The 72,089-nt window shown below is 40.1% G+C and overlaps 4 protein-coding genes across 4 annotated transcripts; 2 read left to right on the plus strand and 2 right to left on the minus strand.

Annotated features, from left to right (window-relative positions):
* Positions 1-29,218: 29,218 nt before the first annotated feature.
* On the plus strand, positions 29,219-29,590 carry LOC125473981 (cinnamoyl-CoA reductase 1-like). Its single transcript, XM_048577415.1, has one exon. The coding sequence runs from the start codon at positions 29,219-29,221 to the stop codon at positions 29,588-29,590; it is 372 nt and encodes a 123-aa protein (XP_048433372.1).
* Positions 29,591-36,443: 6,853 nt separating this feature from the next.
* On the plus strand, positions 36,444-37,118 carry LOC125473982 (protein NODULATION SIGNALING PATHWAY 2-like). The gene has a single exon (XM_048577416.1). The coding sequence runs from the start codon at positions 36,444-36,446 to the stop codon at positions 37,116-37,118; it is 675 nt and encodes a 224-aa protein (XP_048433373.1).
* An 823-nt stretch (positions 37,119-37,941) lies between these two features.
* LOC125473977 (chromatin assembly factor 1 subunit FAS2-like) lies at positions 37,942-46,238 on the minus strand. The gene is made up of 12 exons (XM_048577409.1): positions 45,854-46,238; positions 45,558-45,669; positions 43,162-43,188; positions 42,958-43,030; positions 41,386-41,489; positions 41,082-41,296; positions 40,891-40,987; positions 39,346-39,418; positions 39,053-39,141; positions 38,821-38,959; positions 38,632-38,732; positions 37,942-38,528 (listed from the first exon to the last, which is right to left on the minus strand). Exons 1-12 carry the CDS (start codon positions 45,965-45,967, stop codon positions 38,170-38,172), a joined length of 1,503 nt encoding a protein of 500 aa, XP_048433366.1. The 5' UTR covers positions 45,968-46,238; the 3' UTR covers positions 37,942-38,169.
* Positions 46,239-51,482: 5,244 nt separating this feature from the next.
* LOC125473971 (transcription factor HEC3-like) lies at positions 51,483-52,995 on the minus strand. The gene has a single exon (XM_048577397.1). The coding sequence runs from the start codon at positions 52,726-52,728 to the stop codon at positions 51,808-51,810; it is 921 nt and encodes a 306-aa protein (XP_048433354.1). The 5' UTR covers positions 52,729-52,995; the 3' UTR covers positions 51,483-51,807.
* Positions 52,996-72,089: the final 19,094 nt, after the last annotated feature.

A 72,089-nucleotide genomic window follows, 5' to 3' on the forward strand; every position in this document is an offset into this window, starting at 1 on the left:
TAATGATGTGGTGAAGTCAAACTATACCACCGTCACTTCTGGCTCTTTCGATTCAAAATCTTCACCTCAATCGCTGGGGGCATGCTCCAAAACCATGTCAGTCAAGTCAAGTGAAGTTGAAGGATGGACTTATGTCACTCCAAAGAAAATGCACAAAAAGCATACGTCTCCTCCACAAGTTCACCAATCGAAAAGAAGGCAAAGCAGCTATCGTAAACTTTTAAAGCTACATGAAAGTGTTGAGGATGATGAAATTATGACACGAAGATCGTCTGTTGCCATCACAATGCGCGATTTATTCCCCAAAGACTTCTTCAATCACTTGGTCAAGACTCCTTGTTATGAAGATTGCAAGGAATGCCTCTCCAAGATCGTTTAACAAATTCATAACGCTCCTCGTTCGCATGAGCCTAAAAGGCGACAACCAAACGCTCCTTGCCTGCACGAGTTGAAACTGCAAACGGCACCAAGACGCGTCTTGCCTGCATGAGCTGAAACTGCAAACGACACTAAATCAACACCAAAAGCTCCTTGTCTGCACGAGCGTAAAAGGCGACAACCAAACGCTCCTAACCCGCAAGAGCATAAACTGTGTACTGCAAAATCTTCATCATAATCATCATCAAAATCAATCATCAAAACCATCACTTATTTGACCTACGTCATGACTTGATCCTTCCTCAACCAAGGGTATGTAGGCAACTTGAAACTTCAAAACTTCAAGTATAGTCACATCACCAACAAACACACAAACACTTTGAAGCATAAAAAGCAAATTCAAAATATGAATACTTTATTTCTTTAAAGGAATGATTTGGTTACAAAGCCATGTTACAAGGGTGAGCATCACACCAACGTCACCACCGAGGAAAGTTGTGACCAAAAGACACTACACAACATAAACTCGTTGCGGTCGTTCGCACAAACCCACATGGTAAAGGTGACACACTGGAACAAGCTCCAAGCAGTAGCGGCAAAGAGCCCACGACAAGTAGTAAGGTCAGTGTGCATGGCAATGTCACCACCGAGGAAAGTTGTGACCAAAAGGCATTACACAGCATAAACTCGCTACAATCTTTTGCACAACCCCACAAGATAAAAGTGACGCACTGCAACAAGCACCAGGCAAAGAGCACAGTTGCACCCACATCTTGCTCACTCCGTTACCAATTGCAAATTCACAAGAAGTTGCCACTAATTGTGAACATGGGTAATCCATCAAAACAACGAAGAAATCCATGAATGCAGTGAGCACTTGTAGAAAAAAAAAATTGCAATTTTCTTTGTATAAAAAAAAAAAGTAAATTATAGTTTCTTCCCAATTACATAAAAAAAATTAAAAAAAAAATGGCACAATACGCTGAATGAAATAAAGCACAATACGCTGAATGAAATAAAACATGTCTATTTAATATCTCCGAGAAATTACAAACGCGTACAAAAAAAAAAAAAAAAAAAAAAAGAAAGAAAGAAAGAAAGAAAGAAAGAAAGAAAGAAAGAAAGAAAAAGTGGGAGCCCTCACAAAGGTTGCTCACGCGCCGCCACAGTACTTGGCGGAACTCTAGGGAAAAAAGGCACCAGAGGTTGATTATTCAGAGTCTCAATACTTGGTTGAGCTCTAGATGATGAAGGCAAAAAGTGCCTTTGGAATACAGCAACAAACCTCTGATGGTCACTTTGAATCCGACCTTCGGAGTCCTACAGCTGGTCAAGCTTTCTCTTCATGCTCGTCGAATAATTATTTGCAAGTAGGTGCCAGTCTCTATTTTCTTGCTTGAGCTATTTGATCTCTTATTTAAGATTAGCCACCTCGGCCGTCAACAATTCAACTTGGTGAGTTAGAGCAAGTAGACGTTGGCCCATATTAGACACGGAGCCCGCGAACTAAACACTGAATGCCAGGGAGTCTTGGACAGCCAACTCATCGGTCCGTCTTGAAAGTAACCTATTATCTCTAGGAGTAAGAAGGTTCCTAGCCACTACCTGAGCTGCTGTTGCATCCTTCATCACGGAGTCTTCAACTGTAAGAGGGCCATTCGAAGATAAGAAGGTTAGACGCCATATATTTCCCTGACACGGCACGCTCCTATCACTCCCGAGACTCAAATCTAAGCAGATGTTAGACGGGTAGGCCATTTTCAAAAAAAAAAAAATGGTAAAAGAAAAGGTTTAGATGGAGTTAAATCTCAGAAACACACCAGGGACAAGTTTCACGAGCAGGCAATCTTCAAAGTGTGCATGTTGGATGTGATCGATACCTCTATAAAAAGAGAGGCAATGCAACCACCAATCCAAAAAAAAATCGAAGAGACACCATTCTCCGAACTTCAAAAGCCAGATTTTCTTGCGTAAAATCCGTCGACACTTTTTAGACACAACCTTAGCTTGTCAGATAACATGTGCAACTTTGTCAAAGATCTCTGACAAAGTTGATAACACGTGGAGTCCACTATACCAACTACCACACTTTTACCGACAAGCGTGGGTGACAAAGCCGCACCCGCACCATTACCTGCTATTAAAATCCCTATATATGTCAACATTCATCCTCTATGGCAAGGCACACTTCCAAAACGCCTGGCTCTTCTTCCTTGCCAAGAATGCAGCTGCAACCAAACCTCTCAATATACTCAGTTTTCTTTTTCCCTGAAAACACCTCTTCAACCAAGTCTTCAAAAGCAAAAGTATCTCATATCATTAGGGTCGAAAGCAAGAGTATCTCATAGCATGCCTTTTCCACGTCCTTTCCTTTGTTCTTGTTTTTCCCTGTAAGACAAGGAGAAAGAGAGCGATCAGTCGGCACTTGGAATCAAGTTTCCCGTCTGGAACCGACTGCTTGGAACCCCTTCCCTGATTGCTTACCCATCACTACTCTCAAGTACTCATCTTCAACTGTTGATGTACCTCCAAAGAAGATACCAGATGCCTGGAGAACGGATGAAGCAAGAGGAAACGATAAATCGAAGCATGTGGAGACAAGCGTAACAAATATATGTGCTGATTCATCCGCTACTTCTTCGAAAGCAAAAGTATCTCCTATCATTAGGGGCGAAAGCAAAGGTATCTCATATCATGCTTTTTCCCTGTCTTTTCCTTTGCCCTTGCTCTTGCCTACAAGACAAGGAGAAAGAAAGCAATCAGTTGGAACCCAAAATCAAACTTCTGATCTGAAATTGATTGCCCAGAACCTTTGCCTGGTTGCTTACCTAGTATTGCTCTCGAGGGCTCGTCTTCAACTGTTGGTGGGTCTCGAATTTCCTCAACAAATATTCCAGGACAGTTGATATGATGTTGGCTCTTTACACTGAAGCTGTGAAGCATAGGCGAGTCGCTGAGAAGTGATGCTCTGAAGGACCATTTAAATTCAAAAGGTTGCGCACCACTTCGGCTATGCAAAAGAAACAAGCAGAGAAGAATGCAGCACAATAAGCTGGAATAAATCAATGTAGCATGACACCCTCCCCTGTAGAACCACATAATCTAGATGGAGGAGTTTAAGTCAAATCCAAGCTCAAAATCGTTGTTCTAATCAAAGAGCTCGAGAAGCCTTAACAACCTTCTGCTGGCACCATTGCCAAAGAGTAAAGCCTCGCTGCGCAACACCATCAAATTGCCAGTACTTCTTCAAAAGCAAAGGTATCTTATATCATCAAGGTTAAAAGCAAGAGTATCTCATATCATGTTTTCTCCATGTCATTTCCATTGTCCTTATTCTTACCTGCAGGGAAAGGAGAAAGAGAGTTATCAGCCAGCACTTGGAATCAGCATTCCGATCTGGAACCGACTGCCTGGAACCTATTCCCTGATTGCTTACCTAGAGTTGCTCTTGAGTAGTCGTCTTTAACGGTTAATACACTTCCAGAGAAGATACCACATCTGCTTGGAGAATAGATAAGACGAGTGACAATGAAACATCAATCTTATGGATCGTCAACAAACGCAACAACTGCACGTGCTGATTCATCCCCAACCCTCTTCAATATGAATTGGAAAGATTGAACAAAGAAACAGGCCATCACCTCGACCTCGTGCTTGCCTGCCATGTGTCCGAATCCTGAAACCGTTCGTGGTCCTATTTTCATTCAAGATCAAGCCTCGATGGCCCTTGAAGAAATCACAAGTCCGATTCAAAATCAAGTGTTCACTACTCTTGAATCAAATTCAGCTCTAGATAAAAAGAGTAAGTTCAGACCTTTGGAGGAGACTAAAAAACCCTCCAACCTAGTTCAAGATTAAGCCTGTGGAAAATCAACGATTGGAGGAAACCAGAAAATCTTCCAATCGAATTCAAGATCAAGCTCCAACAGCCTTTGAAGAAATTTCCAGCCCAATTCAAGATCAAGCCTCGACAGCCCTTAAATCGACATCTATATTAAGGGACTTCAAAACGCATCTTCTACACATGACAAGCACATCTATACGACGCGCCTTGAAATGGGGGCATTTGTAGACATCGAAATTTCAGTGAAATAAATGTTGGCCAATGCATTAAAATTACAACCTTTATTCATTTCACCTACATCACACACTCATTTCACTTATAAACTCCATTCATTTCACCTACATCACACACTGACTTCACCTACCAACTCCACTCATTTCACCTACAACATCCACTCACTTCACCAAAAAAAATGAATGGTGGTGATTCACTTTCAAAGCTTATAAATAGGCTCTTCCATCAAGTAGGAAAGGGGGAGAAGAGACGAATTGATATCGCACCAAAACATTGAAGCTTTGGAACTCTAAAGCTTTAAGCAAATCCTGAAGGATCAAGAAAGCTCTCTTCATTCTTTGTCAAATCCTCCTTCAAGATCAAGCCCCGACGGCCCTTGAAGAACTTCCACCAACTCAAGATCAAGCCCCGACGACCCTTGAAGAAAGTGTTCATCGTTCATCATCCGTTCATCCTAAGATCAAGCCCCAATGGCCCTTTGGATCAACAACCTCAACAAATCCACACATCCAACCGTTCTTCAAGATTAAGCCCAAAAGCCCTTGAAGATTCGCTCATCCATCAACCTTCAAGATCAAGCCCAAAAGCCCTTGAAGAAATCCGCACAACCATTATTCAAGATCAAGCCCAAAAGCCCCTTGAAGACCTGTTCATCAACCTTCAAAGATCAAGCCCTGAAGGCCCTTGAAGAAACTTCCCTCAACCTTCAAGATCAAGCCCCAACGGCCCTTGAAGAAACTTCAAACCGTTCATCCAAGATCAAGCCTCGACGGCCCTTGGATTAATCACACATCCACAAATCAACACCTTACGGAGATCGAATCAGAGGATCAAATTACAAAGAGATTGTAACCCCAAAATCATTAATACAAAATATATTTTGTACACGTATTCTTGTTTCAAAAATTTCCGTGTTTACAAAGACGGAGGATCTTATGAGAGATATGTATCCATGGTTGTTTTATGATTATTAGAGGTTTGTAATTATTATGTAAATTTCGGGGACAAAATTTTCTTAAGGGGGTAGGTTGTGACAGGCTGTCTCGAATGTGTATATTATTTTATCCTCGAGAGTATGTAAATTTCTAATTTACCCTTGGACATTGGATGGTGTTGTGTGACATGCATTTTGGTTGTGGTCCAATTCATGTTTTCCTTAGTTTTGGAACCAATTAGAACTTAGGTTTTATTTTTCTTTTGTTTTGATTGGTGACCCATCTGGACCATACACACACACCACTCCTGTTGACTCTCTCTCTTCCCTCTTGGTTTTTCTTCATTTTCTGTACAATTGCACGGTCAACAGGTGAACCAACCATTTCGTGCATGGATCGAGGCTATGAAGGTGATATTCATGTTCTTTACAAGCCCAAGAACTCATTTATACCTTTGGTTGGACGTGAAGACTTCGAAAGCTTGGGAACCAGGAAACCCCGATTTGGTGCATAGTGACTCCGTCGTGATCGCGGAGGTTTCGTTGAATTTTAAAGTTCTAGTGAGCCTTAGGACTGCTTCTTGAAGCTCAAGAAGGAATTTTTAAAGGTTTTGGACGTCGGGAAGCTCAGTTTTGGCGAGTTGCAAAGGTGGCCAGATTATCAGGATTTTTCCAGCGAGATTCTGTCAGTTTTAGGGCATAAAAGTGGTAAGGATGTGTTCCTTTCATCCTAAGCTTTATTTTGGTTTAAATTTCATGGATTTTGGTGCTAAAATAAGTGGGATGTGACGATTAAAAGTTTTTCCAAAAACCAGCAGTCGCAGAGGTCACCGGTGCCGGACTCTGGCGAACCAAGGAAGGAGAAGGGGAATATTCCGTCAACTTTGACGGAATATTACTAACGATGTCAGATATATTTAACGGTATATTTCATTATTTAATGGAATATTCCCTAACGTCGTTAGGGTTTCCGTCCAGCGTGCCAGGCACGTGCCTGCGCGTGGCTGCAAGTGTGGCTGTGCCTTAGCCAGGACGTGCAGGAGCGTGGGACGTCGGAAAATTTTTCTAAAATTATGGAGTTGTTCGTGGGGTTGTGTAGGCCACGATGGTATATTCAAATACCTAACTTGAGCAACGTATGAGAAGTTATTACCTAGTTTCGTATATGTGCTTAAAAATAATGTTTAAGTAGTTGTTTCACATATAGGTGTGACTTTTCCAAAGGACGAGCGCAATCAAGCGAGACTCGAGGGCTACGACCCTTCCACATATCAGTGAGTGGGCTTTTGGTTTTCAGTATATATATGCTTGGTATTTTTTCCCAGAAAATGTGTTTAAATGGACTTGTGTTTTAAAATGCTATGCCAAATGTTTTATAGAATATGCATTTAGTAGTTTCACATAATTATGTTTGACGATGTGGATGCTCAGGTAAGTTCCAGATGAGTTTATAGATTGTGGATGTGAGTTGCATGATTATGCTGAGATGTATTTATAGCTCATAACCTGCACCCCGGTGTTAGTGCTCCCACTTGTGATCAGGGCAAAGTCCTTCACATGATGTTCACCTCTCGCACCATACGCTCATCTTCGATCCAAGTTAGGTGCACGGTCCTGTCGTACAGACCACTATAGGTGGTTCTGACTCGTAGGTGACCGACGATCATTCGCACAGTCTTCACATGATCGTAGCACTTGAGCATATTTATTTACACCTAGTCTTGTTGTACAGACCACTTTAGGTGGTTCCGACTCGTGTTGGTTGAGCTATACAGGTCATATTAAGTGACTTCGGCTAGATGGATGAGCTGTAGATTCAACCATACAGGTCATATTAAGTGACTTCGGCTGACACATCATTTACATTGATTTATATCACCTGACTTACATATTTTTATGCTAAGATATTTGACATGGTATATATGTGAATTTTGGTATTCTGAGCAGGGTTGTGATATAGATATGTATTTTAATTTCTGGGAAATTATACAGGTTTTACGGCAAGGGGTTACTACCTTTGATAATTGAAATGGTTTTGAAAAGCTTTGTTTTTACTCACTCACACTTTCTGTTTTGCGCCCCTCCAGGTTTTAGGAAGGAGTGCTTATTGGTGGCTTACGAGGAATAGCGGCGGTTCTGACAGATTATCACTAATGTAAGACCACCTCTGGTATTGTATAATTAGTATTTGTCCTGTTGGACTGCACTTAGGCTGCGTATGCTCTGATTATGGTGTATCACACTTAAATATCGGGATTTGCACTTATATTTGCTTAGTGTAAATTAGCTAGCTTGATTCTTTGTTATTCACATTTCTTCATATCATTATCATTTCCGCACTGCGCACATGGCTACGTCACCCTCATGTGACGGCCAGCACGCCTTGATTTCTGTCAGGGTGTGTCATAAATTATTAAGAATTTTCAATGAGATAATATACATAAATCGTTTCTAACTTGGTACAATCTTTACTACTGTAAGGGCTATTATTCTTTCTCAATCTCTATTTTCTTCGTTAGAATTCAACTATGATTTAGGTGAAATTAATGTACCATCTTTCTTAACAAAAACATTAAAATGTACCAACACAACCTTTTTTTAAATTAAAACGTACCTATGCCGAATTGAAAGTCTTCATAGTACATTAAAATGTACCATTACTAAATTAAAATGTAACCATGCTGAATTAAAATGTACCTATGTTAAATCGAAAAGTATCGATGGATTTTAGGTACATTCTTATTTTAAATGTACCAATATGTATGTTTTAGTAACTTTCTATTTTATTGTTTGTATCTACATTTTATATGTGTGTATTATGTATTTGCCAATTATTTAAAGAAAAGACTTGTGCAAGTTGTCTTTTAGGTACGTTTTATGAGTCAAGATAAAACACCAGTGTTGTATGAGTATTGGAAGATTTTAGATTTTCATAATTTTATGAACTAATGACAATTTTTAAAATTGTAAATGCACGAATAATGAAAAGAAAACAAGATAGTTTGCCAAAAGGAAATAATATAAAATGAAATTAATGATTCCCAAATTTATCAAACAATTTTTAATCAAAATTTTAAAAGAAACAAATGTTTAGTCTAAGTAATTAAAAAACAAGGCACCTATATCTTATGACTACGATTGACAAACGATAGGACGTCTGTAGACATCAAAATTTCGGTGAAATGAATGTTGACCAATAATTAAAATTTCAACTCTCACGTGTCACATAAATTTTACATGTAGCGTGTGACTCAACGAAAAATCGAAATAAATTGGAAAAGTCATCAAATAGGACACGTGTCAATACCTGGCAGAAATGATTTATTTCATCTGATTATTTAAATCCAAAAATCAAGTTTTGGAATTCTATAAATAGGAAGCTAAGTGTTGGAAGTATGCCCACAAAGCCACTCATTTGATGTAATAGCTTTTTGGAATACTTAATGTATTAAACTTTTATATGTTTAATGGAGGGCAAAGCTTATTGTTAATCACTATTTATTGTATCTTGTGTTTGAGTAATAAGGGAATCCAAGGAATGTATTTGATCTAAGAGATAAGTGATCTAAGTAAGTTAGATTTTCGAGACCTTTCTCTTATGTTCATTCCTAAAACGTTCCTAGCCATAGGGTTGCCAATTGGGCATTGACAATCCGCTAAGGTTAGTATGTGTTATGTCGACTCAAGTATGGATATGACAAGTCTCAAGTCATTTAGTGTTGGACACTAAGACAAACACATAGGTGCTCGAAAGAGTAATCGAGTACACTGAACTATGATCAAAAGAGAGTTCAAACATACATGTCATGTGAGAACTCGATGGTTACAATATGCAAAGTAGTCCTTTGACCTGAGGCATCATAGATGTCTAATGGTTAGGTCCTTGATCTTTGATCGTGTCAAATGGCATTCCTATGGAGTGTCCACGGCATGGTTGGGGTCAAGCTATCTAGTCATGTAGGCATATGAATGCACAACAAGGGATCTCTAACCTTCCATGGTGGAAGGAGAATACTCTAAGATATGATTCGAGAGTCTTTGGCCAAAGCATATGAATATGACTTAGGAAGTTTGTTCCAAATCTTATTCAAGCGAATCATATAGGGAAGTATCACATTGGATAGTAGACATGAAACAAACTATCACTTCAACAATGTGATTAAGAGTATTGTATTAGAGAAGGACCGTATTGCATTGTAGTTGTAATTGGATAGGTTCTCCAACCACTTCTACTTAGCTTGGGTAACCATGACATGCTGCTAGGTGTCACTCATGGTTTGTGGAAGCCCTAAAGATTAGCAAACACTCATCTTAAGGGAGAATTGAAATATGGTTTAAATTCACAATCGATAGTTAAGAGTAACATCGCCCACTGCCTCGCTAATTGGAACCTAATGGATCGTACACCGAGTAAGGATGAAAGTGAGGTAATTAAATGAAATGGATAAGCAATTAAATGGTTAATTGAAGTATGGTCAAAGTTAATTAATTAGTTAATTAATTATACGAAACGTTCGTATTGGACTTCTAAGTTGGTTTTGGGTTTAGGGGCCCAAAAGTGTTTTGGTCCACAAGGCCCATTATGTTTAAGTTGTATGACAACTAAAACAAAATGGGCAATTAGCCCAAACACTTAAGAGAGGCTGGCCATGGATAGTGAGGGATACCAAACTTGTGTTAATTACAAGTTTGCCACTCACAAGAAATGAAGTATAAATTCAAAATTATAACTTTATTTTGGAAAGGGTTTTTCTTGATGAAATTATTCTCTCTATTTCAACAAGGGAGGCCGGCCACTTAGGGAGGGAGATCTAGCAATTTCCTCTCCCCTAAGTCATCCACTTTTATCTTCACAATTAATCTTTGGTGTAGAGACTTGGAGACATCAAGCTTTTGGTGTTTTGGAGAACATATCCTCAAATCCTCAAGGAAGCAAAGGAGGTGACTTGAAGGCCCTCCACTTGGGTGAATCCCTTGTGTAATCAAGGATGAGCTACAAGGGTAATGATTCTCTAAATCCTTTCTTCTCTTTAATGTTGTTAAAGAGTTATGGTTCACCATATACTAGGCTTTGAAAGTCATGGGTTTTATGAATTGTTTTTGGATGCATGCCTACTTTAATTTGTTAATAGTTTGCCTATGTATTCAAATGTTCTTTACATGTTCTTAGTAAGGACATAAATTTTCCTTCACCAAGGCATTCATTTTGAGGAAGAAAGGAAGAGAAATTTACTTTACACCAAAACCTTGAAGCCTTGAAACTCTAAAGCTCTCAAGCAAATCCCGAAGGATCAAGAAAGCACTTTTCGTTCTTCGTCAAATCCTCCTTCAAGATCAAGCCCCAACGGCCCTTGAAGAACTCCCACCAACTCAAGATCAAGCCCCGACGGCCCCTTGAAGAAAGTGTTCATCATTCATCATCCGTTCTTCCTAAGATCAAGCCCCAACGGCCCTTTGGATCAACAACCTCAACAAACTCATGCACCCATTCTTCAAGATCAAGCCCAACGCCCCTTGAAGATCCATTCATCAACTGTTCATCCTTAGATCAAGCCCCGACGGCCCTTTGGATCAACAACCTCAACAAACTCATACACCCATTCTTCAAGATCAAGCCCAACGCCCCCTTGAAGATCCATTCATCAATTGTTCATCCTTAGATCAAGCCCCGATGGCCCTTTGGATCAACAACTCATCCACAAACCTACACCCTACGAAGATAGAATCAGAGGATCAAATTACAAAGAGATTGTAACCCCAAAATCATTAATACAAAAATATATTTTGTACACGTATTCTTGTTTCTTGTTTCAGAAATTTTTCGTGTTTACAAATTTGGCACGCCCGGTGGGATTATCTCTACCTCTCATCTCTATCCTCAAATCATCGAAAAACGCAAATGGCATCAAGAAAGGATCAAGCTGTTCCTGCAATCAAAGCAAAGAACAAGAACATCATCGCCGTAAGTGGTGATATTTCGGGCATCATAACCCGAAGTAAGGCAAGAGATCTTTTTGCCGTGGCTTCCACCCTTGCATTAACTCTGTCAAAGGAACAAGAGCACCTGAGGCACGAGCCTGTGATCACCCTAGCCTCGCTAAGGGCATCAAAAGGGGAGAGCCCGAGGAAATACTCAGAGTCCTTACTCTCCGACGCTGATTCGAGCGGCAGTACAACCATGCAAGTCATGACCACTGGAGCAACTTCAATCGAGGAGCAGCTAGCTCAGATGAATGAAGCAATTGCAAAGCTCACACGGACAGTGGAAGAGAAGGACTTGCAGATTGCCGCACTCGTCAACCAACTAGATGCGCGGCCCGACATGAAAGTTGACCCAAATGTTGGCCTAGTAAAGAAAGAAGTCAATGAAGAAGAGGAGCCTCCAGCAGAGAAAGTCGAAGAGAAGCTGAAGCTAGACCAAGCAACGGCGTTCATGGGATCTCTCTCTATCCAGCAACTACAGGAGATGATTGCAAGCACTATCAAGACACAGTACGAAGGAAGCTCGCATGACTCCGTACTGTACTCAAAGCCTTACTCCAAGAAGATCGATGCTTTGAAGATGCCAAGGGGTATCAGCCCCCAAAATTCATGCATTTCAATGGAAAAGGCAACCCGAAGCAACATGTCGCCCATTTCATTGAAACTTGCAACAATGCTAGGATAGAGGGAGACTACCTCGTCAAACAGTTCGTGCGTTCGCTGAAAAGTAACGCTTTTGACTGTTACACTGACCTCGAACCTGAGTCTATCAACAGTTGGGACCAGCTAGAAAGGGAATTCCTCAACCATTTCTACAGCACTCGTCGTACTGTAAGCATGCTAGAGCTGACCAGTACGAAACAGTGGAGAGATGAACCTGTCGTCGACTACATAAATAGATGGCGCTCCTTAAGTCTGGATTGCAAAGATCGGCTTTCTGAAACCTCTGTCATTGAGATGTGCGTTCAAGGCATGCGCTGGGGGTTACATTACATCCTCCAAGGCATAAGACCAAGAACATTCGAAGAACTAGCAACTCGTTCCCACGACATGGAGCTGAGTATCGCTAATCACGGGAAAAAGAAGCCGATTACTAACTTCAATAAGGATAAAGTATTCGCCCCAAATGTAGACAAGACTGGGAAGAAGCCCGCTAAGGAAGCTTTCACCGTCAACACTACCCCCATCAAGACCTCCTCAGCGCCCATCAAGACCTCCTCAGCGCTGATAGGAGCATATTCATGCGACTTAAATGGCTTGTTCTCGTGCATTTACGTTATGTTTCTTTAGTTATTTTAGTACTTTAAGCTATTTTCATGTGTTTGTAGGTCCAAAGGGCTAAAGGAGCAAAAAGATGCATTTTGGAGACTTTTGGAGCACTTTTGGGCTAAGGATGGATAGCTTATGCTTGGAGCCAAAGTGTTGGACGAAATTATTGAAGACCAAAGTGTTGGAACCTTGTTCCCTTTAGTTTTAGGACATTTAAACCTTTCCTATATCCTTAGCCGTGCATAACATTCCAACATTCCACTCCTTCATTTCAGCCACACTCCCACATATCATTACTTATCATCACCACTTATCACTTAACAAACCATTCACTTATCACTTATCAAACCATTCACTTATCACTTATCATAACCATTCACTTATCACTTATCATAACCATAACCATGCATTTCCAACCTAATCACTCACCCACACAATCTGCCATCATTCACACAAACATCATCATTGCACATCAACACATTCCAACACTCCCACATGCATTCATCATCATTCACCCTAGCTTTAATTCACATGCTTTCCCAATAAATAAAACAGCCATTCCACATGCATTTCCAACCCACATGCACCCTTTAATCATTTAACCTAGCTGTCATTGCACATGCATTCATCATCATAAACAATCAGCCATTCCACATGCATTTCCACCCACATGCTTCATAATCATTCAACCAACTTTGCACATGCATTCATCATCACAACCTAGCTGTCATATTCCCTCTTTTCTTCCTTCATTCACCTATAAATAAGCATCCATTGCATTCATTAACATTCATTCTTCCATTTTCAGAAAATCATCCACAAACACCAACCATTTCTCTTTGCCGTGAGTTATTCTCCCTTAGAATCCAAACACCACTCCTCATCCATTTCCATAATTCCCCAAACCATTCACTCCATCAAACTATCCTTAGACCTTGTGCTACAACGAAGAGGAAGATAAGAGGGCCTAAACGTTCATACAATTCAAGTTTGAGTTGTTGGAATGTTTAGGTGTTTCTTTGATTTCAATGTTTAATTTCAATACTCTTTGTTTTGTACGAATGAGGAATGGAAGAGAAGAGGGCCTAAACGTTCATACAATTCAAGTTTGAGTTGTTGGAATGTTTAGGTGTTTCTTTGATTCTCTTTGTTTTGTATCATGAGGAACTAAACCCCCCCTTGGCTAGGAGGGGATTCGAAATATATGTTTATGCTTGCGTTTTGATTTGATTACTTCTAATTGCATTTCATAAGTCGTGGATTCAATTTGTTTAACTGTTTGATTGATAACTTATTTATGTATGTTTATTGAGAGTGCACGCTTAATTTTCATGCATGAATATGACGCTAGAATATAAGTGAGTTTCACCTAATAGTTACGAACTTATATTCACAAGTAGTTGAGGTTGCTTATAAACAATCGCGTTAAACGAATTCTTGGCATAAGTTTCATGCAATCATAGTAACGAATGCCTCGTCAACACTTATAATTTTCATAGAGCGTAATGATTCTTGCTTGTATCTCTATTATGCAATCATGTAGGGGACTTGTGGGAAATGTTTTGGGTTGTCGTATGCAATCATCCAATTCAATAACGTTAGGAAGATTTGAAGGTTAATTTAAGCGGACCTAATTAACCCGGGGTGATGAGTTTCATAATTTATTGAAATGCAATTGGAAATCTTTTTATTATGCAAGTGTAACATGTGTGGAGATGAACCCCTTGGCTAGCATCCATTCATTCCATTTCATCAATTTCATATTTACATTCTGTCTAGTTTATTAACTTGTTTCGTTATTTCAATTTTCCTCCAAAACAAATCCCCCTTTAATTTGAAGTCTTAGATTAGTTAGAAAGTGTTTTGATTTGTGTTTCTAAGTATTTTGATTCAAGTTTCCATCCAATTTCGTCCAAATTAGTGTAGGTGCTCAAAACTGCCCAGAAAGTGGTTTTTAGGCAGTTTTGAGTTCTCTAGTTGCTGCTTTGGGTTTTAGGTTTGTTTAAGTGTTTTAACTTTTAGTTTTGCATTCTTTGAGTCTAGTTTAGTGTTAAAGTGTCTTAATTTGTGTTTTAAAGTGTTTTGAATCAACCTTTAATCTTAAATTCGTCCAAATTTGTGTTTAAGGTCAGAAACTGCCTAGTTAGTGTTTTTAGGCAGTTTTGAGTCTTTTGAACCTGTTTTGAGTCCTTTGAGTCTTTGTGAACGTTTTTAACTTTGTTTTTATGTTCTTGAGTCAATTTAGAGGTTTTAGCAAGCCCTCCTAATCCCCGGTCTAGAACGATCCCTACTTGCATCCTTACTACAATTTGACAACAAGAGGGTTTAATTTGTGTGCGTATAATTCACGCATCAAATTTTGGCGCCGTTGCCGGGGATTAGCAACTTTGCTAATCCCTTGGATTGTTTTATTTTCGTTTGTTTTTATTTTTCCAGATTCTTAATTTTGTTTTGTTTCTTGTTTTAGGTACTAGTTCATGACTCGGAGTTCTCATCCGATTCGTGAACATATCCTGGAGTGATTGGGTTCTTCGTCCGGCTGCAAGACGTAAAAGAAAGCGCTACTTGGGAGGCAACCCAATGCACTGAATAAAACAAAGCATGTTCATAAAAAAAAAATAAAAAAATAAAAAAAAAAAATACTAAACATGGAGAAAGATGGAGCCTTCACAAAGGATGTTTACGTGAAGCCCCACTACGAGGCGTCGGAGCAGAAGGCATCGGAGCGGAAGGCATCGGAGTAGGAGGCATCGGAGCTAGAGCATTCCAGGCCTCAATACTGGGTGGAACGCTAGATGACCCAGGAAAAAAGTGCCTCTGGAAGAAAGACGCAAGCCTTTGACGGTCACTTTGAACGCGACCTTGAGATTCTTGCAGCTCATGAAGCTTCCTCTTCATGCCCGACGAATAGTTATTTGCAAGCACATGCAAACTTCTATTCTCGTACTTAAGCTGTTTGATCTCCTGCTTAAGATTTTCCACCTCTGCCATCAATGATTCCACTTGACGGGACCGAGCAAGCAGGCGTTGGCCCATGTTGGACACAGAGCTCGCACACTGAACACTAAGTGCGAGGGATTCTTGAACGGCCAACTCATCGGACCGTCCTGAAAGCAGCTGACTATCTTTGGGAGTGAGGAGGTTCCTAGCTACTATTGTAGCTGTTGTGGCATCCTGCATCATGGAGTCTTCACCTGTAAGAGGACCGTTAGAAGATAAGAAAGAAGGGCGCCATACGTTACCTTGACGCGGCGCGCCCGTATCACTGCTGAGACTCAATTCTAAGCTAAGGTTCGATGGGTTTGCCATTTTTCAAAGGTGTTCAAGAGAAGGGGTGGATGGAGTTAAATTTCAAAGGGCCGGAGACAATTTTCAAAAATGGGCAGTCTTCAGAGTGTGTATGTTTGAGGTGATCGGTAGCTCTATAAAAAGCCAAGGCGACGCGTCCACCAATTCAAAAAGCTGGAATTTCCTGCGCAAAGTTCGGCGACGATCTCTCGGCTTTTCAGAAAACGCGTTCACTTTGTCAAAAGATCTCTGACAAAGTGAAAACACGTGGAGGCCATCATCGCAACTACACATCTTTAGTCGACAAACGCAAATTTCGACGACGCTTTCTCTACTTTTCAGAAAACGCATGCAGCTTTGTCAAAAGAGCCGCATCCACACTACTACGTGTCGTTCAGAAAGCGAAGGGGCGTCGCTCAGAAATCGAAGGGGCGCCTGCTCAGAAATCGAAGAGGCGCCGTTCAGAAATCGAAGAGGCGTCGTTCAGAAATCGAAGAGGCGTCACTATTTCAAAAAGCCGGATTTGCGGGATCAAAACGTTTGTCGACAAGGGTAAAAGAACAACACCACCACTTGCTATTGGGAAATCCCTATATATGTCGACCTTCATCTTTTATGGCAAGGCAAACCTGAAGAAAATGCCCAACTCTTCCTCACTTTTGAGGGCGCACTCCCAGCAAAGCCTTTCGAAATACTCAATTCTTTCTTCTTCCCCAAAGATGATACCAGATGCCTGGAGTACAGATGACCCAGGAGGAAACAGCACAACAAATACATGTGCTGATTCATTCACCGCTTCTTCAAAAGCAAAGGTATCTCATATCATCAAGGTCAAAAGCAAAAGTATCTCATATCATGCTCTTTCCCTGTCTTTTCCTTTGTCTTTGTTATTACTCGCATAGCAAAGTAAAAGAAGCAATCAGCCAGCACTTGGAGTCAGTCTTCCGACGGCCAGGAATCCCTTTCCTGATTGCTTACCTAGCGTTGCTCTCGAGTAGTCATCTTCAACGGTTGATACACTTCCAGAGAAGGGACCACTTCTGCAAAAAGGAGCAAGTAAGGCAAGTGAAAATGACACATTGAAGCATGTGGAGACAAGCAACAACTGCATATGCTGAGCTATCCTCTAACCCTCTTCAATACGAATTGGAGAGATTGAACAAAGAAACAGATAAAAGGAGGAAGCTCAGACCTTCGGGGGAGACCAAAGGAAGCCTGCTGCCCAGTTCAAGAGTAGCACAAAGGAAAATCAACGATGGGAGCAGCGCAGTTCAAGAGTAAGCCTGTGGAATCACAAAGATCCAAGCCTCAATGCAATTACCAAGGAGAAGATGGAATTTACACTCTATAACCAGATTTGCGTCTCTAAACTCTTCTCTTTGTTAAGCACATTCTGCCATGTTTAGTATGTTTAGTTGCTTTTTGTGTGTTTACTTATGTTTTGTGTGAATCTATGCTTAAAACATTGAGGACAATGTTTGATTTAAGTGTGGGGGGGGGTAACTAAGTATATTTGATGCAAATTCGTAGGATTTTATCACCCATAACTTCAAATGTTGTTCCTTGCTGTTTTAAGGTGTTTTAAAGATGTTTTAGAGTGTTTTAATATGTTTTGTTTTTATAACTCCGAAAATCACATAAAAATTTGAAAAACATGTTTTGAAAAGCCTAAAAAGAGTGTTTTGAGTCGTTTTTGTGTGTTTGTGTCTTAGGGTACCTTCCAACACAATGATAAGGATTTGGTTTGTAATTGCATGACTGTTAAAAAGAGTTATGAACATAGAGAAAAGTTGATTTACTCTTGGTATATGCTTGGTTATGGTTATAATGTATGACTTCACATGCAATCATAAAAGAAAAAAATTGTTTTTGTAACATGCTTGAAGGAAGGAACTCAAACAAACGCTACAACCTTGTGAGACTTGAGCCTAAATGTTCTTTGGAGAGTTATTTTCTGTGATTCTTTGTTTTCTAAAGTTGTTGCATGATCTCATTATTCCTTGCTTGGTTGCTACTTAGAATGCAATTGTATCATGATAGAACTAAATGCTAGAACTTATATCCGTTTCATTCAAAGCATGACATTGAATTGCATAACATATATCAAGATGAAGTTGTGTAGTTGCCACCATAGCCAAATAGCCTCACTTCCCATATTTCGTATATGTTGTAAGTTTTACCCCCGTTGAGCTTTGTTTAGCCTTTATTCTTTGTTAACCCACATCACCCCTTACCTAGCCTAGAGTAGGACTTTCCTATACCCTTGTTCTTAAAGTATAGTGAGCATGACTTAAATGAATTCCTTTTGAGTTACATTATGCAAGAAAATGAGTGTGGGGGAGTAAAAGTTTGTTCTTACGTTTATATGTATGTTTTGAGATTCAAAAGAAAAAGAAGAAGAAGAAAAAAAAAAAAAAAAGGAGTGAAAATAAGTAAGAATGAACTCACGAGCGTTGGTCCAAAAAGTTGAATATGGCCCTAAGTTTTGTGTGACTTGCCCTTGGGTGTTCAAAGTTGACTTCTGCGTTCTTAAGGGAATTCTAAGTGCCTAATTCGATACTTTGCTCACTATTGCTTTAAGAATGTTTGTTTATCCTTCACCTTTCATTGTTAGCCAATACCCTAGCCCCGTTACAACCCTTTGACTTCTATCTTGAGTGTTATGTGTTTCAAAATGTGGAGTTTGGAATTGATATGAGCTTATGGAATCACTGGTTCTCATTCTAAGTAGTAGCATTCCATTCATGAGATCATATTCATGTCATTATCGTAAATCCAGAAAATGCTTTCTTTGTTATAACATATGTGAGATACTAGTCTTTCATGTTTACATCAATCTCTCACATATAACTAGTGTAGGGTGTGTAGTCAGAAAATCTGTGTGAAAATAGAGTGCATTCTAGTAAGGAATTGAGGAAATTCTCTAAGGCATGTTACTACATTCAAATCATGGTTTTAAATGCTTAATTGTGAACTAGTATGTGGTGACTATGATTAAGAATGTACTTAAGTGTAAAGATGGCTAAAATCTGTGGGAATAATGATTTTTAACTTGTCATGTGCATGGGAAATCCCTGAGACGATTGTTGGAAGGTTTAGGTTGTGTTTTTCTTGTTCAGTGTCGTTTTCTTTTTGGTTTTTTTTGTTTTGTTTTGCTCGAGGACTAGCAAAAGCTAAGTGTGGGGGTATTTGATAGGAGCATATTCATGCGACTTAAATGGCTTGTTCTCGTGCATTTACGTTATGTTTCTTTAGTTATTTTAGTACTTTAAGCTATTTTCGTGTGTTTGTAGGTCCAAAGGGCTAAAGGAGCAAAAAGATGCATTTTGGAGACTTTTGGAGCACTTTTGGGCTAAGGATGGATAGCTTATGCTTGGAGCCAAAGTGTTGGACGAAATTATTGAAGACCAAAGTGTTGGAACCTTGTTCCCTTTAGTTTTAGGACATTTAAACCTTTCCTATATCCTTAGCCGTGCATAACATTCCAACATTCCACTCCTTCATTTCAGCCACACTCCCACATATCATTACTTATCATCACCACTTATCACTTAACAAACCATTCACTTATCACTTATCAAACCATTCACTTATCACTTATCATAACCATTCACTTATCACTTATCATAACCATAACCATGCATTTCCAACCTAATCACTCACCCACACAATCTGCCATCATTCACACAAACATCATCATTGCACATCAACACATTCCAACACTCCCACATGCATTCATCATCATTCACCCTAGCTTTAATTCACATGCTTTCCCAATAAATAAAACAGCCATTCCACATGCATTTCCAACCCACATGCACCCTTTAATCATTTAACCTAGCTGTCATTGCACATGCATTCATCATCATAAACAATCAGCCATTCCACATGCATTTCCACCCACATGCTTCATAATCATTCAACCAACTTTGCACATGCATTCATCATCACAACCTAGCTGTCATATTCCCTCTTTTCTTCCTTCATTCACCTATAAATAAGCATCCATTGCATTCATTAACATTCATTCTTCCATTTTCAGAAAATCATCCACAAACACCAACCATTTCTCTTTGCCGTGAGTTATTCTCCCTTAGAATCCAAACACCACTCCTCATCCATTTCCATAATTCCCCAAACCATTCACTCCATCAAACTATCCTTAGACCTTGTGCTACAACGAAGAGGAAGATAAGAGGGCCTAAACGTTCATACAATTCAAGTTTGAGTTGTTGGAATGTTTAGGTGTTTCTTTGATTTCAATGTTTAATTTCAATACTCTTTGTTTTGTACGAATGAGGAATGGAAGAGAAGAGGGCCTAAACGTTCATACAATTCAAGTTTGAGTTGTTGGAATGTTTAGGTGTTTCTTTGATTCTCTTTGTTTTGTATCATGAGGAACTAAACCCCCCCTTGGCTAGGGGGGGATTCGAAATATATGTTTATGCTTGCGTTTTGATTTGATTACTTCTAATTGCATTTCATAAGTCGTGGATTCAATTTGTTTAACTGTTTGATTGATAACTTATTTATGTATGTTTATTGAGAGTGCACGCTTAATTTTCATGCATGAATATGACGCTAGAATATAAGTGGGTTTCACCTAATAGTTACGAACTTATATTCACAAGTAGTGGAGGTTGCTTATAAACAATCGCGTTAAACGAATTCTTGCCATAAGTTTCATGCAATCATAGTAACGAATGCCTCGTCAACACTTATAATTTTCATAGAGAGTAATGATTCTTGCTTGTATCTCTATTATGCAATCATGTAGGGGACTTGTGGGAAATGTTTTGGGTTGTCGTATGCAATCATCCAATTCAATAACGTTAGGAAGATTTGAAGGTTAATTTAAGCGGACCTAATTAACCCGGGGTGATGAGTTTCATAATTTATTGAAATGCAATTGGAAATCTTTTTATTATGCAAGTGTAACATGTGTGGAGATGAACCCCTTGGCTAGCATCCATTCATTCCATTTCATCAATTTCATATTTACATTCTGTCTAGTTTATTAACTTGTTTCGTTATTTCAATTTTCCTCCAAAACAAATCCCCCTTTAATTTGAAGTCTTAGATTAGTTAGAAAGTGTTTTGATTTGTGTTTCTAAGTATTTTGATTCAAGTTTCCATCCAATTTCGTCCAAATTAGTGTAGGTGCTCAAAACTGCCCAGAAAGTGGTTTTTAGGCAGTTTTGAGTTCTCTAGTTGCTGCTTTGGGTTTTAGGTTTGTTTAAGTGTTTTAACTTTTAGTTTTGCATTCTTTGAGTCTAGTTTAGTGTTAAAGTGTCTTAATTTGTGTTTTAAAGTGTTTTGAATCAACCTTTAATCTTAAATTCGTCCAAATTTGTGTTTAAGGTCAGAAACTGCCTAGTTAGTGTTTTTAGGCAGTTTTGAGTCTTTTGAACCTGTTTTGAGTCCTTTGAGTCTTTGTGAACGTTTTTAACTTTGTTTTTATGTTCTTGAGTCAATTTAGAGGTTTTAGCAAGCCCTCCTAATCCCCGGTCTAGAACGATCCCTACTTGCATCCTTACTACAATTTGACAACAAGAGGGTTTAATTTGTGTGCGTATAATTCACGCATCAAGCGCCCATCAAGATCTCCTCTAAGAAGAAAGCGAAGGAGATAAAGACAAGTGAGCCTCCTTGCACCCAAGACAGATACAAGAGCACCTTGAGAGAGTTGGAACAGAAAACGTACCCTTTTCCTGACTCTGACATGGCTGCCATGTTAGATGACTTGCTGGAAAAAAAGGTGATTGAGCTACCCGAATGCAAGCGTCCTGAAGAAATGAATCGCACAAACGATCCTAGGTACTGCAAGTACCATCGTATTGTGAGCCATCCTGTTGGCAAGTGCTTCGTTCTTAAAGAACTCATCATGAAGCTAGCACAACAAGGGCAAATTGAGCTCGATCTTGAGGACACGGCCGCAACGCATACCACTACAATTGCGTTTGGATCGTTTAATCCTGTGCCTCTCCAAACGACACCTGACCGTTCCCGTGAATGCTCAAGTTGCACGGCACCCCCTACACAACCATCACTGGAGAGAAGCGACCAAGATGCACATGCTGATGATGAAGAAGGATGGATATTGGTAACCTACAAAAAGACAAGGAAACCAAGACCACGAGTCATACAGCCAAATGTGGAACAAAGAAGAAATCACCACGGCCGCAACAATGCGAAGCCTAAAAGAAACATAAAGCATAATAAAACAACATATGCTAGGGAACCAATGGAGCAGGAGCCACCCATTCCCGTTTCCTTGTGTGAGTACTTCCCGAATGACTTTTTCCAACAGTGCACTACCATGGCCTGTCACATGGTTGAAGTAGAAATAAAAGAGCCCTCAAAAGGCAAAGCTATCGCCACTGAGGTAGAAAAGACCCTCACACCTGAAGAAGGTCTGCCAACACACTTTAGCATCGAGGAAGCGCTACCCTTGCCAAAAAAGATACGAAGAGCACTAGCAGCAGTCCTGGCAGGTCCCGGCGACCACGAAGTGCGAGAAAGTAACGACGAAGGCTCGAAGCTTCAGCCACATGAATGTGCCACATGTTGTGCCACCCATGACGTAATTAACTTCACTGACGAAGACCTACTGCTGGGATCAAAGCCTCACAACCGTAAGGGAATACAAAGTCAACCGCATGCTTGTGGATGGTGGGTCAACCATAAACATCATGCCAAAATCAACAATGACCATAATCGGTATCAAGGTGAATGAACTATCCCTGAGCCGTCTGCTGATCCAGGGTTTTAACCAAGGATGACAAAGGGTGATGGGCATGATCCGAGTAGAGATGACCATTGGTGAGCTCAAATCAAGCATGATATTCCACGTGATTAATGCAAGAACTTCCTACAGCTTGCACTTAGGAAGACCTTGGATCCACGCAAATGGGGTAGTGTCGTCCACCCTTCACCAGTGCCTAAAATTTTACCGAGAAGGGGTGAAGGTGATCCAAGGTGATACCAAGCCATTCACCGAAGCCGAATCACACTTTGCAGACGCCAAGTTCTACATGGATGAAGACATGGTACCTGAAGCCCTTCCGGAAGATATCAGATCCACGGGCAAAGCAGCACCTACAAAGCAGGAGTGGCAAGTCATGCCTAAAAAGCAAAAAGAGCAGACTGTGCCATCTTCAAGCAAAGACGATGACGAGTTTGCTAAACCTGCAACAACCAAAGGGAGTAGGATGCCGTCAGAAGGACCGAACGCACCCATATTTCGATATATCCCGATGTCAAGAAGAAATAATGGTCAATCTCCATTCGAAACTGGAACAAGAAAAGCCGACACACAGTGGCACGCGGATAATGTGAAGTTGCTCAAGACAAATGCAGTTTTACCTTTGACACAGCTAGGGGGTGCTAAGGTCGCAAGACTACCACAAGGCTTCATAAAAGCTCTACCAAAGAAGGTGGAATCAAGCTTTCTTCCAACCAAAAGGACCGAGGAAGGTTTCGACCCTAACGCCTACAAACTCATGTCAAAGGCCGGGTACGACTTCGCTTCTTCTGCGGTGGCTGGAAAGAAGGTTTCAAACATTGTCAATGACGAAGAACGTAACCTCACCAAAACTCAAAAGAAGTTGAAGGAGCATGGTTACGGAGTTGACAACAACAAAGCCGGACTTGGTTTCACACCAAATGCACCTGTGATGATTTCAAACAAAGCGAAAAACACTAGCGCTCAACACATTAGCGTGAGCATTGAACAAGACCAAGAAGAGCCTAAACCCTCCCCTCGGACGTCGGTCTTCGATAAGATGAGCCATTCAAGCTCCAGAACTTCAGTGCTTAATCGCATTGGTGGTCAAGACCGAACCTCTGTCTTCAAGAGGCTTAACGCGCCAACATCCCAAAGCTCTGTTTTTGAAAGGTTGTTAAAGCTTAAGAAACAAAGCAACACAATTATCTCTCCTCTGCGACGATCAGCTTCAGAAAAATTTGAAGATAATGAGAAGCCTTTTGGAAAGAGGAAGACAACACCAAAGGAAGAAAAGCTCGATGGGTTAGGAGAAAAAGACGACGTTCGAAGCTTGATTCCTTCAAGGATGAAGCGCCAAGCAATCCTAGAGGTCGACACAAAGGGACCGCTGAAAGTAAGAAGGCGTACTATTATCCACACCAGACAATCCTTATGCCAACAAGCTCGAGAAGACAGCACTGAAGAGGAGGTCCAAGATGTTTTCCATATCACGGTTCAAGAAAGTAAAGAAGACGAAATCCCCGAGGAAGATGTCACTGCTGCACCACCACAGCTCGAAGATGGGGGGCAAGCCACAGTCGATGATCTCAAGGAACTCAACTTAGGTACAAGCAAGGAACCAAAGCCTATCTTCGTAAGTGCATTATTAAGTACAGATGAGATAGAGGAGTATTATCAGCTGTTGTTAGAGTACAAAGACGTCTTTGCCTGGACCTACAAAGAAATGCCCGGCCTGGACCCTATCATCGCTGTTCATCATCTTGCGATCAGGCTTGGAACACGACCGATAAAGCAAACTCAAAGACGCTATCGATCTAAGCTTATCCCACAAATCGAGGTCGAGATCGACAAGCTAATCGAAGCAGGCTTTATTCGAGAAGTGCAATACCCCAAGTGGATCTCCAACATCGTCATTGTCCTTAAGAAATCAGGACAAATACGTGTTTGCGTAGACTTCCGGGACCTCAACGATGCTTGCCCAAAGGACGACTTCCCTTTGCCAATCATTGAAATCATGGTGGATGCAACCACTGGCCATGAGGCATTATCATTCATGGATGGCTCTTCTGGGTACAATCAAATTCGCATGGCCCTCGAAGACGAGGAGCTAACAGCCTTTCGTACTCCAAAAGGTATCTATTGCTACAAGGTGATGCCCTTTGGTCTAAAGAACGCTGGAGCTACGTATCAACGCGCAATGCAGAAAATCTTTAATGACATGCTACACAAGAACGTAGAATGTTACGTAGATGATGTGGTGGTTAAGACGAAGAAAAGATCAGACCACTTGAAGGATCTGCGAATAGTGTTCGAAAGGCTGCGAAAATACAACCTCAAGATGAACCCGTTAAAGTGTGCGTTTGGCGTCACCTCTGGAAAATTCCTTGGCTTCATCGTCAAACACCGTGGTATTGAAGTAGACCAATCAAAGATCAAGGCCATTTAAAGCATGCCCGAGCCAAGAAACCTGCACGAGCTGAAAAGTCTACAAGGACGGCTAGCTTTCATCAGACGCTTCATCTCCAACCTCGTAGGGCGTTGTCAACCGTTTAGTCGCCTTATGAAGAAAGATGTTCCATTCGTATGGGACAAAGCATGCCATAATGCTTTCGAAAGCATAAAAAAATATTTGTCAAGTCCACCTGTCCTGGGGGCACCTGTGCCTGGGAAACCGCTCATATTATATATTGCTGCTCAGGAAAGTTCAATCGGAGCACTCTTGGCGCAAGAGAATGAATCCCAAAAAGAAGGAGCACTTTACTACCTCAGTCGAACTCTCACCGGCGCTGAGTTGAACTATTCCCCAATAAAAAAGATGTGCCTCGCTTTGGTGTTTGCCATTTAGAAACTCAGACATTACATGCATGCTTACACCATCCACTTGGTTGCTAAAGCCAACCCTGTCAAATACGTTATGTCTAAGCCAGTCTTGATGGGGCAACTCGCTAAATGGGTTTTGCTTCTTAATCAATATGAGATCATCTACGTCTCAGCTAAAGCCGTCAAGGGACAAGCGCTAGCAGACTTCCTTGCCGATCATCCAATCCCGGCTGATTGGAAAATCTCAGACGACTTGCCTGATGAAGAGGTGTTCTACATCGATATTTTCCCGACATGGACGATGTTCTTCGATGGATCCGCACGAGCAGACGGAGCGGGGGCAGGAGTAGTATTCATGACGCCACAAAGGCAAATACTACCTTACTCCTTCCAACTGAATGAGCTATGCTCCAACAATGTTGCTAAGTACCAAGCATTGATAATCGGGCTCCAAATGGCGATCAACATGGAAATCACAGCTCTTGAGGTGTATGGCGATTCCAAGCTCATAATCAATCAACTCTTAACTGAATATGAGGTGAGGAAAGATGATCTCGTCCCATACTTCCGGCTAGCGACCCAACTGCTACAAAAGTTCGAAGCTGTGACACTAGAACATGTGCCAAGAAAGGAAAATCAAATGGCAGACGCTCTCGCTAATCTAGCCTCGAGTATGACACTAGGAAAAGATGAAGTTGCAGACGTGCCAGTTTGCCAAAGATGGGTGATTCCGCTCGTTAATGAAATGTCACTAGATGATACAAATGTCATCTCAGTACTTCCAGTCGATGCTGAAGAGTGGAGACAGCCGCTGACCGACTACTTAGAGCACGAAAAGCTTCCAGATGATCTTAGACACCGTTCCGAAATACGTCGACGAGCACCTTGCTTCCTTTACTACAAAGGAACACTCTACCGACGCTTTTTTGAAGGAGTGCTCCTGAGATGCCTAGGTGAGGAAGAAGCACATTCAGGTGTGTGTGGGGCACATCAGTCTGGACCAAAGCTACATTTCCGGCTTAAAAGAATGGGTTACTACTGGCCGAGCATGGTGAAGGACTGCCAGGAACACGCCAAAAGGTGCCAAGCCTGCCAATTCCACGCCAACTTCATACATCAACCGCCCGAACCATTACACCCTACAGTTGCTTCATGGCCGTCCGACGCATGGGGATTGGACGTTGTAGGACCAATTACGCCAAAGTCATCTGCAGGGGAAGCTTACATCCTAGCTGCAACAGATTACTTCTCCAAGTGGGCTGAAGCCATACCTTTAAGGGAAGTAAAAAAGGAAACTGTTGTTCGTTTCATCAAGGAGCATATCATCCACCGATATGGGGTGCCTCGCTACATTATCACTGACAACGGAAAGCAATTCTCCAACCGACTCGTGGACGAGCTTTGCGACAAATACAAGTTCAAGCAGCATAAGTCTTCCATGTATCATGCTCCGGCCAACGGCCTCGCGGAAGCATTCAACAAGACGTTGTGCAACCTCCTGAAAAAGGTAATCGGCCGAACAAAGAGAGACTGGCATGAAAGAATAAGTGAAGCACTTTGGGCATATAGGACTACACATAGGACTCCTACCCGAGCTACACCTTATTCTCTCGTATATGGCGTAGAAACTGTTCTACCACTCGAAAGTCAAATCCCCTCACTAAGGACTATACAAGAAGGCTTGACTGATGAAGAAAATGCAAAGTTGCGCCTTCAGGAGTTGGAAGCGCTGGATGAGAGAAGGCTCGAAGCTCAACAACACTTGGAATGCTACCAAGCACGGTTATCCAAGGCATTCAACAAGAAAATCCGCCCAAGGTCTTTCCAAGCCGGAGATATCGTGCTGGCATTGCGTAGGCCTATCATTACAACTCATAAGACAAAAAGCAAGTTCACATCAAAGTGGGATGGACCCTACGTAATACAAGAAATCTACACCAATGGCGCCTACTTAATCATGGCAGAAGACGGGTTGAAGATCGGCCCCATCAATGGCAGATTTTTGAAGCGCTACTACCCCTAAAGCAAACGCACCAAACGCTCCTGGCCCGCAAGAGCATAAATTGTGTACGGCAAAATCATCATCAAAACCATCACTCATTTGAACTATGTTACGACTTGATCTTTTCTTTGGAAAAGTACGTAGGCAGCTCGAACATTCAACTTTGAGTTCAGTCACATCAAAATAAAAAATAAGGGTTTTATTAAAGACTTACAAATAAAAGTCAGTTTTATTACAAGGAAAAAATATTACTTTGTATTTTTTTTAAAAAAAATTTACATATTCTTTGTATAAATATAAATATATATATATATAAATATATATATATATATATAGACACCTACAAGTGGTCATTGTCCACTTCCAAAAAAAAAAAAAAAAAAAAAAAAAAAAAAAAAAAAAAACAGAAGGAAATATATACAATATATATACAAATCCAGGCCCTCATCAAAGTCCAAAGGCAGCTTCTCCTCCATAGCCCAAAATCCGCTTAGACCCTCTAGACCTCAAGGCCTGTGACAAAATATCCACCAAATCAAATGGAGTGCACCACAGCTCAAGGCCTAAAGAACTCGGAGAGAGAGCCTATCCTCACCACCTTCTTCATCGAGCTCCCTCCACGTTGGCGCAGCCAATCTCGCCAGCACAGCATCATCATCAGCCATCATACAGTTCCCAAGTGCATCTCTTATTCTTCCAACAGTCAGACGTGTTGCTGCACGGTTGCTATAGCACAGCATCAATGCCCTAAGACAGCTTCTAGATGTCTCATTTCTAGAAACGCATTTCACTCCTTGTGTGTAGCAGTCCTCAGCTTTAGACAGATCCCTATTAAGGTATGCTTGGTTTCCCCTGGAGGTTTATCAAATTCAACAAAAAGAAGCTCATCTTTAGTACAGGGCTATATTACTCCACTCAGAGGTCCAAATATAACTAAAAGGGACATCAAACAATGAGTTTAAGGACTAGACAAAGATGACCTTCGTCGACACTTTTCACATGCCTCCAGAGCTGCGGCTGTTTCAGCAGACAAAGAAATAGATTCGTGCTTTACCGGACTTTTCTTTTTCTGGAGGCGTTTTGATGCAGATGCTTGACTTTGAGCAGCGGAAAAGGCAGCCAAGGTGAAGTTAGACCCACTTCTATTTTCTGAACTTCCACCATCAAGCACAGCGGGGGCAGGAGACGGAACAGACGGCGGGTTTAGAGGACCATCGACGCTTCCAGAAAATTTCGAAGGGAAAGCAGCAGAGTCCAAGTTCCGAATCACATCAAGGAAGGCAAGGTCGCGATTCCTAATACTATTGAGCTCGGCGGGGTTGAGTGTCCGAATCCAATCAAGGATTTCAGGATCGATGCCCTCGTATCCATCAAGTCCGATGAGGATCTCGTTAATCTCATTGAGGAATACGACAGAGCAGCCTCTTCCGCTAATCTGAAAATCAGAGCCTTCCTCTCACTCATCCCCGCCGGCAGGACACCCAAAAGCGTTTCATCCCCTTGTTCCTCCTCGGCCTCTGCCGCCTCCACGACTTCATCTTCCAGCAGCTCCTCGTCATCAAATAACTACTTCGGCGCCGCTTCCGGTTCCACCCCAAGATTCCCCTTGCCGTCTTCCACCTCGCCTCTCCCTGCATCGTCGATCAAGTCCACAACCCCGAGAAGGAGCTCCTAGACCCGGCGATCAAAGGAACGCTCAATGTTCTGACGGCGGCGAAGCAGGCTGGGGTTAGCCGTGTGATGCTGACGTCATCCATCTCCGCCATCACTCCCAGCCCAAGCTGGCCGTCTGATAAGATCAAGGGCAAGGATTGCTGGACAGACATTGACTACTGCAAGCAGAAGGGATTGTGGTATTCATTATCGAAAACGCTGGTGGAGAAAGCTGCGTGGGAATTTGCCAAGGAGAAGGGGCTGGATGTGGTTGTGGTGAATCCGGGCACGATGATTGGCCCTGTTATCTCGCCCAGGCTCAATGCTAGCATGTTAATGCTCCTTCACATTCTTGAGGGCTGCACTGAAACATATAAGGACCAGATCTGTGCGATGACTGAAACTATAGCCCGAATCAACGAGTTCGATGAAAAGTTGAAGTTGTTTGAGCTTGTGTGACTCAGTTGAATTGTTGAATGCGTTGAAGCTGTCGGAGGAATGGCATGCATAACGTTGGCATGGGCTCGGTAAGAATTCACGAGGGGGAGTCTATTGGCTGTGCTCAGTGGCTGTGATCTGCCCTCTGCTCATCACCTAGCGCCACTGTAATTCCTCCACTTCAGGCTTGACGCCTTGCACTACCTCGAGCTCGTCATTCTGGCCACCATGATCAAAATTAACGAAGAGCTTCATTGACCGCTGTCAAACGACTAGCCGGTCTTCAAACTCGACGCCTTACACTCTACCTCAAGATCTAGCTGCTTCTGCACCTCCGCCATGGCTGCTGCCTTTGAATGTGATTGACAAAACCAAAGTTTGTCAACTTACACCCAAAGACTTTCTCCGTCTCTTACCTCCTACTACTCCAAGCTCCTCTGCATGTCCTCCCTGCACCATGTGGGGAATATATATATATATATATAAAAAAAATTATTATTAAAAAAAAAAAAAAAAAAAGGGACACGCCAGTCTGGAAAGAAGAAGAAATGATGGAATCTTGGTGGATCAGTGCCACCGAAAGCAAAGAAAAGAAAATAATAATAATAATAATAAAATTAAAAAAAAAGGGAATGATGGTGGAGAGGTAGCAATGATGATGTTGAAAAAAAAATAATAAAATAAAATAAAAGGGAATGATGATGTTGGGAAGCAATGATGAAGGTAAAGAATAAAAAAAAATAATAATAATAAAATAAAATAAAAGGGAATGATGATGGACGGCATCAAGTGAAAAAAAAAAAAAAAAACACATCTTGGTGATGTATATGTTTTATCTGTATTTAGCACAATACACTGAATAAAATAAAGCATGTCCATTAATCTCCGAGAAATTACAAGTGCGTACAAAAAAAAAAAAAAAAAAAAAAAAAAAACAGATGGAGCTTTCACAAAGGTTGTTCATGTGAAGCCCCATTACTTGGCAAAACTCCAGGAGCGGGAGGCACCGAAGATAGATCATTCGAGGCCCCAATGCTTGGTGGAACGCTAAATGACGCAGGAAAAAGGTGCCTCTGGAAGAAAGACGCAAGCCTTTGACGGTCACTTTGAATTCGACCTTGAGATTCTTGCATCTCATCAAGCTTCTTCTTCATGCCTGTCGAATAATTATTTGCAAGCACGTGCAAACTTCTATTCTCGTGCTTAAGCTGTTTGATCTCTTGCTTGAGATTTTCCACCTCTGCCATCAATGATTCAACCTGACGGGATCGAGCAAGTAGGTGTTGGCCCATGTTGGACACAGAGCCCGCGCACTGAACATTGAGAGCTAGGGACTCTTGAACGGCCAACTCATCGGACCGTCCTGAAAGCAGCTGACTATCTTTAGGAGTGAGGAGGTTCCGAGCTACTATCGTAGCTGTTGTTGCATCCGTCATCACAGAGTCTTCACCTGTAAGAGGGCCATTAGAAGATAAGAAAGACGGGCACCATACCTTACCCTGACGCGGCGCGACCGGATCACTACTAAGACTCAAATCTAAGCAAATGTTAGATGGGTTAGCCATTTTTCAAGAAGTTAAAAGAGAAAGGATGGATGGAGTAAAATCTCAACGGGCCGGAGACGATTTTCACGAATGGGCAATCTTCAAAGTGTGCATGTTAGAGGTGATTGATCACCTCTATAAAAGGAGAGGCGACACAATCACCGATTCAGAATTGAAGAGACACCACTCTTAAAAGCCGGATTTTCCTGCGTAAAGTTCGGCAACGCTCTTCAGACACAATCTCAGCTTTTCAGATAACACGTGCAACTTTGTCAAAGATCTCTGACAAAGTTGAAAACGCGTGGAGGTCATTATCCCAACTACCACACAATTTTTGCCTCTATAAAAAAAAGAAGGAGGAACAGGGTTGTTCATTCAGAAATCGAAGAGGCGCTTGCTCAGAAATCAAAGAGGCGTTTGTTCAGAAATCGAAGAGACGCTTGCTCAAAAAATCGAAGAAGCGTTTGTTCAGAAATCAAAGAGGTAACACCCTCCGAACCTCAAAAGCTGGGCCGCTTATTCAAGGATCGTAGAGTCATCACTCTTTGAATTTCAAAAAAAAAAAAAACCAGATTTGCTGGATCAAAACTTGTCAGTACCTTTCACATGTAACCTCAACTTTGCAGACATTACAAGCAACTTTGTCAAAGATTTCTGACAAAGTTGAGAACGCGTGAATCTTACTGTTTCAATTACCCAATAGTTGTCGACAATGGTAAAGGAACAGTACCATCACTTGCTATTGGGAAATCCCTATATATGTCGACCTTCATCTTTTATGGCAAGGCAGACCTGCAAAAAAAAAAAAAAATGCCCAACTCTTCCTCACCTCTGAGGGCGCACTCCCAGCAAAGCCTTCCGAAATACTCAATTTTCTTCCTCCCCAAAGAAGATACCAAATGCCTGGAGTACAGATGAGGCAGGAGGAAACAGTAGATCGAAGCATGTGGAGACAAGCACAACAAATATATGTGCTGATTCATTCGCTACTTCTTCAAAAACAAAAGTATCTCATATCATCGAGGGCGAAAGCAAAGGTATCTCATATCATGCTTTTTCCCTGTCTTTTCCTTTGCCCTTATTCTCACCTGCCAAGACAAGGACAGAGAAAACAATATGTCGGAACCTCCACTCAAACTTGCGCTGCCACCAAGAAGTGATGGTCCATTCAAATGCAAGGTTTGCATTCCACTCCTGTATCAGAGGACAAATACTACAAGAGAAGACGCTAAACCTGCATAAGGAAATACCACTTCTGCAAAAGGAGCAAGTAAGGCAAGTGAAAATGATACATCGAAGCATGTGGAGACAAGCACAACAAATATATGTGCTGATTCATTCGCTGCTTCTTCAAAAGCAAAGGTATCTCATATCATGCTTTCTCCATGTCCTTTCCTTTGTCCTTGTTCTTACTCTCATAGCAAAGTGAAAGAGAGCAATCAGCCGGCACTTGGAGTCAGTCTTCCGATCTGGAACCGACTACCTGGAATCTATTCCCTAGTTGCTTACCTAGCGTTGCTCTCGAGTAGTCATCTTCAACGGTTGATACACTTCCAGAGAAGGGATCGCATCTGTCTGGAGAACAGCTAAGACGAGTGACAATGAAACATCAATCTTGTGGATCGTCAGCAAACGCAACAACTGCATATGCTGAGTCATCCTCTAACCCTCTTCAAATATGAATTGGAAAGATTGAACAAAGAAATAGGTCATCACCTCCACCTCATGCTTGCCTGCCATGTGTCTGAATCCTGAAACCACTCATGGTCTTATTTTCACTCAAGATCAAGCCTCGACGGCCCCTTGAAGAAATCACAAGTCCGATTCAAAATCAAGTGTTCACCACCCTTGAATCAAATTTAACTCCAGATAAAAGGAGTAAGTTCAGACCTTCGGAGGAGAGCAAAAGAATCCTCCAGCCCAGTTCAAGATTAAGCCTGTGGAAAATCAACGATTGGAGGAAACTAGAAAATCTTCCAGTCGAACTCAAGATCAAGCCTCGATGGCCCTTGAAGAAATTTCCAGCCCAATTCAAGATCAAGCCTCGACGGCCCTTGGGTTGACATCTACATTAAGGGACTTCAAAACGCATCTTCTACATGTGACAAGCACATGTCTACGACACGCCTTGAAGTGGGGGCATTTGTAGACATCAAAATTTCGGTGAAATGAATGTTGACCAATAATTAAAATTTCAACTCTCACGTGTCACATAAATTTTACATGTAGCGTGTGACTCAACGAAAAATCGAAATAAATTGGAAAAGTCATCAAATAGGACACGTGTCAATACCTGGCAGAAATGATTTATTTCATCTGATTATTTAAATCCAAAAATCAAGTTTTGGAATTCTATAAATAGGAAGCCAAGGTATTCATTTTGAGGAAGAAAGGAAGAGAAATTTACATTACACCAAAACCTTGAAGCCTTGAAACTCTAAAGCTCTCAAGCAAATCCCGAAGGATCAAGAAAGCACTTTTCGTTCTTCGTCAAATCCTCCTTCAAGATCAAGCCCCAACGGCCCTTGAAGAACTCCCACCAACTCAAGATCAAGCCCCGACGGCCCCTTGAAGAAAGTGTTCATCATTCATCATCCGTTCATCCTAAGATCAAGCCCCAACGGCCCTTTGGATCAACAACCTCAACAAACTCATACACCCATTCTTCAAGATCAAGCCCAACGCCCCTTGAAGATCCATTCATCAACTGTTCATCCTTAGATCAAGCCCCGACGGCCCTTTAGATCAACAACCTCAACAAACTCATACACCCATTCTTCAAGATCAAGCCCAACGCCCCCTTGAAGATCCATTCATCAACTGTTCATCCTTAGATCAAGCCCCAACGGCCCTTTGGATCAACAACTCATCCACAAACCTACACCCTACGAAAATAGAATCAGAGAATCAAATTACAAAGAGATTGTAACCCCAAAATCATTAATACAAAAATATATTTTGTACACGTATTCTTGTTTCTTGTTTCAGGAATTTTTCGTGTTTACAACGTCTACATTATATTTGTTTAAAGAACAAACATGGTAATTCGAACTTGAGTAAAGAAGATAAAATACGTTGTTTTAGTCAGTTTGATTATCGAACGGTAGGACGTCTACATTATATTTATTGACCCCTTTTATTGGGTAATAAGCAAATTGATTTTTTTTTATATTAGAAAAGTTAAAAGTTAAGTGAGAGGTTTTAGGTTCAATTCTTATTGAAGATGAATTTGAACTACATTGTTGCTAGCCCATTGTGAGGCTAAGCCCATCTCCTTTCCCGTGTAGATAATATCGTTTATTCCAAAAAAACAAAAAAAAAAAAAACAACAAACCAATCTACTTGGTAGGGTTAGTGAGTTGTGTCAAAATATATAAGCACGGATACTTAGCTTAAGGTTAAGTGAGAGGTTTTAGGTTCGATTTTTACTGAAGACGAATTTGAACTACATCGTTGCTAGCCCATTGTGAGGCTAAGCCCATCTCCTTCCCCATGTAGATAATATCGTTTATTCCAAAAAAAAAAAAAAAACAACAAACCAACCTATTTGGTAGGGTTAGTGAGTTGTGTTACTATATATAAGCACGGATACTTAGCTTAAGGTTAATTGTCTGTAATTAAGCCATTTGAAGCTGCATTTTTCCCGTAAATGCAATGGATTTTGAGCTAATTGATGATCCATTCGACTTCAAACTGGGCTACATTGATGAACTTCATGATCAATACCAATGTAGCTTTGGAACTACCAGTGCAACTACCTTCCAAACATCACCAGAAACATCAGATTCATTGGTCCCGTTTGCCGTCCATGAAGACTTGCACCACCTTGATCAGCCCCTCAGTGAACTGCTCCAAATAGAAGAAAAGCTCATGGACGTTGATGAGTCAATTTCATATTATATATTTTACTCTATTCTTAGTATATTTTGGTTAATATTTTAGAAGAATTTTGATAATTTGAATTGTATTTCTAATATAGGACTTTTGACTTCTTCTGGAGCAAAACATGGCCAAATGGATTAAATTTGGAGTAATTCTAATTGGAGGACGTTTGTAAGTCACTTGGCTTGATCGTGTCAAAATATCAGATTTTTCTACCAAGCGATGAATTTCTGGCAATAAAATAAATTAGCAATGCGCAGTATTGAAATAGTGACGTTTTGGGCTTAACTTGCATTTTTAGAGCCCAAGATGACCTCGGATGGGTTCGTGGCCTTCTGGAGATGTGTTCAAAACATTCTTATCTTTAAAAAAAGCTATCTTGGGCCAAATTTGGAGGAGTTTTGAGACTAAAACGTGGTTGAACAGTTTTTGTGCAGCTTTTCCTAGTTTAATTAGGACTTTATTTTCTATTTTATTTTATTATTATTTAGTTTCTTAGTGGGAATAAAATACTTGATTGTTAGGGTTTGTGCGCTGGTTTTAGAGAGATATTAAAAGGCTTTGGCCAGTTCTAGGTTTGGGGGAGGCTTTCTTTTATATAACTTTGGAGAGACAGAGAACTTGGCTAGAGTTCTTGGAGATTTTCTACTTTAAGGTGTTTGCATTCCTTTTATTCTTAATAATATTTTCTATGATTTCAATTATGAATATGTGTAACTAATTTCTTTTGCTAGGGCGAAGCCTTAAGCCTTAGTATGAATATGTAATTTTTATTTAATTGCTTGTGATTGATTGCATGCATACTTTGAATTATTGATCACCGTGATTAAAACTATCTAATTGTCTTAATGCCTGATCACCATTAAGATCTTTAGAAAAGTAATTTGATGCAATTTTGTTTGGAAGGTTCCCTGAAATTGATGTTGGCTTCTTGTGATTAATAATTGTAATTTCACTTAAGATGAACACCACATCTTAAGGGTTGCATGGTTTTTCAAAAGGTTTTCATAAAGCATAATGAGTCTCTCATGTTTAGATTTGTTCCGAACGTCCGGACGGGTTGCATGTTAGATATACGTTCTATGTTGGAGGTTCCAAGTAGAATATAAATTAGGAAAACCTAACATTCAAAGTGGCATGTGTAGATCATAAGTAATTAGTAAAAACACATAGGATTGCTAGGTGATGGTGGAACCCTAGTGCTTTCTTAATTTGATTTTTCCAAAACAGTTTTCTTTCCCTTTCATTTTTAATATTGCAGATTAGTTTATTTTTATTAATTAAATTCGTTTTAATTTAAGTAGGTTATAAAACCAATCATCTCAACTTTCTGCTTTACAATAATTAATTGGAATTTGGTTTGTTTTGAATTATTTAATAATCCCTGTGAAGAACGACCTTGCGAGAACCGTTTATACTACAACAACCTTGTCATTCTTGCAAGTAATATGGGAGTTTTTAACCCATTTGCATGTGTGGTAAAATCTCTATCAGACGTAGAGCACATTAATCAGAACCATATAATTGGCCTTGAATCTGCCCCTTACGTAAACGAAGGAACCGAGCAAAATGCTCATGTTTTGACACGAAGCAATCAAATTCAAGTGGAATTGTTGGAAGAGAGCAGCTTAACTGAACTCTTATTCACAGGTGCTGAAGCTGTTGAGGCCAAAGACCGGCCCCTTGCTTTGTACATAATTTCGAAGCTTAAAACAGTTGTATTAATGGATACCAAGGAAAATGAAGACAACCTTTTCAACAGGTTGGCATTGTTCTTCATTCAAGGCCTTCACAACAAGAGCCTTAATGTTGCTGCTGAAATTTCCCACAAACTGGTAGTTCCTGGACCGTTGCCAAACATAATGTCCGCATTTCAGATGCTCCAGGAGCTCTCTCCTTACCTCAAATTTGCACATTTCATGGCCAACCAGGCAATTCTCAAGGCCATGCGAGGTGTTAACGAAATTCATGTCATTGACCTTGACATCATGGAGGGGAGCCAATGGCCTTCGTTGATGGTTGACCTTGCAATGAAAGGTGGCCCCGCAGCTTCCCTCAGAGTAACAGCCTTCACAGTGGACGACCAGCAAACTGTTCACCAAGCCGGAATAAGGCTAAAATAGTTCACTGATACTCTCAACTTGCCGTTCGTGTTTGATCAGGTCAGAGAAAAAGAATTTAGTTGAATAACTGGAGTAGGCAATGCGGTGTTAATAGGCAACTGTATGATCCACAGCTTCACATGCCCAACAGAAGCTTCGCATCGGTGAGGACATTCTTGGATCATATGAGAACTATTGCCTAAGATTGTTGTCCTAGTAGAAGGAGAGTTGAATTTTTCGGGAGTACCTTCAATGTCCTTCATAGAGTTCTTCTGCGAGGCTGTCCACCATTACACTGCGCTTTCTGACTCATTCGGGACTAGTTTTCGTGGTTTAGGGTACAAAACCGGATTGAAACAGATAGAGGAGGAGGTTTTGGGGATTAAGATTGTCGATAGTGTGATGCGGCTCCCATGCGACAAGGAGGCAAGGATGTTGATGTGGGGGGATGGTTTTTTTGCCTCCTTGAAGGGCGGTTTTAAACCCATCCCATTCACTTGTTACAATATTCCTCAGGCCAACTACTTGGCCAACCTGTTCGATAAGGGTTACTCTGTTCAGCACCACAATTGCAGGTTAGCTTTCTGTTGGAAATCAAGGCCTATGTTAAAAGCCTCCGTTTGGCTGCCGATAACAAAATCAATGCTTTGAACATCGATTCGCCTTTCCTACTCGAGTGTTATGGAATCAAAAAGCCGATGTTTAATCAATCATCAATGCATCACCAATTATTCCACTTCTCTTGTGTGGGAGGGTGAAGAAAGCTTCTTAATTATCGTAAGAATTAACTACTGGCTAGTGTTAAATATAGTCTAAAACCTTTGCCAACTACCAAACACTGCGATTGAAAAAAGAATCAAACTTACTACTCATGAGTGCAAACATTTCCGAAGGTATCTGGCTCTCACAATATTAACTTCCAAAAGGGATCAAAGGGATGGCCTTTCTAGCATCAGTAACTATGATTCAATAGCCACAGCGAATCCTACAACTGAAGATTGGCTGTGAGATCAGAACCCGGCAAGTGAAACGTTACATTAATTAGTGTTTACAGAGGTGAGAGTGGAAGCTATTAGGGGTCAATTGCCATGGGTGTAATACGCCTTTTCGAAGGTTTACTTACAATTGGTGATTCATTTTTACCTTCATTCCCTTCTGCTTCTGATTTTCCCATTTTTTCTGCAACAATACTATCAACTACCATGTCATCTGGCTTCTCAACTGAGCTTTCGTTCTCTTCACCCACGACCTCTTTTCCTTTTGTTTCTGATTTTCCACTCTCTGTTGTTATAAGACTATCAGTTGCGGTAGCTTCAGTTGCTATGTCCTCTTCCTTCTCAACAGGACTATCATTTTGCATAGCTTCAATTACCATGTCCTCTGGCTTGTGAACTTGGCTTCCCTTCTCGTGACCCACGGCTGCCTTTTCTTCTGTTGCAGAATGAAACCGGAGTAAGGATAAACCAAGCAATGGAAGAATTGATGGATACAAAAATTGTGATAAATAGATTTAGAAAATGCAAGGACAGAAAACCTGATAAATAGATAGGTGACCCCAGTTCATTATTTTCAAATTCAACAACAGTGCAGTAACCATCTTGAGAAGACAGTGCTAGATAATGCGCATCGGGTGACCTTGTGAAGAAAAAACATCCGAGGCCAACTTATCACAATTAAAACATCAAATAAATAGTTTACTGCAGACAACTGATACAAAGTTTACCATGCAATGTCTGTTATAGCTGCATAGTGAAGACCAGCAAAGATAGCAATCGGAGTAACACTCTCTGTGTCATAAATGTACAAAGAATTTAGAGTGGCAACAGCAAAAACAATGCGGTGGGGAAGGTTAAAGAACCCAGCTGCAAATTGACCAAAGAATATTCATATTACTATAATCCATCAACAAAGCTACAATATATGTTGCAAAATAACAATGTAACCACCAAGCGTACATTGATTTGACCCCCGCAGGCTAAAAAGCAAAGGGCAGAAACGAACTGCTATAACAGGTTTGCAGGCACCAGGGAGCTGTAGAGCAGGCCTGTGTTAACATGAAATGTGAGAATAAATGCAAGAAGAAAGTTCCCTTCAAACTTAGTTAATTTACTTGACAATTGTGAGTCGTGACACTGAAAAGCACAGGATCATGCTATGATACCCAACACAAAACTTAGGTGGAATATAGATGATGAATCATTTTAAGAGAAACAATATTCAGAACTAAAAAATAACACCGATGCCTTGCCTTGAAAGGTCCTTCCTAGAAAATACATAAGCAGTATTCACTGTTTCTGGTGTGGGTGATACTTTGTAGGAACCTGAAATTGGAAGATTGTTACGTCAAAAAAAGGTGTAATGAACCCTAACATTAGTGGTAATTAACTAATTATGGATAGTAGAGAGTCAGGATTCAGAGGGATGTCTAAATGACCATCTTATTTCAGGAACATACAGTAACCTAAATAGGGCATCTCAGATCATCTTTTCATCGTTTTAAAACATATATGCACCAATCCTAAACAAAATTACAACCCATTAAAAGTTCAAACTATGTAAAGATCGATGCATGCATACATCCATACATACATACATACACTTATAGGCATATTCTTATTTGCATACGTATAGGCATACATGTACATATCTACCATAATTCCAAAGCAGTCTAGGATACTTATACTCAAGACACAAAAGCACAAAATCAACCTGAGTAACGAGCCTTAAGAAGGCGCTTAACCTATCAAACAAAATTCAAACTAAGGCCCTAAACCAAGATAGCACTATCTGCCATATTGAATTCCACAAGCACCTACACTCCCTTAAAAATCCAGCATAAGTAGTCACACGTCAGAAAGGTCTAAAACCGAAGTATGTTATTCTAGAGACGCTTCAGTCCATAAATTCCAGAGTCTCTCTACCCTCATTTTATAGCCTAATACAAGTCATACATGTCTTGAGCGAATCTACCAACACTGGAAATTAAAATGGTGTGTACTTCAATCATCAAAAATTAAGTTCACTTCAAAGAGTCCTGAAAATCAGTATGATTGCAAATAATGGGTTCTTTTGAGCTGTCGTAATTCAATTAAACAAAAAACAATAGCATGACATACTTAAGGCCCTACAACACATAAAGCACAGAAACCAATAAAACCAACCCCTAAATTGCTAAAACCTTAATCAAGAAAAGTACAAGTAACGAATATTACATTCTTGAACTTACTTAAATACCCTAAATCTACCCACCCATAGCCTATGCGAGATTTAATGGTATCAAAGTTTCTCATTCTTTAGGCCTTTGGGTCTTCACCAACAAGAAAATCACTCATATGATACATATACTATTTGACGTGGCCCATTCCCTCAATGGCCCCAAGTGTCACCATAACCATGGCCCTTGAACCCCACAACTATTTGCTATCATATCATTCGTGACCACCCAAGGCTAGCTTCATGTGTGCTAACTCAAGTTGGCATTTGGATTTATGATCCTTACTTTAAGCTAGATCTTCTCAACTTATAACTGACACTGAGATCCATGAATATTGCATTGTCCATCGAAAAGATGATGGAGCAAATTACATTTCTCCAAAGTAGACTAACCCAATGGATGCTACTAAATTAGTTACAGTCCTCACCTAGAGGCTATGTCATCCATACAATAATAATTGCCAACAAAAATGGGGGAGGTGGTAACAAACATACAACACCCATTGGAACACAACTGACCATCATGGACAGAAAATTACACTAAGTCCACATTTCGGTGAGCATTCTATTGAGGTAGTACCTGCTGGAACAAGCAGAAATGATCCATCAGGTGACCATGCTAATCTTCGAAAGAAAGATGGCAATGTCTCATCAAGAAAGAGATGGTTTTTAGCAGACTGCATTAGAAAACGTCAAGAAGCTTAGGACATTTGTATTCCATGTATTATTATGATAAAAACAAAATGCATAGATGATTTACTATTTGCTAACCTTAGAATCATCCGAAAGTGGATGTTCAGCCTTCGAAATAACATGCTGAGAAACATAATTTGTCTTCTCAGCACCTGTCCCTTTTGAATGAGGTTTCTTGACGTAAATGCGACAAGTTCTATCAGAACTAAGGGAAGCAACGTAGTTGGCCAATGGGTCCCATGCCACACCTTGAACATAATGGCAATGGGAATCCAGAATCTGATGGACAGAACCTGATGAATAGAAACAGGCAAGATCATCTTTTATGAACTATTAACAGATATTTGCTACAGTTATTTTGGTTAGCCATTTTCTTTCTTACCTTTGTTCACATCCCATATGATGCAAGAATTATCCACTGACCCGGAGATGAGATATGCACCGTCAGCAGACCACTGGAGGTCAAGCACATCCTTGCGGTGAAATCTAACTCAAGAAAAGCCAGTCATGAACATAGGACTCATGCAAGAAAAAAATGGCCTAATAAAGCTCTAAACAGTTGATCTGACATTTTGATTGAAATACATCTGAAATTGAACTCCAAGATGCCAGATTGCCAGTACTAAATCGACTACATAAACTGAATTCAAATTATTCACCTAGTACCTTATCTATCACAAATTGGTTCATGGTATCAAACTGAATGCAACAAACTAACAGGATCAAGTACAGGTCATTTGTGTGTATACACATTTATACAGTCCCTCAACTCTAAAATAACACTATTTGAGAGACCGCTTTTTAAGTATGCATCAAATGAAGTTCCTTTCAAAAAAATCAGCTAATAGAGAAACTACATAAGCATTTGATCAAAAGCTGATAATTTCAGCCAAATCAGAAACACTATATTGGCATATTAAGGTGTGTATGTGTGTCTGATTAACAAAATTTTAAAAATTCAAATAGCACATTGGTTTCAGGCTACATGCGACAAACGAATGGGATCAAGTAGGCAAATACCTGATTCTGTTAGACCTAAATCACCTAAACTGGTGCCTTGCCAGCTGTACCTTGAACTAATATGCAGATGCAATGCATACAAAAGGGTCAATATTCAAATTAAAATTCTTAGTGATGCCAGGAATGATCTGAGATGAGCATTTGGGTATAACCATTGTGGATTTAGGATGATAAAATTTTGAAGAAATAGGATGTGTAGAAGACTAAGAAGGTTAGGGTTTGCAGTAATTCTAACAGAGGGGAATAGATAGGTAGAGGAGATAATAAAATCACTAAGTTTCATTCATGCCAATCTGATTTGGCGTTTAACTGGTTTCAGTTATGAATAGAGAGATGCTTAACATGCATGTGAGGTGTAATTATTTTGTATACAATAAAAATCATTGTTTTGTCATAATTCACAAACTAATTGGTTAACCTGTTTTAATTTACAAAGCTAAAACTCAAGTCTAATAAGGATGGGATAAGGAATGGGTGCTATCTAAGTTCAAGTTTTCTTTTTCCGGGAGAGGCTATGGATCCAATGACAATAAGCATGTTGAAAATCTGATTCGGTGTTTCATTATTTATATGAACTGAAAACTGTAAAAGCCTGGACATTCTATGTCAAAATGACTATTTTATATGCATGGATAGGATTCCTTTGTCCATATAAAAGATCAATAGACCCTCCAGTTATTGTTATCACTCATTGGCGGCTTTTGTTCACTTCTCCACGACGGTCACCTAACAACATTACCATTCCCATTTCTAAGATTCTCAATTTATTTTACTAATTATCTCTACTTATAAATTTTCTGATCTTAAACTACCACGGACAGTTCTTTCTTCACCCAAAAGGCATTACATTTAGATTTCGTCCAATGGACTTAGTCTTAGGCTTCCAAAGAAGATATCTCTTACATAACCATGATGTAGTTAATGCATAACTTACAACAATGTCTTTAGGACCTTCCACACTTTGCTATTTTCTGTTGCATGCAACTTCCACACAATGAGCTCACCTCCTGATGATAAGAAGAAAAACATGAATCAGGAACAGGTAACTTAAGGGACATTGAATCAGCTAAAATGGCGAATCAGGATTGTCTTGTTATACATATAAAATAAATTAAGTTCTGTTAGTGGCTTCACATACCGTCCGCGCCAGAGGCAAGTTGTTCTCCTGCATCATCATTGAAGAAGTGATATTAGTTGGAACATCAACAATAACCATGATGAAGGGAAGACATGTCAATAACACAATCACCCAAGCTTCAATTATTCGTTTTTTTCTTTTGAAAAGAAACTTCTCTTATTGCATACCCAATCTTAATTAACAAGCCAATGCAATGCTACTCAGATATACAACAAAGTGAAGCTGCTTTCTGAAGGACAGAGTTTGGTTTTCAGATATGGAAGGGATTGAGAAATCAAAGAAACTTCAGCACTAATATGATCGAAGAAATACATTCAAGAAAAGAACAAACCTGAACTGATGAATGATATTATCCTTCCTTGTTCCCCCCCCCCCCCCCCTTTTTTTCTCCCTGCCTTCTAAAACCTAATCTCTCTTCCTTCTATTGTTCTTTTATTATAAATCTCTTTGTCTTCTATTATCTCTAATTGCCTTGGTGTTCCTCTTATTCTGTCCCATTCTTCTTCTTCTCTAAACCCCTCTATACTTCTAAATTCTCTTTACTGGTTCTACACCTTTTTTTAATCAATACACATGTACTGTATCGTGGGATCAATGAGAGCTGACTTCAATAATTTCATATTCTATTGACACTCTGGGAGCTGTGACGCCATTCTTCTTCATTAGATTCACAATTTTCTGTACTTTCCAATTGTTATAAAATGTACAAACTTCAGACCTCTCAACATTTAGAGAATCTAGTTCCTAAATACCTCAACCTCTCGGAACTCCTATGTTTAAGGAGAGAAAAAGTGGCTCCTAGTGCCTAGCTATTCAATGCTTTAATACTACTACATTTCATGCGTGGCTAGAGTAACTAAAACATAATTGTTAAATCAAAAGGTTGAATTCAAAAAGTAACAAAAAATTGGTGAGTATCTAAAATAGCTAGTATAGTTAGCTTAAGCACTTCAAAAGTGCCCACTGCCCAGTCATTTTAGCATAACGTTGACTAAAATTAAAACACCTCCCGTTGAGATGCTGTTAAACCTTGAAACTTCTTCATCCCAGAAGATATTCATCCTCATTGATTCAAAATGACTTTAAAGTATAGGAACTTCTACTTTGTAGTACATGCTGTATTCCACCATGAAACTTCTTGCTTATTTTATTTTTCAAAACCTAGGAGCAACCTGTTTGGGGTCACACTTGTGGATCAAATGGGGACTTGAGAGTCTGGTAACTATGCAGAAGAAAAGAACATCAATGGAAAATTCCCAGAAACTAACCCTCAAAACCATCCAAATCAGATCAATGTAATCAACTAATTTCCCCGATCAGACTCAACCAAATTTGCCAAATTATCCCAGTCATCCGTAAGGAGGAAGTTGTTTAAAATACACACACAAACTCACTGCTAGTCATTTCTTAATTAAGTCAGCAAGTTGTATTTCTGTCCTTGAAATTATGACATATGGAAATTAGGCATAAAAAAAAATTTGACATCAGTAAATGGGAATGATATACATTCAGGTGTGCGTTGAAGGAAACCGTAACCCCAAAAACATATTTCTACATCAGCAGCTTGATTCTCTTCATAAGCAATGTTTGAGGCAAGAACTGAGGATTACAAATGCCAAAGCCAGCACATTAGAAGCAAGTTCCATCTAAGTTATCATCTTTAGAAAAGTGAAATCTAGATAGAAAAGAAAGAGAAATGAACGTTCACTGAAAACTAAAAAGGTGTTCCAGTTGGAAACAAACACATACAAATTTCATCATGAAATGAGTTTCAAGCAATTATGTGCGAGTCCTGACTGTTAAATACTAAATCTCGAATTACATTTCCTTGTAAATCCATGCAATTCCTAACCACTTAAATAGTAAAACTGAAATTACATTTCTGCTTAAAACCCTCAATGACAGGTTCATACCAATATCATACATGGATAAATTGTAGGAAGCACTTCAAGTGCTTTTTCAAGATTCACTTGAATTTTTTCCCAAGGATTGGTTCCAAAAACATTTTCACCAAAAGCGCTTTTAATCATTTTAAAAGCACTTCCAAATGAGCCCTTATTCAAATGGAAATGATGTTCTACGATAAAATATAAAACAGTAACTGCTGCCCTTGGAAGATAAAATAAATTGATAAGGGTATGAAAAACTTAATGTTCTGCATAATGACAACACCTTTTCACCTTAATATAATCCTAGAAAGTTCAGAATATACATACTGGCTATGCATTCTGTTCACCATGTCTGGAGTTAGAATTACTAACATTTAATGAATTTCAGGATCTAATATGTGAGAATTCGCGGAAACTAGCTATGCAACTCAATCATAATTTTACAGTACAGCATATTCATTACACTAGAGTAAAGCAGACAACAATGAGACATAGGTATTCGCTTACCTGAACGAGAGAAGCGAAGAACATTCACGGCGGAACTATGGTAAGAAAGGCTATTTTGATATGAAGCTACTGGGAGTTTCTTCTCCGTTTCGCTCGAACTTATTAACCAAATCTGGTAAATATTAAACAGGAAAAAAAGAAACAGTTAGTCCAACAATTAACAAAATGAAATCACTCTAGCAAAAAGAAACAAACTAAAATCAACACTTAGAAATAAGCCATATTAAATGGACAATTTGAGTGCTGGGTGAGCGAAATTGTTCAGATTAATGTCGAAATCTGGTAAGAGAGAGTACCTTGATGTCGAAATCGGCGCCACCAGTGGCGAGAGTGCCGGAAATTGGGTGGAAATCTAGGGTCAGGACCGGCTTGGTGTCGTGCCAGTTGATCTGAACAGTCCCTCCCTTCATTTTTCTTGGTGTTTGGGGATTCTTTTGGGAATCCAATCTTGGTTTATCAAATTTGGGAAAGAAAAGGGAATTTAGGTTTTCCTGGGAAGGAAGAGTGGTACTTACTTCGATTTGGCGGGAATTATTTTGGGAAATTCTACGGTTTGCCCTAAAATATTTTCTTTTATTTGTATTATTATTATTTTGTTTTTTTTACTTTGAGAAATCCAACTTAACCTTTTGATCGCACGAAATCTCTATATTGTCTATGGACCCATGGTGTTGCATTTTCTTAAACATTTTATTTGGCCCATGTTGCTACGAATTCCCAGGTCTCCCAACAGGGTTTGCCATATCTTATGGGAAGTAGTATCGAAGAAAATTAAAAAGCTCACTTATACAACGTCTTGGGTCAGGGGACGGAGTAAAAATCTTCTTCTAGTGGGGGCAACCGAAAACAACTAAGAAAATCTTATTATAGTATAGTTATATGCAATATGATATTAAGGATGATTTCAAATGATGATGTATCATAATTCTAATGTTACAAAAATTTCAATATAGTAGTGGAAAGTGGCAAAGTGATGAGAAAATATATAAGTACATGATAGGCGGGAGATGGTTTTTACGATTTGAATGACAGAACAAGAGCATTATTGCTCATATAATATTTGATATGAAGTATAAGTAAAATGAATGTATGTTGGATATTAGATACGTATATTTTCTTCAAAGATAACCCGTGTATATTATATAATTGTAGCCTGTAATTAAACAAACGAATTATTTGAGTGGGACATCTGCCCCAGTGAGCCTTCGTTGGCTCCGTCCATGTCCTAGGCCGAGGGATGCAATGTCTGAGTCTCGCTCGTAAAGGCACATTGGTTGAGCGTTACCCGTACGTAATTGGTTAGTCAATTAAAGCGCAATTATAGATTTGGCACGTTTTCTCATAAGTTGATTACAATCGCTGATCATGAATCGATATGCACATAATTTAGCTGAAAAGGCAAGTGAGAAGAAACCATTGATATCAACGGACTAGGTACCGTACCCATGGGTCTCTAACCAAAATTAAAAAGTCCAGCTGAGCAAATTATCTTGAATTCATCCTGTGCATATTTGTAGTACCATAAATAATCATTACCGACCATGAAACATGTATCCAATATGATTGTCACATACTCACAGTATATAGTGATGAGCCGATTCCACATTATATATTTTACCCTATTTTTTGGTATGTTTTGGTGAAATTTTGATACCTTGATGTGTATTTTAAATGTAGGATACACAAATCCATTTTGGGCATAAAGTGATGAAACAATGAAATTTTTCAGTAATTCCAATTGAAGCGGGTTCGTGTGTTTGTCAAAAGGTTGTGTCAAAGTTTCAACATTTAATTCCAAGGCACATGATCGTGGCGAATTAATTAAGGTTCAGCGATTGACGTTCTAGGCTTAATTATGATTTTTGGGCATGAAGATGGCATTTTTTGGAGTTTGACTCTTTTGCAAATTTGAAGGTGACATATCACTAAGCTTTTAAACAAGATTTTTTAGGCCTGATTTGGAGCTAGAATGGTCCAGCAACGTGGACAATTGCTAGCTGTCCAGATTTCCTAATTCGATATGGATTGTGGTTTTTAAGTTATCTTTTTGTTATTTTGTTTCCTAGTTTTTAGAAGGCGTTATGTAGGTAGGATTATGAATAAAGGGCTGTATATAAGCTTCCAACCAGCTTTTAGGGTTCTCTACGCGATATTAAGAGCACTCACTAAATCCCTGGCAAATTGCAAACTACAAACTACAAACTACAAGGGTGTTTTTATGCGTAACTAATTCATTTTGCTAGGGCCAGACTACGAGTCTTAGCATGAAAAGTGATTTTATTAATTTGCCTAATGAATTGCTTTGAATTATTAATTACCGTGCTTAAACTATCTAATTGGCTTAGTGATTTGCCGCTATTAAGATATTTAGACAAGTAATTTGATGAAATTTTTGTTAGAACATTACCCTGAAATTGAGGAGGGCTTATTGTGATTAGTTATTGTAATTTCACTTAAGGTGAACATTGCAATCTTAAGGGTTGAATGGTTTTTCAAAGGATTTTCACAAACTTAATGAGTCTTGCATGTTTATACTTGATCTGAATATCACAGATGGATTTTATGTTAGATATATATTTCCATTTGAATATCACGAGCAAAATATGCATTAGGAAAACCTAACATTCGAAGCATGTATGTGGAAATTCATAAGTAATTGGTAGAATTGCATAGGTTTATTAATGGTGACCACTAACTACTATTCTTCGCCATAAGTGTTTATTGAAATCCATTTTATTCTTTTATGATTTTACCGACTTGTATTTTTAATTAAGGATTATATTAAATACAAATCATGCATCCAATCCTTGTAGAGAATGATCTTGCATGAGCATTAATATTACGACTATTTTATACCCTTGCAAGTATTCTATGTGATTTTAACCATTTTTTGCATAGATACTAAAAATCCTACATATAGTTTAGAACATTTTATTCAATTTTGGGTATCAAAAATCACTGCTCTTCTCTAGCTCATTAACAAGCAAATGGTCAAAGAAAAGGAGATGGATAGGTAAATATCTATTGACACACCCCGACCAAGATCAGGGCGTGCTGGCCGTCACGTGGAAGTGACGTAGCCATGTGCACAGTGCGGAAGCTAATAAAGTAATAATATAAAAGTATGAATAAATAAAAACTAGCATACAAACGATAAAAGTAAGTGTGCTAGCGTAAGTGAAACGCTAAGTTCAGAGCAATAAGTCTACCGCAGTCCAAAATAAAAATGATGCGACAACAGTGCACCCGAAGGTGACCTACATCGGTGAGTGCCTGTCAGAAATGCCAGGAAGCCCTCTGGGGAAACCACCGAACTTGCTAAGCAACTACAACCTGGAGGGGCGCAAAACAAAAGCGTGAGTGGGCAAAAACAAAGCTCTTTGAAAACCATTTAGTAAAATACATTCTAACCCCTCGCCGTAAAACCTGTATACTTCCCAGAAAATAAACATACGTACATATAAATATATATACCAATCATGCCTCAGGATATGCCATGCCAAATCTCACAATGAAATGCAAGTGCTCAGGTGAAAATCATATAGACAACATATAATCTGGCAACCGGAGTCACCTAACGTGACCTGTACGGCTGCATATATGAACATAGAGCTCAACTCTCAAACTCAATAACTGAACCTGCCCACGAGTCGGAACCACCTAAAGTGGTCTGTACGACAGGCTTGGGTGTAACATATATATACACTCTAGTGCTACGATCACGTGAAAGCTGTGCGAATAATCGCGGGTCACCTACGAGTCGGAACCACCTAATGTGGTATGTACGACAGGACTGTGCACCTAACTTGGATCCAAGCTGAGCGTGTGGTGCGGGAGGTGAACATCACGTGAAGGACTGTGCCCTACTCTGGGCGGGAGCACTAACACCGGGGGTGCAGGTTATGAGCTCTCTAAGCATCTCTAACCACTACTGAATGCAAATATTAAATAACGCTTACCTGGCACTTACCTGTGCCTCCACAGCACCAATATATATATATAACCGTATCAATGCATATATATAATAATCATATATGCCACTAACCATGCATAACAACCAATGATAATAAAGGAATGGCATAAACTAATAAACATATACATAAATTTCTGGGAATTATAAGTATATAGGTATATACGGAAAACAAAAGCCCACTCACTGGTACGTGGAAGGGTCGTAGCCCCCCTGCCTCGCGTGAGCACGCTCGTCCTCGGGATACATATCACCTATATGCGAAAATACTATAAAAATGTTAATTTTAAAGCACATAACCTAACTTTCGTAATAACTTCTCATACATTGCTCAAAATGGACAATTGAATATACCAACGTGCTCTACATAACCTCAGGATCACACCAGAATTTTTAGAAAAATTTTTCACCGCCGCACGCGCCCCCACGCGCCGGCCACTCGCAGGCACGTGCCTGGCACGCTGATGGCGTCAACTGACGCCGTTAGGAATATTCCGTCAAAATTGACAAATTCCGTTAACGGCGTCAGGAATATTCCGTCAGAATTGACGGAATATTCCGTCACCTTCTCCGGCGACGTCGCTGGCGCCGGAAACTGGGAAACCTGCAAATCGAGTTTTCTCGTTCAATTTTCAACCGTTTTTCATGATTCTTGCACCAAATTAAACCTTAGGACTAATAGAACACGACCAAACAACTTTTAAGGGTCAAAAACTACAAGATCTTACTTGTCACCAAACTCCAAGTCCGGCCAACTTCGAATATGGCGATTCCGACGTCCAAATTCACCAAACGAACCACACCGAGACTCCTTGGGACCTCACCAAGTTACCTACGAGCTCCATTTTCCTTAAAATGTGAGTATTTACGTTTGCATGAATAGTATCCAAAACGGACCTCGTCGAATCGACGTGAAAACGGTGATAATCTTACCTGAAAATGGTACAGCTGCACTCCCACGAGCCTCACGAGCTCGAAGATGCATTTGGTTCCTTCGATCTGTGAAAATTTGAGTGAGTTGTGTGTGTGTCCGTACGTGTTCGAAGAGAAAGGGAAGAAATGGGAGCACGGGAGAGAGACAGGGAGAGGGACAGGGGAGGTGGGAGAGTGACAGTGTGAGTGTGTGGCCCAACACATGCCAACACCACCCAAAACAACCAATAATGTAACGAAACAAGCTAGGGGTAAAAGTGTCTTTTCACACGTACGTTTTCGATAAATTTCGGGACGGGATGTCACATCTATGAACTGAAAAGCATACTAGATGAAACGAAAGGTAATTGATTGGAAAAGCTTTATTATATCTTATGAGCCTAAAAAACAATAGAGAAAATACAAATGGCAGAATCTCTAGTTTCTTTAGTACATGGAACAAAAGTAGTTCTACCAATTCATGTCACTAGAACAAATGTTAGATCTCTTCTTTCTACTGCGTGTCTTTCTACTGCATCTTAGGATAATGAATTATGATTTATTTAGATCTTTTGGAGGAATGAGAGATTTCCCAGATCAAGCATGCATTAACAAAAATGCCTCTCTCACGCACAAGCGTGTGCATATATCTGCTAGTTTCTAAAAATAAAGGAAGAGAGAAAGAAATTCAATAATTAATAATTTTGTCACTGTTTTATTCCTGGGAAATAATCTGGCAAACAAATTTTCCAGCCAACTTCCTGAATCAGTAATAAATGTGATTTTTCGTTAAAATGAACAGTACCGGAAACTTTTCGTTAAAATTACCTAATAAACTGATAGTTCATATAAAAAACATATATATATATATTGGGAATTGTTATTAGCACTTCAAAAATCTCATTCTACACTCCAAACTTTCTATATTAGGAAAGAAAAATACACTTGTGAGGAGTGTAGAATGAGATTTTTGAAGTACCAATAACAATTTCCTATATATTTCTATATTATATATAAATATATATTGTAGTACGTAAGCCAAGTAAACCGTTATGATTATTCCTGAACCCCTTAGTCAACAAAATCCCAACAAACCATTTGCGATCTAGCTAGCTGGTACAAACTACAATTAATTAATTAATGCTAGCCAGAACCCCTACGTGCTTAGTCACACATTTTTCTCTTATTAATAATTCATTACAATTGAGCATTGAACACAAATACTATCAATCATTTCCACAACTATAGATAATTAATCCGAGCCACGCACCTCTAATAGCACCATATTATCTAATCACACTAAGCAGGCAGCAGCACTAGTAGTACAGCTGCAATTAAGGTAACTTCATCCGGTGGCAGTGGCTTGGTCTAGTTGTCAGGGTGTCTAGTGAACGAGGAGGAGGCGGTGGAACCATGCTGCGGCGGCCATTCCAACGGCAACCCAACCCCTGCAGTAGGAACTCCAACTGATGTTGATGGGCCATTAATAATATTGGTATTGCACTGATCATAAGCTGCTGCTGCGGGTGCTGCAGCTGGGTGGTGCTGATCATTCTGATGATGATGACCATCGATACTAATGTTTTTGACATTACTGGAAGAGGAGGAAGATGATTGTAGCAACCGGATTTGCCTCTTGAGGAACTTGACGTATCGAATAGCTTCGTCTAACATAGAAGCAGTATCCATTTTAGTTCCTCCGGGAACGAGTCTTTGGAGGATACGAATTTTCTCGCTTATCCTCTCGCGCCGGTGACGCGCAGCCACGCTCTGGGGATCATCACTGATTCGCACATTCCGCCTTTTGGGCTTTCGGATTGTAGCTGGATCGATGTCCACCGGCTGCATAGCGGCGATCCTGTACATCATTTCCTTCATAGCTCCAAGCTCTTCTTCACCAGTTGCTGCGGAGGCCTGGTCTTGATCATCTTCGTGATCATCTAATTCCATCAAAGTATTATTATTATTCCCTGCAGCGGCGGCTAGTAGTACTTGATGAGCGTGATGATGATGACGATGTTGATGATGGGGATCGATGATTAGTTGATCATGATCATGAATATTCAAAGGGGAGGGAACATACTGATGATGGGTAGATGAGGAGGATGGGGTTTGATGATGCCCTTGAAGATGGAGAGGAAAGTTTGGCCAAAGAGAAGAATACTCAAAGGAGGAGGAGATCTCATGTGGGAGGATGGGATCTTCCATGCTAACATGATCATGATTAAGATCCTGCCCGCCGGAAGAGTTTAGAGACAGCTTACTTGCATAATCAATATTGATGTCCATGCTTTTCTGTGCCGGTAAATTCCAACTGATGATTATTTATATTGAAAATAAAAATAAATTTGGGAAGATACAAATTCGATCTACCAGTTGATCAAGTGGACTTGAAGTGGTATTTGTGGCCTGTACATGCGATCAATGATAACACAAAAATATAGCACCATTTAACTCGTCCGGTGATTGGCGATCAAACGGCGAAATAAAAAAGTCTGCTAGGTTTTCAATTGAAGCTTTAGAAGGAACGATCCAACACTCACCATCTAAAGGTAGAGAGAGAGAGAGGAGGGAGAGGGAGGGGGGGGAGAGAGAGAGGAGGGAGAGGGAGGGGGGGGAGAGAGAGAGAGAGAGAGAGTATTGGAGCAAAATTTTAGTGAAGGAAGAGGGAGAAGCATGCATGATATGCAACAAAGCAGAATAGGGATGAATTGATGAAATAGAACAAGATAAAGGGTGGAAGGGGGACCCACAAAAGCGATCAAGTGATGATCAAGGGGTTAAATGATCTTATATCTTTATCTGGCAAAGTTGTCTAGGGTCAAGGATTGCACTACTGAGAGCTTGCAGGCTTTGCCACATTCCTAGGGTTCTCTCCCATTTATTTACTTAATATAAATATAAATATATTTATACATGGTGTAGTACAAGCACTGAAATTCAAGCACTGCTTCTTCTTTATGCTTCATGATTCGCTGCTGCGGAGATAATTACTTCGGTTACTCTTTCAGCCAAAATTGGGTTTCGTGCGGGGGTGAGGTTTCCTTGGTTTTAGTCTTGCGTACACACAGTAATTTTTGGGTCAATTTATGGTATCACCAATGTTATAAACGATGTATTTTTCAAAAATTGAATACCAAAAACGTGTATTTGGTAATATTAATTTATAGAAAATTTTATTTTAATCGTTAAAAAAGATCATGTTTTTAATAATACTGTATGTAAAATGAAAAACTAAAAATAGTACTTTGAATCATGTCCGCATCAGCTTATATATTTCATGTCAAATTTAATTACTTTTTTTTTTTATGAATTTATTGTAATTTTTAGTCTGCCTACATTACCTCTATAAGGGATTCAAACACAAAAATTGAATAGCATTTTGTAAATCAAAACTAATGTATAAGGCCTAATGAATCAATAATGCAAAAATTATTGGACCTAACGAATTAAAACATAAAAAATAACAAACCATGCTTACCAAATTGACCAGACGTAATGAACTAAAACATAAAAAATAAAAAAACCCAAAAATACAAACTATACCAAATTGACCGTACTGAATCCATCGGACCTAATGGACTAAAACATAAAAAATACAAATTGTACCAAATTGATCGTATCGAAGCTATCGGACCTAGTGAATTGAAACATAAAAAATACAAATTGACACACCCCGACCGAAGTCCAGGGCATGCTGGCCGTCACGTGAGAGTGACGTAACCATGTGCACAGTGCGGAAGCTAAGAAATAATAATAAAAGTATGAATAAATAAAAACCAAGCTATACACTAAGTAGATAACATACAAGTGCAAGCGTAAGTGTGAAAAACAATATTCAGAGCACAGAAGATCTAGTGCAGTCCGGGGGAACAAACACTAAATAAACACACCCAAAGGTGGTCCTACTCTGGTGATAATCTGTTAGATATGTCGTGAATCCCTCGAGAGCCACCAACAGAGCTATCCAAACTAGAACCTGGAGGGGTGCAAAACAGAAAGCGTGAGTAGGCAAAAACAAAGCTTTTCAAAATCATTTCAATATCAAAAGTACTAACCCCTCGCCATAAAACCTGTATAGCTTCCCAGAAAATAGAATATGCACATATATATAAATCATGCTCAGAAATATGCCATGTCGAATGCCTCTAAATAAAATGCAAGTACTCAGGTAATGTCAAATCAATGCCATGAAATATGTCAGCCAGAGTCACCTAACATGACCTGTATGGCTGAATCTAGAGCTCGAATCTCCAACTCACTAACTATACCTGCACATGAGTCGGAACCACCTAAAGTGGTTTGTACGACAGGACTGAGTGTAAATAAATATGCTCAAGTGCTACGATCACATGAACACTGGGCGAATAATCGTGGGTTACCTACGAGTCGGAACCACCTTTAGTGGTCTATACGACAGGACTGTGCACCTAACTTGGATCCAAGATGAACGTATGGTGCGGGAGGTGAACATCACGTGAAGGACTGTGTCCTGCTCTGGGCGGGAGCACTAACACCGGGGGTGCAGGTTATGAGCTCTCTATGCATCTCAAATCATTACTAAACAAAAATATAAACCATAACCTACCTGGCACTTACCTGTGTGTCCGCAACACCAAACATATATATATATATATGCAACTACTAATGCATAATTAAATAGGCAAACGCAAAGCATGGCATTTAAAATATATAAATGTTTCATTTCATTTTCTGGGAAAATCACAAGTATATAGGTATATACGGAAAACCAAAAGCCCACTCACTGGTATGTAGAAGGGTTGTAACCCCCTTGCCTCAAGCGATTGTGCTCGTCCTCGGGATAGGTCTCACCTATATGCAAAACAACTATAAAAACGTTAATTTAAAGCACATAACCCAAATTAGGTAATAACTTCTCATACCATGCTCAAATGGGATGTATGAATACACTAACGTGATCTACTCAACCTCACGAACATCCCTTATTTTTAAAATTATTTTCCGACGCCTCACGCGCCCCCACGCACCGGCCAAGGCACGGCCACACGTGCCGCCCAGGTGCAGGCACGTGCCTGGCACACTGAAGGCGTCAGTTAACACCGTCAGGAATATTCTGTTATGTTTGACAGATTCCGTTAAAGTTAACCTAACGTCGTTAGGAATATTTCGTCCAAACTGACGGAATATTCCGTCGTCTTCTCCGGTCAACCTTCGGCACTGTCGCCGTTGCCAGAAAACCGGGAAATTTTCTAAACATAATATCTCACTCGTTTTTCACCCAAATTTCACGAAATTGGTACCAAAATGAAGCTTACAGCTAGAGGAACAAATCCTTACCACTTTCAAGCACTAAAACCAATGGAATCTTGCCGGAAAAACTCCACCAAATCCGGCTAAACCTGCAACTCACGATCCCGACGTCCAAAACCTTCAAACGAACCACCCCGAGCTTCCTAAGGACCTCACCAAGCTTCCTACAAGCCTGAAATTCCCAAAAACACATGATTTTACGTGTGCATGAACAGTACTCCGAAATGAACCTCTCGGGTTCGACGTGAAAACGAAGGTTCCCTTACCTGAAATGGGTATGGTTGAACTTCTAAGAACCTCACGTGCACAAATGTATAGTTTTCTTCCTCAATCTACCAAGTTTTCGAGTGTTTTAGTCTTGTCCGTACACAAGCAGAAGAAAAGAGAGAGAGAGAGACTCGGGACAGGAAGAAGATGAGGATGAAAGTGTGTGGGTGCGTGTGTGGTCCAAAATCAGCCTACCAAAACCCCAAAATGACCACACAACGAAACAGAACACTAGGGGCAAAACCGTCATTTTACCCCTACGGTACGGAAAATCCGGGACGGGCTATCACACAAATAGTACCAAATTGACCATACTAGATCTATCAGCCCTAAACTACATAACGTACCTAATTTATTGGACCTAATTTGTTGAACCTAATTTAATCGAACCTAGTGAGCTAAAACCTAACAAATACAAATCGTACGAATTGGCCGTACCGAAATATTAGACATAAACTATATAACGCACCTAATTGACCGTACCAAAGCTATTGGACCTAAATTAGTGCATTCTCCACACAATATCAATTTTGAATAATATAAAAAAACAAAACAAAAAACAAAAAGTAGGTAATTATAGAAAATAGAGATGGCATTTTTTAGACAATGAGATGGAGGTTACTTTTATGGATGATAATGAAACTACGGTTACATTTTTCAAACTTTGATAGTGGACCGAGGTTACATTATAGGCAATAAACATGATATTCTTGTAAATAGTGGTAAAACTTGTGGTTTTATTATAAGTGACATGTCATGATGCATCAAAATGAAGGATATTTTTTAGATATTGAAAACCTTCTAGGGTATACTCTAAAATCATCTTTGACAAGCCCTTATCTCTAAATTTAGTGACTTTAAATTTAGGAGCTTTATTTGTAGAGATTAAAACACAAAATACATTTCATAGAAGTGAATTGTTAGCACTTCAAAAATCTCATTTGACACTGCAAACTTTCTATAATTAGAAAGAAAAATACACTTATGAGGAGTGTAGAATGAGATTTTTGGAGTGCTAATAATAGTTCCCTTCATATAAACTGTATTAGTTTTGAAGCATTTTAAGGTGAGACAAAATCCCAAACCCCAACAAACCTAGCATAAAAACAAGCACACCAAAATTTAAAATTTATGTCATGCCCTCAATAGACTTGTTAATTAACCAAGCCAAAACTACAAACTAATCATCTATAAAAACTTCAAATTAATTTTAGATCCTTAAAAATTACTTTATGCACTTCATCATTTTCACAATTTATACACTTCTACAAGATCAATACCAATATTCCAATAGTTCTACAAGATCAATTTCAAAATTTCAGCATTTATGCGAGATCAGTTCAATTTCTAGCACTTTTACTAAATCAATTTCAAAATTTTAGCAGTTCTCCAAGATTAGTTTCAAAATTTTCAGCACTTTTGCAAGATTAGCTTCAAAATTCCAGCACTTCAGCAAGATTAGTTTCAGAAGTTTTAGCGCTTTTGCAAGATTAGTTTTGAAATTACAGAATTTATGCAAGATTAGTTTCAAAATTTTAGCACTTTTGCAAGATCAATTGCAAAATTCATGCAATTATGCAAGATCAATTTCAAATTTATGCATCCAAATAATCCAAACCTAAAAAATCAAATATTTTCATATACTACTAAACGAAGTCCCAATTGTTCTCATAAAAGGAAAAAAAAAAAACTCATGAATCTAGGGAATACAAAGAAGAGGGGAGGAGAGAAGTATGAATAACAGCTACGAGAGAGAGAGGAAAAAAGACAAAGAAGGAGGAGGAGGAGGAGAGGGAAAAAGAGAGAGAAATCAGGAGACAGAGACACATCTTTCGAATAGAGGGGTAAAAGTAATAAATGCAAAGACAATTAAAAAACAGCTAAATATAAGCTTTGTCCTTGTATGAAATAAATAAAAAAACTTATCTCTCTTTAAAATGAAGTTTTATAATTTGACTGTATAAGTAATTTCTCCTCAATATTATAACTCAAAAAACAATTTTTTTTCAACTTGAGCTAGTTATGAATTTTTCTTGAGCTAACTGTGACAGCCCGTCCAGGAAATTTTAAAAACGTACGCGTGAAAAGACGATTTTGCCCCTAGCGAGATTTTTCGTTGTGTGGTTGTTCTTTTGTTTGGTGTGGCTGGTTGTGGACCACACACACACTCCCAAATCCCCCACACCCTTTTTCCCCTATCCCTGCACCCTGTCCCGAGTCCCTTTCCTTTCCCATTTTCCCTATTATGTACGGACACACACACAAACCACTCAAATCTCCACAGATCGAATGAACAAAATACATATCCATGCTCGTGAGGCTCGTGGGAGTCCAACCATACCCATTTTAGGTAAGGTTACCTTCGTTTTCACGTCGAACTCGTGATGTCCGTTTTGAGGTACTGTTCATGCACACGTGATTTCTCACGTTTTAGGGAATTTCAAGCTTGTAGGAAGCTTGGTGAGGTCCCTAGGAGGCTCGGGGTGGTTCGTTTGAAGGTTTTGGACGTCGGGATCACGAGTTTCGAGGTTGGCCGAAGTTGGGGTGATTTTTCAGGTGAGATTTTGTGGATTTTAGCACTTGAAAGTGGTATGATTGTGTTCCTCTAGTTGTAAGTTTCATTTTGGTACCAATTTTGTGAAATTTGGTTGAAAAACAAAGAAGATAGGATGTTTTAAAGTTTTTCCCAATTTTCCGATGCCGGCGACGGCACCGGAGGCTCGCCAGAGAAGACGACGGAATATTCCTGACGGCGTCAGTTGATGCCGTCAGCGTGCTAGGCACGTGCCTGCGCGTGGCCGGCGGGTGGGGGCGTGTGTGACGGTGAAAAATTATTTTAAAAATATGGGGATGTTCCTGAGGTTGAGTAGATCATGTTGGTGTATTCATACACCCCATTTGAGCAATGTATGAGAAGTTATTTCTAAAGATTGGTTATGTGCTTTAAAATTAATGTTTTTATAGTTTTTTCGCATATAGGTGAGACGTATCCCGAGGACGAGCGTGGTCACTCGAGGCAGGGGGTTACGACCCTTCCACTTACCAGTGAGTGGGCTTTTGGTTTTCCGTATATACCTATATACTTATACTTTTCCCAGAAATTGATTTTGAATCGTTTATTCGTTATATGCCATGCACTACATTGCCATTTGTTATGCATTATTAGATATATATATATATATATATATATATGCATTTGTATTGATACCGCAGACGCACAGGTAAGTGCCATGTGAGTATGACTTTATATTTACATCCAGTAGTGATTTTAGAGACTTAGTGAGCTCGTAACCTGCACCCCCGGTGTTCGTGCTCCCGCCCAGAGTTGGGCACAGGCCTTCACGTGATGTTCACCTCCCGCACCACACGCTCATCTTGGATCCAAGTTAGGTGCACAATCCTGTCGTACAGACCACCTTTGGTGGTTCCGACTCGTAGGTGACCCGCGATTATTCGCCCAGCCTTCACGTGATCGTAGCACTAGAGCGTACTTATATTACACCCAGGCCTGTCGTACAGACCACTTTAGGTGGTTCCGACTCGTGTGCAGGTATAGTTAGTGAGATGGAGATTTGAGCTCTAGATTCAGCCGTACAGGTCACGTTAGGTAACTCCGGCTGATAGTTACTTGTTATTGATTGTTGTTCCCTGAGCATTTGCATAATACTTCGAGGCATATTGCATGGCATGCTTTTCGAGCATGTTATATATTTATATACTCTATTTTCTAGGAAGTATACAGGTTTTACGGCGAGGGGTTAGAACTTATTTATTGAATTGGTTTTCGAAAAGCTTTGTTTTTGCCCACTCACGCTTTTGTTTTGCGCCCCTCCAGGTTCTAGTTGGCTAGCACGTTTGGTGGATTCCCAGAGGACTTTCCCGGCATATTTGACAGACCACCAGTGTAGGACCACCTTCGGGTGTGCTTTGTTGTCGTCTTTTCCTTTTGGACTGCATTAGGCTTTATGCTCTGAACTTAGGATTCACACTCATTGCACTTGTTCTTATTACTTTGTGTAATGCTAGTTTTTAATTATTCATACTATTTACATTATTTTATTAGCTTTCGCACCGTGCACATGGTTACGTCACTTCCACGTGACGGCCAGCATGCCCTGATCTCGATCGGGGTGTGTCAGTTTGGTATCAGAGCCTAGGTTTGGCAGTCCTGTACTTTTGTGAGCATTCTAATGGTTTTGGTGTCTTCTGTCAGAACTATGCCACCTCGTCGGGAACCACGTCGCTCGGCTGAGCCTAGTTTCCCCGATATTACTCAGCTGGGGGAAGCTATTGCTACAGCTATTCATTCGGCGATCCGCCCTCCCCAAATGACTCATCTGGAGACTATGTATAATTTGAAGTTGGATAAGTTTGAAGGTAATGAGGGTCATGAGGGTGCAGAGCGGTGGCTAGAGCATATTGAGAAGACTTTTCGTGTTTTGAACAGTCAGGGGAATCTTCCTGTCGAGAAGTGGGTAGATACGACCTCGTGGTTTTTGGGTAAGGAATTTGCCTCCTGGTGGGAACAAGAACTTCGTCGTTTGACTCCAGCTGAGAAGACTGATTGGGATGTTTTTAGTGAGTTGTTCAAGAGAAGGTTTGTGCCCTCTGAGTATATTGATCGTAAGAAGCAGGAATTTACTGAGTTGAGGTAGAGGAAGCTGACAGCGAATGAGTACTATCGGAAGTTCATTGATTTGTCTCGCTATCATCCTGAGATTGCTGGTAATCCGGTGGAGATGCTTCGTCGTTTTCGTTTAGGAACTAAGAAGAAATGGCGTTCGATGGCGACCACTACTCATTGTGATACTTACTAGGATTTTTATGAGATTCTGCTGAGGATCGAGGATTTAGAAAATATGTCGAGTGAGAGTGATGAGGATGAGAAAGACGGTAATCAAAAGAAAGATGATAAGGGTAAAGGTCAAGCGTCGCTCGGGCCTCGTCGGACTCAGAATTTCAAGAGGGGTGGTACTAGTTCTAGCTCTTCTAGCGGTGGTTTCAGCGCCACTGGTCAGGGACGCGGAGGTAGGTTTACTGGTGGTGCTAGAGGCCAGAGACAGGGTGATGGTGGCAGAGGTAGGGCCCCACTTTGCCGCAGGTGTAATAATCGGCATTTTGGTGAGTGTAGACGTGGTAGCAGTGGTTGTTTTACTTATGGGCAGATGGGACATCGGGCTGCGAATTGTCCCCAGAGTCAGCAGCAGAAGCCGCAGCAGACTTTCTTGCCGCCACCTACACCGATCCAGCAGATTCCTGGCCCTGGTAGTTATGGGCAGACGGGCCGAGGTGGTGCCTTCTACTATCAGGGTGATGCTGTTCCTTACGCCCCGGGACAGTATCAATATCCCAGGACCCATATTCTCAGGGTGGTTATCCTCCGTATCCTGGTGGCTATATGCCGTATCCTCCAGCTTCAGCAGACGGTTCTCAATGGTTTCAGGGAGGACAGATTCAGCAGGGAGAGATTGCTTCAAGTAGTGCGGGGTCTTCGAGGCAGTCTGGTCAGCCCAGTCAGGGGTGTGGTACTCAGAGTTGTGGTGGTCAGACGAGCAGAGGTCGAGGTGGACGACAGCAGACCCAGGGACGTATTCACAACATTTCTCTACAGGACGCTCAGAACAATCCGGATTTGATCATGGGTACGTTAAATATTCTTGGTTATTTTGCTAGAGTATTGATTGATTGTGGTGCTACATTCCGTTATTTCTCATACATTTGCTCAAATGACGTAACCTCGCCCCACACCTCTAGGGTATGATTTAGAGTTGGCTATGCCTAGAGGGGAGAGATGTATCGTAGATCGTGTGTTCCCAGGGTGTCCAGTGATAGTGGAGGATGTGGTTATGCCAGCTGATTTTATCCCGTTAGATATTGTTGACTTTGATGTGATTCTGAGCACAGATTGGTTGCATTTCTATCGTGCCAATATTGATTGTTACGGGAAAATAGTTACGTTCCATTGTCCTGGACTACTTGTGGTTACTTTCGTGGGTGAGCAGAGTGGGGTAAGACATGGCGTTGTTTCTGCTGTGCGAGCGAAAAGATTGTTATCTAAAGGTTGCCAGGGGTACTTAGCTCATGTGGTGTTGGATGAGGCTGCTCCTAGTAGAGTTGAGGATGTGAGGGTAGTCAGGCACTTTCCCGATGTTTTTCCTGAGGATTTACCTGGTTTGCCGCCTGATCGAGACATGGAGTTCACTATTGAGTTGCTTCCAGGTACTAATCCCATTTCCTTGACTCCTTATCGTATGGCACCCGCTGAGTTAAGGGAATTGAAAGTTCAGTTGCAGGAATTAGTGGATAAGGGTTTTATTCAGCCTAGTACTTTACCTTGGGGAGCTCCAGTGTTGTTTGTAAGGAAGAAAGACGGAACTTTGAGGCTATGTATTGACTATAGGCAGTTGAATCGGGTGACGATTAAAAACCGCTATCCGTTACCGCGTATTGATGATTTGTTTGATCAGCTTCGAGGTGCTTGTGTATTCTCCAAGATTGACTTGAGGTCTGGATATGATCAGCTGAAGATTTGTAGGGATGACGTTCCTAAGACGGCGTTCAGGACTCGTTATGGTCATTACGAGTTTCTGGTCATGTCGTTTGGTTTGGCGAATGCACCAGCTGCTTTTATGGATTTGATGAACCGGGTATTCCAGCCATATTTGGATGGGTTTGTTATTGTTTTCATCGATGATATTCTGGTGTACTCTAAGTCTAAAGCGGAGCATGTTCGACATTTTACCTTGGTGTTGAAGAGGTTGAGGGAACACTAATTGTATGCTAAGTTTAGCAAGTGCCAGTTTTGGTTAGACCAAGTTGCGTTTTTGGGGCACGTCATTTCAGCTCAAGGTATCTTGGTGGATCCTCAGAAGGTGGCAGCTGTGGAGAAATGGGAACAACCGCAAACCGTCACGGAGGTGAGGAGTTTCCTTGGTTTAGTAGGTTATTATCGACGGTTTGTTAAGGATTTTTCGGTGATTGCTTTACCACTGACGAGATTAACGAGGAAGGATGTTAAATTCGAGTGGGATGATAAGTGTGAGCAGAGTTTCCAGCGATTGAAGTATTGTCTCACTCATGCACCTGTTTTGGCGCTCCTGGACGACAGTGGTGACTTCGAGGTCTATAGTGATGCTTCTTTGAGTGGTATGGGATGTGTGTTGATGTAGCATGGTAGGGTGATTGCTTATGCTTCGCGACAGTTGAAACCTCATGAGTTGAATTACCCTAGGCATGATTTGGAGTTAGCCGCTATTATCTTTGCGTTGAAGTTGTGGAGACACTACCTTTATGGAGAGAAATGTAAGATTTTTACAGATCATAAGAGTCTTCAGTATCTTTTTACGCAGAAGGAACTTAATCTTCGTCAGCGGAGGTGGATGGAGCTGCTCAGTGACTATGACTGCATGATTGACTATCACCCTGGTCGTGCAAATGTAGTGGCTAATGCACTTAGCAGGAAGTCTCAGGGCCGTATGAATGCGTTGTACACTAGTCGTATTCCTCTTCTGGCAAACTTGTGATCCACGGGAGTGAGGTTGGAGGCAGAAGATCAAGAGGTAGCTTTACTTGCCAATTTTCAAGTTAGACCAATTTTGGTCGATCGGGTGCTTGAAGCTCAGGTAGCTGATAGGGAGACACAAGAATTGATTCAAGCTCGAGATCGAGGGAGAAGGAGAGACCTTAGAGTTCGTGATTCGGATGGCATGCTGATGTAGGAAGGTAGGATGTTTGTGCCTAATAATTTGGATTTAAAGAAAGCAATTCTCGATGAAGCACATATTTCGGCTTATGCGATGCATCCAGGAGCTACTAAAATGTATCATACCATTCAACCATTTTATTATTGGCCGGGTATGAAAAGGGAGATAGCTGAGTATGTGAGTAGGTGTGTTGTTTGTCAGCAAGTTAAGGCGGAAAGGAAGAAACCGTTTGGGTTGTTGCAGCCGCTTCCCGTTCCAGAGTGGAAATGGGAAAATATTACCATGGATTTTGTGTACAAGCTTCCGCGTACACATAATGGCTTCGACGGCATTTGGCTGATTGTTGATCGGCTTACTAAGTCAGCACATTTTATTCCAGTGAGGGAGAAGTATTCTTTGGGTCGATTAGCGGAGTTGTTCATCTCGAAGATTGTGAAGTACCACGGTGTCCCTGTGAGTATTGTCTCGGATCGTGATCCACGATTTACATCTAAGTTTTGGGTGGCATTTCAAGAAGCTTTGGGTACAAGACTACTTTATAGCACGGCGTATCATCCTCAGACGGATGGACAGTCGGAGAGATGATGTGAGAATTATACGCACACAAATTAAACCCTCTTTTTATCAATTGTAGTGAAGAATGTAAGTAGGGATCGTTCTGGACCGGGGATTAGGAGGGATTGTTAATCACTTGGAAACTGACTCAAATACGTAAAAACAAGTTTAAAACACTATACTAGACTCAAAGAATGCCAAACTAAACTTTAAAACACCAAAACAAACCAAAAGACTCAAAACAGCACCAAAACACTCAAAACTGCCTTAAAAACACAATCTGGGCAGTTTTGAACACTAGACACAACTTTGGACGAAAATTGGTTTTAACTTGACCTAAGACACTTAAAAACACAAACTAAAGTGATTTCTAACTACTATGACTCAACAAAGTAAAGGGGAATTGGTTTTGGACGAATTTAAAAACAAAACAACCTTTTGAATTAGAACAGATTGTAAAAACGAATTTGATGGAATTGAATGGATGGGAAGCTAGCTAAGGGGTTCATCTCCACACATGTTATACTTGCACACAAAACGATTTCTAATTGCTTTTCAATAAACCATGAATTCTCAACGCCCCAGATTAACCGTGAATTGCACTAATTAACCCTCAGATTTTCCTAACGTTATTGAATTGGATGATTGCATACGACAACCCAAAACATTCCCCACAAGTCCCCTACATGATTGCATAATAGAGATACAAGCAAGAATCATTAAGTTCTATGAAAACCATAAGCATTGACGAAGCACTTGTTACTATGATTGCATGAAACTTATGCCAAGAATTTACTTAACGCAATTGAGGTCATCAACTTTTACTACTTGTGAATATAATTCCATAAAGATTAGGTGAAATTTCCTTATATCCTAGCATCCAATTTATGCATGATAATTAAGCGTGCACTCTCAACCAACACACACAAATCAATGTAATTCACATAGATAAGTAAATTGAATTCACAACTTATGAAACGCAATTAGAAGTAATCAAATCATATTGCAAGCATAAACATGTATTTCGAATCCCCCCCAGCCAAGGGGGGTTTAGTTCCTCATACGCACCAAACAAAGAGAATTGAAATTAAACATTGAAATCAAAGGAAAAGAAACACCTAGAAATTCCAGCGATGCGAACTCGAATTGCATGAACTTCCGAGCTTCCTTCTCCTCCTCCTTGGTGCGGCAAAGGTCTAGGGACAGGTTTTAGGGCCTTAGGTGTATGGATGTATGGTTATGGAGGGATGTAGTAGTGTTTAGGGGAAGGGGATGGTGCGGCAAGGCTTAAAACTAAGGAGAAAGGTGTTTGGTGGCTGCGGCAAGGGTGTGGAGAGGTTTGGACGAATTTCTGGAATGAATGAATGTGTATGAGAGGTGGTGATATGATCTAGGGGTTAATATGAGTATATATAGGCACTTAAAACCCTAGGGTAATCAGATATGGACTTGAATAACCCAAATCCACCAGGAAATAGGCTTAGAAATCAGAAATAAAAAGGAATAATGCTTCCTAGGTGCGGCAGGTAAGGAGATAAGGTGATAAGGCTTCTAGAATGCCTTGCAAGGCAAGGGAAATCAGCTTTCTACAAGGGATAGGTGCGGCACTTTCTTAGGGATAATGTTAGGGCTTCTAGAAAGCCTAAAACTAAGGGGAGTTGGATAAAACCCACGGCAAAGATGGGATAGGGCATCTAAGGCTCCTAGAAACCCTCCAAGATAAGGTAAAGTGCATGGCATCCCTATAGGATTAGGATAAGGTTTCTAGAACAAGGATAAGGTATCCTAAATGGATAAAGTGCCCTAAATGGATAAGGACTCCTCATTGCACTTGGAAACTTTGCCTATTAGGATTAGGAAACCTTGTCTTCATCATTCCTTCTTCATCTTGGACTCCTTTTCCTTCTTGGACTTGGAAAACTTCTTTGTTGCTTCACTTGAGACCATTTGGATTTTGACTTTCCTTCATCAAGTAGGAAACCTTATTTGAGTAGGAATCTTCATTCTTCTAGGAATCCTAATTCAACTAGGAAACCCATTTCCATTAGGGACTTTCCTACTTCAACTAGGAAACCTTGCTCAAGTAGGAATCATCATCTTCAAGTCTTCAATTTCGTCCATCCTCTTGGCTCCAAGCATATGATATCCATTCCAAGCTCTAATTTGCTCCAAAAGGCTCCAAAATGCATCCTTTTGCATACTTTGCCCTTAAATCCTGAAAATACATAAAACTAGCTTAAAAGACTACTTTACTACGGAAAAACACTATAAATGCACAAGAACAAGCTAAACTAAGGTGCGTAAATATGCTCCTATCAAATTCCCCCACACTTAGCTTTTGCTAGTCCTCGAGCAAAACAAAATGAAACAAAGTAAATAAACGAAGTAAAACGAGTAAAACACAACCTACACCTTCCAACAATCGCCTCAGGGATTTCCAATGCACATGACATGTTAAAAATCATCATTCCCACAGATTTTAGCCATCTTTACGCTTAAGCATTTACTTAATCATAGTCACTACTCATTAGTTCACAAATAACCAATTAAAACATGATTTTGAATGTAGTAACGTGCCTTAGAGAATTTCCTCAATTCCTTACTAGATATGCACTCAATTTTCACACAGATTTTCTGACTACACACCCTATACTAGTTATATGTGAGAAGATAGATGTAAATATGAAAACGAATGCTCACATATATGTATGACAAAGAAAGCACTTTTCGGAGTTAAATAGCATGTTTATCAATATGATCTCATGAATGGAATGCTACTACTTAGATGCGAGAACCAGTGATACCATATGCTCGTACCAATTTTAAACTCCACAAATTGAAACACATAACACTCAAGATTAAAGTCAAGGGTTGTAACGGGGCTAGGGGTATTGGGTAACAAAGAAAGGTAAAGGATAAAACAAACGTTCTTTAAACAATAGTAAACAAAGCAATGAACTTGATACTTAGAATTCACTTTAGAGTGCAGAAAATAACTTTAAACACAAAGGGGAATACACATGCACACTTAGGGTCAAATGCAACGTTTTGGACCCTTTCTTCACTAACCAACAACTTAGAGCTCATTTTATGCTCTTCCAACTCCTTTTCATACTTTTCACAACTTTTTCATTTTTTCTTTCTATTTTGCACGAATTTTTCTCTTTTTTTTTTTTTTTTTTTTTCTCCTAACCCGTGCCTCAATATGAGTTTTGGCACATACCCATATCAAGAATCCTTCCCCCACACTTAGCTTTCTGCAATACCATGATCCAAAGGAATTCATCATGAGTCATGCTTAACTACGTTCTAAGAACAAGGGTATGGATAATCCTAATCTAGGCTAGGTGAGGATAATGTGGGTTAACAAACAACATAGGCTAAACGAGGCTCAACGGGGTTAAACCTACAAAAACACATGCATGGAATGATGGCTTTTTGGCTATGGTGGTAACTACTAACTTCATCTTGAATATGTGTTATGCAATTCAATAACATGTTTTGAATGAAATTGGCATGAGTTCTAGTATTTGGAACTAAATGATGAAACGCCTTCTAAGTAGTAACCAAGCAAAGAATAATGAGATCATGCAACGACTTTAGAAAACAAGAATGCACAGATTTGAACTCTCCAAATAAACGTTTAGGCTCAAGTCTCACAAGGTTGTAGCATTTGTTTGAGTTCCTTCCTTCAAGCATGTTACAAAAACTAATTTTTTTTTTCTTTTTTTGATTACATGTGAAGTCATAAGTTATAACCACAACCAAGCATAAACAAAGAGTAAATCAAACTTTCATCCATGTTAATCATTCTCTTTAACAGTCATGCAATTACAAACCGAATCCTCATCATTGTGTTGGAAGGTACCCTAAGACACAAACACACAAAAACAACTTAAAACAACTCTTTTTGGGTTTTCAAAACAATTTTTTTAATTTTTTTTCTGGGATTTTCAGATTTTTAGAACAACAAATACTAAAACACACCAAAACAGCCTAAAAACACCTAAAAACAGCAAGAAACAACATTTGAAATTATGGGTGACAAAACCCTACGAATTTGCATCAAAATACTTTGGTTACCCCCCCACACTTAAATCAAACATTGTCCTCAATGTTTCAAGCATAGACTCACACAAATAACAAACAAACAAACAAAACAACATCTAACAACCTAACATGGCAGAAACAAAATCAACAACAAAGAAAAGAGTTTTGGAACGCAAATCTGGAATTGGAGTGCTTTCTCGGTCTTCCTTTGTTGACTGCATGGGTTGCCTCCCAAGTAGCGCTTGCTTTAACGTCGTACAGCTGGACTAAGACCTCATTCACTCCTTACTTGGAGCCCACGACATGGAGGGTGATGTCCTCCACAATCTGCCTTTCAACACTTTCGTAATATGGCTCAATGAATGGGAGGGGATAGTGATCCTCCCTAATGGTGGTGTTTTGGTTCCGAAAGTCCATGTAAATGCTCCCACCACCTTGAAATCGGTTAGGCACCTGCACCAAAGAAGGTAATAACCTATTAGTTGAAATGGGAATTGAAATTGGGATAGAAGACTTACAAACATATTGTGGTGAAGGCTCAAAATTGGCAGCCCTATCAACAATGTCACTATGGCTACTTTCGGCCATATTGGGTGGTTGTAGGGCAATCACTCCAAGTTCCTCTCCAATTGTGGTTCTTGATACATCCTTCTTGATAGGTGTTGATCCTGTCGACCCTATATCCTTATGAACATCTATGGCAAAACAAGAATGACAATCATTAGGATTCTTAATAGAGTCATAGACATTGAATTTAATTATATCACCACCAAACTCCATTGTTAGTGCTCCTTTGGCCACATCAATCTTTGTTTGGGCTGTTTTCATGAATGGTCTTCCAAGTAGGAGTGGCAAGGGTGGAGCATGAACCGAGTCGTCCATTTCAAGCACATAAAAATCCGCCGGGAATATCAAGTTATTCACCTGCACTAAAACATCTTCCAAAACTCCATTTGGATAGGCATTAGATCTATCGGCTAATTGTATGATCACACCATCGTTTTTCAACGCTCCTAGGTTCATAGATGCATAAATTGAATATGGCATGACATTTATGGATGCACCTAAGTCTAACATGGCAGATTCAAACCTAGAATTACCAATAACACACGAAATTGTGAAACTACCCGGATCTTTGCATTTAGGGGCAGTTTGCGTTGCAAGATGGCTAAGACGTTTTCACCCACTTTTACAACTTCCTTGGTCGAAATCCTCCTCCTATTAGTGCAAAGTTCCTTCAAGAACTTGGCGTACCTCGGGACTTGCTTGATTGCATCCAAAAGAGGGATATTGACTTGAACTTTCCGAAACGTCTCCAAAATGTCCTTTTCCGCTTCTTCTTTCTTTGTTTGCTTAAACCTACTAGGAAAAGGAACATTCGTAGGAAAATCATTAGTAGGAACCGAACTTGACACGTTTTTACCTTTATTGGATGAATTGGACGACTTGGGATCACTTGGAACTTGCGGCACATTTGGTTCCACCTTGGCCGTGAGTGGCCTTTGCTCCTCCTCTTCAATTCTCAACTCGTCCTCCTCGTTGGAACATGATTTGGATGGTTTGAGGTCAGATCCGACTTTCTTTCCACTTCGCAAATACATAGCTTTTGCATATTCGAATCCGCCTTTCGGATTGACCATTGTTGAGCTAGGCAACCTTCCTTGCTCACGAAATTGCCCCATGAACTCGGCAATTTGTCCCACTTGCTTCTCCAAGTTGTCCACCCTCTTGTCTTGGATTTGCCTATCTTTGTTTTGAGTTTGGACTTCCTGCGTCAAAGTAGTAAGTAATTGAAAAATCTTATCATTATCACTTGAATTACCTACATTGCTTTGGGCAGGTTGTGCTTGGGCTTGTGGTGGTGCCAACGACTTTTGATAGAAACCCGGGGGTTGTTGCCTAAATCCGCTTTGTTGTTGACCTTGTTGGGGGTCTCGCCATTTGAAATTCGGATGATCACGCTAACCGGGATTGTAAGTGTTAGAAAACGGATCACCACGTGATTGGTATTGGTTGCTATATCCCACGGCATTGAGTGTCTCCCACCCTCCATTCTCGATCAATTGTGGGCACTTGTCCGTAGGGTGTCCTTGCATGGAGCATACGCCATAAGAAGCTACGGTTTTGACTTTTGGACCTTCCACCACCTGAGAAAGCAAAGTAGTGAGGTTAGCCATTTGATTTTGAAGTTCGGTTATGGCACTTACCTCATTGACTTGGTGTTGCCGTGGGGTACTCCTCTGTCCAACGCCTTTGTATTGTTGAGCGTTCAATGCTCGATTAGCAATCAAGGTCTTTGCAGCCGTGGGGGTCTTGTCCACCAAGGCTCCTCCCGCTGAGGCATCTAGCATTTGACGTTCGATTGGTAGAAGTCCCTCGTAAAAGTATTGTAGAAGTATTTCCTCCTTCATTTGATGCTGTGGACATGAAGCAACAAGAGATTTAAAACGTTCATAATAAGTAGGAAAGGATTCACCTTCATCTTGTTGAATTCCACTTATCCTTTTTCGTAGGACGATGACTCGAGAAGTTGGGAAAAACTTCTCCAAGTAAGCTCGTTTCATGCTCTCCCATGATGTGACAGTTCCGGGAGCCAATTCGTACAACCAATCTTTCGCTTTCTCTTGGAGAGAAAAGGGAAAGGCCTTCATCTTCAAGATGCTCTCATCCACGTTCACCGGAGTCATGCTTGAGCAAACGACTTCAAACTCCTTTAAGTGCTTGTTCGGATCTTCCATGGATAGCCCATGGTACTTCGGAATGTGATGTAACAGGCTTGACTTCGATTCGAACTCTGCAGTCTTGTCTTGAGCAGCCCTTGGGTATTGGATGCACAAGGGTGCGGCATTGGCCAATCCCGAAGAGGAAAGCTCCTTGATTGTTCGGTTGTCCGCTGCCATGTCTACTTCACCCACTCTTGACGTGGGTTCCTCTTCTTCAAATTCAGAAATGGACTCGGAACTTTCACTTGATTCGCTAGGTTCTGGGTTCTTTCTCTTCCGTCTCAACTCTCGCTCGAAATCGTCGTTAAAGTCCAAGATATGTTCCCGAATCGGATGAGAGCTCCGAGTCATAAACTAGTACCTAAAACAAGAAACAAAACAAGATTAAGAATATGGAATAAAACAAAACAAACGAAAATAAAACAATCCAAGGGATTAGCAAAGTTGCTAATCCCCGGCAACGGCGCCAAAAATTTGATGTGAGAATTATACGCACACAAATTAAACCCTCTTTTTATCAATTGTAGTGAAGAATGTAAGTAGGGATCGTTCTGGACCGGGGATTAGGAGGGATTGTTAATCACTTGGAAACTGACTCAAATACGTAAAAACAAGTTTAAAACACTATACTAGACTCAAAGAATGCCAAACTAAACTTTAAAACACCAAAACAATCCAAAAGACTCAAAACAGCACCAAAACACTCAAAACTGCCTTAAAAACACAATCTGGGCAGTTTTGAACACTAGACACAACTTTGGACGAAAATTGGTTTTAACTTGACCTAAGACACTTAAAAACACAAACTAAAGTGATTTCTAACTACTATGACTCAACAAAGTAAAGGGGAATTGGTTTTGGACGAATTTAAAGACAAAACAACCTTTTGAATTAGAACAGATTGTAAAAACGAATTTGATGGAATTGAATGGATGGGAAGCTAGCTAAGGGGTTCATCTCCACACATGTTATACTTGCACACAAAACGATTTCTAATTGCTTTTCAATAAACCATGAATTCTCAACGCCCCAGATTAACCGTGAATTGCACTAATTAACC

This window comes from the organism of the source record quoted next, unplaced genomic scaffold (assembly GCF_019419815.1).
Source record: "Pyrus x bretschneideri cultivar Hongxiangsu unplaced genomic scaffold, Pyrus_bretschneideri_v1 Contig111, whole genome shotgun sequence".
Taxonomy (NCBI): Eukaryota; Viridiplantae; Streptophyta; class Magnoliopsida; order Rosales; family Rosaceae; genus Pyrus; species Pyrus x bretschneideri.

Coding starts and splice junctions, on each gene's coding strand:
- LOC125473981 (XM_048577415.1), top strand. CDS start 29,219: ATGCTGACGTCATCCATCTCCGCCATCACTCCCAGCCCAAGCTGGCCG.
- LOC125473982 (XM_048577416.1), top strand. CDS start 36,444: ATGGGAGTTTTTAACCCATTTGCATGTGTGGTAAAATCTCTATCAGAC.
- LOC125473977 (XM_048577409.1), bottom strand. CDS start 45,967: ATGAAGGGAGGGACTGTTCAGATCAACTGGCACGACACCAAGCCGGTC. Junction 41,297..41,385: donor CATATGGGATGTGAACAAAG/GTAAGAAAGAAA, acceptor TCTATTCATCAG/GTTCTGTCCATCAGATTCTG. Junction 38,529..38,631: donor GTCACCTATCTATTTATCAG/GTTTTCTGTCCT, acceptor ATTCTGCAACAG/AAGAAAAGGCAGCCGTGGGT.
- LOC125473971 (XM_048577397.1), bottom strand. CDS start 52,728: ATGGACATCAATATTGATTATGCAAGTAAGCTGTCTCTAAACTCTTCC.